The following is a 72,089-nucleotide window of genomic DNA, read 5'->3' as shown; positions in this document are numbered from 1 at the left end:
GCTTACCAGCCTCGTGGCAGTACCAGCAACCAAGCTAATCTGAATTATGATAGGAAGAAGATCAGCTTCGATCCCATTCCTATGTCATATGCTGAATGTTAGATGCCCAAAAGTGCTTATTTGAGCTATCATATGTGGGCATCTTTCACTCTTTTTCCTTGCTAAAATTGTCAAAACCACATTTGTTTTACATGGAATGCATTACATTGATAAACAAGCTTGGTGCCTTTGATTTGTGTGTTATTGTGCAGGAAAGACATGAACTAATTGAAAATGAAGACACAAGAAAATTGGCAAAGGAACCAAAGAATACAAGCATTTCATCAGCCTGCTCGCTAGGCGAGGCTGTGGCGAAGAACTGCTTCGCTAGGCGAGCTCCTGGCGAAAAGCTCCAGTAAATTGTCAAATTAATTCGCTAGGCGAGCTGAAGGCGAAGGTGGTAGCGAGTTCATTCTGTTTTGGTGAAATGCGCAGCCAGCACTCACTCGCTAGGCGAAGCTCTAGCGAGTCCCCAGCGAGCATTCCAGTAGCTAAACCTCTCAACCTCGCTGGGGCGAAGGTTGAAGCGTATGTTCGCTAGGCGAAGGTATGTTCGCTAGGCGAACATGACAGTTCAGCAGGCCCTGTTTTCTCTGGGCGCAGGGGCCTTATGTGCCCATTCTTGACCCTCGCTAGGCGAGCCATTCTGCTCGCCTAGCGAACATGACAGCCCAGCAGTGGTCTATAAGTAGCAGGTGCCACTTTTGAGCACCATACCTCATTTTTACCAACTTTTTCCACTTTTGTACTTTCTTCTAGATATTTTTGCAGCATTGTTCTTGGGATCTTTATGCCCTATTTTTCATTTCTCTTCATCTTAGAACCATCTTCTACAAAAAGAAGGTGGATTCCCATCCAACTTCGATTATCCGACTTGGATGTTGATCAACCTTCTTTCCTTACTTGCCGACCAAGCTACCATGAAAATGAGTAGCTAAGTCATCCATTTGTCAAGGTTAGATGTAGGTGATTACTAGCTTTGTGTGTAAATGTAAGGATCCTCATATGTAAACTCTTTAATGGTAAATATATGATAAAAACTTTGTTTCTATTTAAAACTCTTTGTGTTGGTTTATGATCGAGAGATGTTTACCGACTCTTGACCTAGGTTTTCATCCAAACTTGTTTGTTAGCTAGAGATAGTAACGAATGATTTTGTTCACCATAAGGTTGAACCAAAAAGTTGTCATTTTGATAGATTGTGTTCGAGAGAAACAATGGATCAAAATGGCAAAACTCACAATATGTGTTCTAGAGAAACATATTGAGAGGACTTTGTGAAATGATTTATCATCTAAAGGAGTTTATAAGATTGTTGACCGAGCAAATACATGCAAAGTGATCATTGAAACCTAACTTTGACAATATTTCTCATTTAATCAAACCATAACTTTTACCGCAACTTATTACTTTTTAGGCAAGATAACTTGATTAAAACCAAAACCCTATTGTTACATTGAGCTAAGATTAATACAACCATCGAACGGCAGTGATAACTTACAATCCCTGTGGATACGATAACAAAAACCCGACACGAAATATACTTTCAACACTGAACTATATCCTTCCTTGTTGGAGAGGAAGCTGGTTACTCCCAGGGATCCTCCAGCTGTGCCTGCGAACCCGCAGTGGTGGTATAAGCCAGATCAACACTGTGTTTATCATTCCGGTGCTCCGGGACACAATATTGAAAACTGCTATCCATTGAAGACTAAGGTTCAAGACCTTATGCGGTGCGGCATTCTGAGCTTTGAGGACTCAGGCCCCAATGTTACGAAGAACCCATTGCCCGAGCATGGGAAATCAGTTAACATGGTCCAGGGTTGCCCTGGGAAATATAAAGTCAAATATGTGAGTCATATTCGACAGTCATTGGTCGAGTTGCATCGTTTGCTGTGTCAGTACAGTCATATGGAGCATGACCATGACTGATGCCGTATTTGCTCTATCAATAGATTGGGTTGTCGCCAAGTGCGAAGAGAGCTTCAAGAGCTGTTGGACGAAGGTACCATAGAGATTCTGCAGAATCGAAATGTTGATAAAGACGAACCAGAGGTGAATGTGATTTCTCCTGTGTTCAAGCTTCCTGGGCCTGTTGTCATCCGTTATGATGGTAGCAAGCCGAAGACTTCTCCTTCTCTGATAATCAAGCCTGCAGGCCCTATGCCTTATTCTTCAGATAAAGCGATTCCCTTCCGGTATAATCCCGTTGCTGTGGAAGATGGGAAAGAAGTGTCGTTGCCTTCAACTTCTGTTGTTACAAATATTGCTGATGTGAGCGGGTTGACCCGTAGTGGTCGTGTGTTTTCTGCACCCCCAAAGCCTCATGCTGCTTCTGATTCTGCTGAGCGTCCGGTTGGGACTGCGGTGAATGTTCAGAACCCGGCACTTGCTGTTGCCAAACCGTCCTCTGTACAAAAGACTCCTACTTCTTCGGTTGGCCCGAGTGGAACTGTGAATGAAGAATGTGATGAGATGCTGAGGCTCATCAAGAAGAGTGAGTACAATGTTGTAGACAAGCTTCTACAAACGCCGTCCAAGATTTCCGTGCTATCTTTACTGCTGAATTCAGAACCCCATAGGGAGGCTCTGCAGAAAGTATTGGACTTGGCTTATGTTGATCATGATGTCACGATTGAACAGTTTGATAGTATAGTTGCAAACATCACTGCTTGCAACACTTTGAGTTTCTGTGACGCGGATCTCCCTGAGGAGGGAAGAGACCACAACATGGCTCTACATATTTCCATGAACTGCAAGACTGATGCCATGTCCAACGTGTTGGTGGATATTGGGTCTTCTTTGAATGTATTTCCAAAGACCACTCTCTCGAGATTGTCATATCAGGGGCCTCCCATGAGGCAGAGTGGTGTTGTTGTGAAAGCTTTTGATGGGTCGCGTAAGACCGTGATTGGGGAAGTTGATCTCCCAATCAAGATTGGACCAAGTGATTTCCAAGTTACCTTCCAGGTTATGGATATCCACCCATCTTATAGCTGTCTCCTTGGTAGACCATGGATTCACGAGGCTGGCGCCGTGACATCCACCCTACACCAGAAGCTGAAACTTGTCAAGAACAAGAAACTGGTCGTGGTAGGGGGAGAAAAGGCTCTCCTGGTTATCCACTTATCTTCTTTCTCATATATTGATGCTGAGGATGAAGTTGGAACTCCATTCCAAGCTTTGTCTATTGCCGAGCCGATTGAGAAAAAGTCTCCTTCATTTGCTTCCTATCGTGATGCGAAACTGGCCATTGAATGTGGTGCAGTTGCTGGTTTAGGGAAGATGGTTGAGCTTGAAGACAACAAATCCCGGGCTGGCATTGGCTATTCTTCTGGGGCATTCAACGAGCAAGGTTTGTTCAAGAGTGGAGGTTTCATCCATGCTGATCAACCTGAAGAAGCTGTTGCTATCTTGGAAGAGGATGCAGAGGACTTGAGCAACTTCATCATACCTGGTGGTGTCTGCCACAATTGGGTCGCTGTAGATGTTCCTACAGTCATTCATAGATCAGAGTAATGGTTCACTTTGTTCAAAACCCTTCTCCCATGCCAAAAGGAGAAGTGATGACATTGTTGGCAGCATGTATACAATGATATTTTCATTCAATTAATGCATTGTTAAACATTTGTTTTTCCATTTGTTTTCACTTTTTGCTTTTTGCATGAAATCAGTGATCACAAAAAACCCTAAAAACAAGAATAAAAGCAATCTTTTTCATCTGCATAATAATTTGCTTGTTTAAATTCTGATTTTTTTTTATTAACCAAAATCATTATGCAGGTTGATTCTAAAACCCATTGAACATAATGATCCAACGCAATCTCCCAATTTTGAATTCCCTGTATTTGAGGCAGAGGAAGATGATGTTGAAGGGATTCCTGACGAGATTACCCGTCTTCTTGAGCACAAGAAGAAGATCATTCAGCCGCACCTTGAAGATCTGGAAACAGTCAACTTGGGGTCTGAAGATTGTGTTCGTATGGTGAAGATCGGAGCACTTCTTGAAGAGTCTGTCAAGAAGGGGTTGATCAGTTTGCTACGAGAATATTCCGATATCTTTGCTTGGTCATATGAAGACATGCCGGGTTTAGATACAGATATTGTGCAGCATTTCCTACCTTTGAAGCCTGAGTGCGTGCCTGTGAAGCAGAAGCTCAGAAGAACTCATCCAGATATGGCGGTGAAGATCAAAGAGGAAGTTCAGAAGCAAATTGATGCGGGGTTTCTGGTGACTTCTACATATCCTCAATGGGTGGCCAATATTGTGCCTGTGCCTAAGAAGGACGGAAAAGTCCGTATGTGTGTTGATTACAGAGATTTGAATAAAGCTAGTCCAAAAGATGATTTTCCTCTACCACACATTGATATGTTGGTAGACAATACAGCTAAATTCAAAGTCTTTTCGTTTATGGACGGATTTTCCGGTTATAATCAAATCAAGATGGCACCCGAAGATATGGAGAAGACAACATTCATCACACCTTAGGGAACATTCTGTTATCGAGTGATGCCCTTCGGTTTGAAGAACGCCGGAGCCACGTATCAACGAGCTATGACTACCTTGTTTCATGATATGATGCACAAGGAGATAGAGGTCTATGTTGATGATATGATTGCTAAGTCCCGAACGGAAGTTGAACATGTTGAGCATTTGTTGAAGCTTTTTCAGCGTTTGAGGAAGTTTAGACTTCGTCTGAATCCGAAAAAATGTACATTTGGAGTCCGTTCCGGCAAGTTGTTGGGTTTTGTTGTCAGCGAGAGAGGTATTGAGGTTGATCCTGCAAAGGTCAAAGCAATACAAGAGATGCCTACACCCAAAACTGAGAAGCAAGTCCGAGGTTTTCTTGGCCACTTGAACTATATTTCCAGATTTATATCCCACATGACTGCCACATGTGCGCCGATATTCAAGCTACTCAGGAAAGATCAGTCTAATGATTGGACCGAGGATTGCCAGAAAGCTTTCGATAGTATCAAAGAGTATCTGTCTGAAGCTCCGATCTTGTCTCTGCCTGTAGAAGGAAGACCTCTGATTATGTATTTGACTGTTCTTGAAAACTCGATGGGTTGTGTACTCGGTCAACAAGATGAATCAGGGAAGAAAGAATTTGCTATCTACTACCTCAGTAGGAAGTTTACTGATTGTGAGTCTCGGTACTCTATGCTTGAGAAGACGTGCTGCGCTTTGGCTTGGGCTGCTAAGCGTTTGCGCCAGTACATGATAAATCATACAACTTGGTTGATATCCAGAATGGATCCAATTAAGTATATCTTCAAGAAGCCTGCTTTAACCGGGAGGATTGCCCGTTCGCAGATGTTGTTGTCTGAGTATGATATCGAGTATCGAGCTCAGAAAGCTATCAAAGGTAGTATCTTGGCTGACCATTTAGCGCACCAGCCGATTGAAGATCATCAGTCTGTTCAGTACGACTTCCCAGATAAGGAGATTCTGTATTTGAAAATGAAAGATTGTGATGAGCCTACACTTGATGAAGGTCCAGAACCTGGTTCCAGATGGACGATGGTGTTCGATGGCGTTGTGAATCAGTACGGAAATGGAATTGGGGCAGTAATCATTACTCCTCATGGCACTCATATTCCGTTTACAGCAAGGCTAACTTTCAAATGCACGAATAATATGGCTGAGTATGAAGCCTGTATTATGGGATTAGAAGAGTGTATTTATTTGAGAATCAAACATCTTGATGTGTATGGTGATTCGGCCCTGGTTGTCAATCAGATCAAGGGTGAATGGGAGACGAATCAGCCAGGTCTCATTCCGTACAGAGATTATGCGAGGAGGATTTCAACTTTCTTTACAGAAGTTGATTTTCATCATATTCCTCGAGAGGATAATCGGATGGCAGATGCTCTTGCTACGCTTGCTTCCATGATTGTGGTCAGACTTTGGAATGAAGTGCCCAATATTGCCGTGATGCGCTTGGATAGACCAGCTCACGTGTTTGCAGTTGAAGAAGTGAATGATGACAAGCCTTGGTATTTTGATATTAAGAATTTCCTTCAGAACCAGGTCTACCCGCCTGGGGCCTCTGTGAAAGATAGGAAAACTTTGAGAAGGTTGTCAGGCAGTTTCTACCTCAGTGGTGAAGTGCTGTATAAGAGAAATTTTGACATGGTTTTGCTCAGATGCGTGGATGGACACGAAGCAAACCTGTTAATGACTGAGGTCCATGAGGGTTCATTTGGTACTCATTCCAATGGACATGCCATGGCTAGAAAGATGTTGAGAGCAGGCTACTATTGGCTGACAATGGAGTCTGACTGCTGCAAATATGTGAAGAAATGCCACAAGTGTCAGATTTATGTGGATAAGATTCATATTCCTCCGACACTTCTGAATGTGATTTCATCACCATGGCCTTTCTCTATATGGGGAATCGACATGATCGGCATGATTGAACCGAAGGCGTCTAATGGACACAGGTTTATTCTCGTAGCAATTGATTACTTCACCAAATGGGTTGAAGCCGCTTCGTATGCGAATGTGACCAGGCAGGTGATCTTGAAGTTTATCAAGAATCAGCTGATTTGCCGTTATGGTGTGCCAGATAAGATCATTACTGATAATGGATCTAATCTGAACAACAAGATGATGGATGAGTTGTGCGCTGAATTCAAGATTGCACACCATAATTCCTCTCCTTACAGACCTAAGATGAATGGGGTTGTTGAAGCTGTTAATAAAAACATCAAGAAGATTATCCAGAAGATGACAGTTACGTACAAAGATTGGCATGAAATGCTGTCATTTGCTTTGCATGGATATCGTACATATGTCCGCACTTCAACAGGGGAAACCCCTTTCTCTCTTGTTTATGGCATGGAGGTTGTTCTCCCAGTAGAGGTGGAGATCCCATTAATGAGAGTCTTGATGGAAGCCAAGTTGACTGATGCTGAATGGATTCAGAGTCGTTACGACCAGCTGAATTTGATTGAAGAGAAGCGATTAACTGCCATGTGCCATGGTCAGTTATATCAGCAGAGAATGAAGAAAACATTCGATAAGAAGGTCAAGCCTCGTGTGTTCCGAGAGGGTGACCTCGTGCTCAAGAAAGTCTTGTCTTTCGCGCCCGATTCCAGGGGGAAGTGGACTCCAAACTACGAGGGTCCATATGTTGTCAAGAGAGCCTTTTCAGGCGGAGCTTTGATGCTTACAACAATGGATGGGGAGGATTTCACTCGTCCTGTGAATTCAGATGCAGTCAAGAAATACTTTGTCTAAAAAAAAAGAGTATAGAAAAACAGAATAGCTCGCTAAGTTGAAAACCCGAAAGGGCGGCTTAGGCAAAAATGAGCGTCTCGGTGGAGAATTCGCAAGGGCTATCCAGGCAAAAATTAGAGACTTGAAAAGAATATTTGCATCCCGCTAGATTGAGTACCTCATCCTGGGGCAATCTAGGCAAAAATTAGGGAATTGGTAAGTAACTGCATCCTGACAAGACTTTCTGTTCTGCAGCTGTCTTTTCGTCAGAGGTTCTCGATTCGTCGTCGACTGAAGCTTCGAATACATCGAGATTCAAATTGGTAGAGAAAGGATCATTATGTTCAATATAGCCCTCTTCCAATATATATCACTGATTTCAAATTTGTACAGATCTATGGAGTCTTGCCATTTGCAGGCTACCATTCTATCAAATCAATTTGAGCTTTTATCCAATTATTTGCACTCTTATTTGTTTCAATTCAACAAATGTTTTGCATGTTTTAATTGATAAAATGTCATTGTTTTAAACAAATAAATTTTTTCAAATTGTTGTTTTAAATAAAGTGAACATTCACAATGATGAAAGGATACTTAAGCATCTCTCAGTGCTCTCCCAAGGGTGGCATGATTTCCAACAGGTAAGACATTTGCTCATATTCCTGGCTTGGTTGTATCCTCTTTCTCCTGCTTTGTTATTGGGGTTGTTCCCCAAGCAGAATTGTCGTTGGGGTTGTTCCCTAAGCAGAGTGCTTGTTGAAGACTTCGTTTTCTTCTCCAGCAGTTTTTATCTCCCCAGCATGGGTGCGTTCCTTTTGGAAGATTCGGTAATTGGTGGATTGAGACCCCGGTACCCCGTCTCTCTCCCTAGTGCAGTTGCCGGAGCGGAGTTGTTGTTTCTCTCCTTAGCATGGTCGCTTTCTTTTTGAAGATTCAGTGGTTGGTGGATTGATATCCCGGTACTTTACCATTTTCCTCAGCGCAGTCGCCTGCAGAGTTGTTGCTATCTCCCCATCAGAGCGTTTAGCCTTCAGCAGAGTAGTGATTATTTTCCTCCTCAGCCATTGTTGATTTGTTGTGGGAAGGTGTAGCATTTGGTGGTGGATCCCCAGCTCTCCTCCTCATCCCCAGTGGATTCTTCAGTGGATTCCCCCAGTGGATCTGCCAGTAGATTTGTGGTATGTTGGATTATATCTGTGTGATTTCCCCAAAATCCCCAAGAGTTGGTATCCCCAAACAGAGTCAGGATTGCATCTGTGATAATCCCCTCAGAGTCTCCGCCAGAGCTGGTATCTTCGACAGAGTTGCTGTTGTGGCAGTTTCTGCTTGGTGAAACCTCTGTTTCCCCAGTAGGGTCGGTTGGTGGTCTAGCATCCAGAGATTTGGTTGATTTCTTGATTGCTTTTGATCCTCAGTAGAGTGGCTTGTTGCAGAATCTACTTGTGTGATCTGTTTTTCCTTCAGTGGGTGTATCCCCGATGGAGTGGCTACTTGTGTTTTCCCAGGTAGAGTTGCTTGTGCAGCCAGATTCTACATGGATGATCTGTTCTCCCTTTGTGGGTTGTTCCCCAGTGGAGTTAGGTGAAGTTGCTTTCATAGCAGTTCCCGCTTGTGCAATGAACTTTTGATACTGAGGATTCCCCTGCAGATATTTTGGGATTCCTCCCATTCCCCAACAGATTTGTCTTTGTGGCCGTCGTTGCCTGTTGTGACTTTCTGTGCCCCAGTTGGGTTGATTTGTTGATCCATCACTCAGAGATTTTTGCGATATCTCTGATCTTTTGCCTCCCCGCAGATCTTTGCTTTTTAGCATGTAGATCTCCAGTAGATTGGCTTTCCAGTTGGATTCTTTGGTTATTCCCCTGGAAGTGTAGTACCGGGCGTTTGACTCCTGAACTTGTTTGTGTTAGATATGTCTGTTCTGTCAGCATTCATCAAACATAAATTACGCATATTCATGCATAGTCATAAACATTCAGATATTCATGTTGCATTTTTTGCCATATATCTTTTGCTTGTTGTTCCCTTTTTTGGGTGATATAGATCTCCACAATAGATCTCCCCCAAGTAGATGTCGGGTGTTTAAATCTCTCCATATAGAGTTAGCCCCATAAGCAGAAAGTGTCTGTCTTCCCTTCTGCAGTTCCCCACTGAGATATATCCTCGTGGATGACGGTTGTTCCTGTTTCCTCCCAACACATATATTGGGATGGATGTTCCTATTGAGTTATATCCTCATAGGACGAGTTTTGATTCAGTCTGTCTTTTCAGTTTGATCCTGAATTGGCTGTTTGTCAGCTGTTTCTTGTGCTTCCCTGTGGAATAAATGAATGAATTTCCCAGTAACCGGCAATAATTCTTTTTATCCCCAGCGGAGTTTGGGCCTCTACCCTCATAGCGGTAGTTGTAAGTCCTATATTCCTTACTTCTTGGCGGAATTTGTGGTTATATACCTTTTATTCCTCAGCAAGAGTTTGGTTGGTTTTCTACCCAGTATTCGGTAGTTGTAAATCCTCATTTTTCTGCTCTTCAGCAGTTGGTGGTTTGTTTTAAACCCTATTTTTGTTCCCGTGCAGAATTGTGATTCTTTCATTCCCACGCGGACGTCGTGGTTTTCTACCCCGTATTCGGTAGATGTAAACCCTATCTTTTATCCTCATCAGAGTTGTTGGCTACTACCCCGTATTCGGTAGTCGTAAGTCCTATCTCTTTTCCCCTAGCAGAGGTAACCTTTGTGGTTCGTTCTGGTTGATGGTGGATTTGGTGTTGTTGTGGTTTTATTCCTAACGGAGTCTGTGCTTTTTGTGGATAATTGTCGGTTGCTAGCAATTTTATCCTTAGCCAGAATTTTGGTATTCTACCCCGTATTCGGTAGTTGTAAACCCTAATTTCTCCCCTCGCAGAGTTAACCTTGTTGTTCATCCTAACCGATGATGGTTACTCTTTGTGGTTATCTTCATTCAGTATTCGATGTTGATATTCCTTCTTTGCTTGTGGACAATTGCCGGTTGCTAGCAATTGTATCCCAGCAGTTTTCTGGATCATTGATGTATGCTTGCAATGTTATCCCCTTTGAAGTCGCCAGCAAGTCCTTGTGGATAATTGTTGTTTATGCAATTCATCCCCAGCGGGTCTTCTTTCATTTACCCTTTTGTTGGTAATGTTGTTGTTCCCTTTGATTGGTCATCATTATATACCTAGTTTGGTATCCCGATGCCTCTCTTTTCGGTTGATTTATCCTTTATTAACCCAGTAACCGGTTGTGGATAATCTTCCATGCGAGTATGTTATCCATGTTCTAACGGTAATGGATAATATATCTCATGCACTCTTCAGTCGAAGCCTTTTGTGTTTCCCTAGTCGAGTAAGATTCGTATTCCTTTGCGGAATCGAATATTTCTTTGTTTCTTGGATAATTGCCGGATGCTTGCAATTTATCCCCTGTGAGTTATCTTTCGTTTACCTTGTTGTTGTTGGTATCGATTGTCTCTCTTTTTGGTTAAGTCACTTATTATATACCCAGTAACCGGTATCTCTGGTGTCTCTTCCTTTCGAGTATATTATTCACCTTCTGACGGTAATGAATAATGTATCTCATGCGCTCTTTGGTTGGAGTCCTTTGTTGATTTTCCCCAATGGAGTAAGATTCGTATTCTTTGTAGAATCGAATATCCATCCTTTAACAAGTTTGTGTTTTGGATGATGAGTGTTTTGGCATATATACCAATTCACGTTTTTTGGTAGGTCACCTATTATATGCCCTAACCGGTATCTCTGGTGTCTCTTCCATGCGAGTATATTATCTACGTTCTGACGGTAATAGATAATATATCTCATGCGAGTATTCTATCCACGTTCTGACGGTAATGGATATTATATCTCATGCGCTCTTTGGGTTTGTGTCCCCAGTTGAGTAAGATTCGTTTTCCCGTTGTGGATTCGAATGTCCATCCTGTAAGTCGATTTGCTTTTTCAAGCCCTCCTTTCGGATGATGAGTGTTTTGGCTTATATAGCAATTCACGCCTTTGGTTGGTCGCCTATTATATACCCAGTAACTGGTTCCCTAGTGTTCCTTCCTTTCTGCTCCCTATTATGACCTTGGTCCCTTGTGGAGTCAGATTTTCCTGAGTTTATGTACCTTTTTCAGGTCTTTCTCAGATGTTGGTTGATTGATATCTCTCGCCCTTATACCGGTCTTAGATATTCATTCTTCCTGAGTTTGTTACCCTTATACCGGTAACACCTCATTTCCTTGTTGCTTCCCCAGGAGAGTCTCTTTGTTAGACATTCTCCAGTGGTTTTCTGTGGTGATTTTTGCCCTTTTGCTGTATTGGCGTTTTCCCCAATATATGCATTTTTCTCCGGCAGGGAGGTTCTTTGTGAATCTTTCCTGGTCCGAGTCCGGATTTTCATCCGAAGTATCCTTTGCAGATAGTTTGAGTCAGCTTGAGTCTTTCCAATGGATGTGTCCTCCTTTGGAATTCTTTCTTTCCCCAGTGTGAGTCCTTCACTCCCCAGTGAGGTCTCCGGTCCAGTCGTGTTTTATTCACTCAGTGTCAGTTGTTTCCCTAACTCAGAGTCGTGTCTTGCTCACGCTTTCTTTTTCCTTTTTCTTATCCCCATGAGAGTCCTGTTAGTGTCTCTGTTCCTGGTGAGTGAATTACTCCGATGGATCGTCTTTTCTTCTTTGTGGAGCCGTATTCCCCACAAAGTTTTGTTTCTTTTGCATGCATACATCTGCATCATGAGGCCTCTTAGGGACCAAAATTTGTCTCATTACTGTTATTTAAGCCCATTCTACCGTGTGGAGATGAAGATTTCTAAACTTCACTTCTCCGGCTAGAATGACCTTAAATAGAGGCATCTGTAAGACCCCAATTTTGTCCCTAAGATCCCTCATGGCATCATATCATATCATTCATTGCCTCAAGGATCATTGTGCACCTTGCTTCCTTCCCTATGGGTGGGTTATCTTTTGAGAGTGATTTCTTGATCACCAAGCATGTTTGGCATATGTATATCATTGCTTTTCTCTTTATCATTTACCAAAAGTACAAAAATATGTCATCTAACCTTGTTACTTGCAGATGAAGCAATCTTAGGTCAAAGTAGTCAAAGGCAGCCATTGAGTAATAGATGGTGGCCATTCTTGAGAATTTGGGCACCATAATCATTATCAATAGTTCATATGAGCTATGATATCATTTTGAATCAAAACCCCAAGTGGTAGGGGCTTGAAATTCATCTGAATATTGCCAGGTCATCTGAAGACCTAGAAAGTCAACTGCCAAGTCAACTGTTGGATTTGGAGGTGGGAAGTGATGAGAAATACTTCATTCATGTTCAAACAAGTCTCATTTGACATTTCAAACATCAACATTGAAGAAGATAAAGTCAGGTCAAAACTTTCCAAAAATAGAAAGTGACCTATAATTCAAAATTGCCAAAAATGGAAAGGTTTTCTACTCAAGATTACATCATCAAGCAAGCTTCAAATGAAATTTTGTTGAACATGAAAGTTGTAGATCTTTCTCTCCCATTTCCAAAAAGTCCAAGATCATCCATTTCTCATATGTGGTTGAAGAGATATGATCAAAACATGGCCAAGTGTACATGGAGGTTCAAATGTGCATAACTTCTCAACCAATGCTCCAAATCATGTGGCTCTTTTTGCTAAATTCTTGTCATGACCTATAATTTCATAATCTTGCCTTGCATTGCATCAATCATCATCATATGATCATTTGCAAAATCTTGATATTTTGGAGGGAAATTTCACAATTTAAATTTGGTAAATCATTTGAATATTTTGCCATTTCAATTGATTTTAAAAATTCATTTTGAGTGAAAATAGCTTGCATTCGTGTACTGTTCATGCACCATTTTCATGCACAAAGGTGAAAATCCCATTTTGTCAAAACACCTCCATTTTAATCATTTCCATTACCAATTGGTTAATCATGTTTAGAGGGTGATTAGTAGAGAGTATTTAAACCAAAACCCTAACAGAAAATCAAAACAACACTTCACAAATCTCAGATATAGAATTTTTGATCAAATTTTTCTCTCATTTTTTTCTCTCAATTTCTCCAAATCAAAGCACAAATCCTTGCCTCATTCATCATCTAGTATCGTCATAGAGCAAGATTCAAGCAAGAATCATAGGAATTCGTGCAGTTTGGAAGCATACATGAAGCTTGAGCAACAATGGTGAATTTCAAATTCTGTGGATTCAAGCTCAATTGAACTTCAATCTCCATTCCAATCAACTCCACAAGCTTGCTAGAGGAAGATCTAAGCACTGCAAGGCCTGGAACGCGTGAATTCGAAAGCTGCTCTCCAAGAGGTCATAAAATCGCGTCTCTCTTTTCTCAATTTCATTATGCTAAACTTGTAGATCGTGTTTGTGTGAGCATGCTGAGCTTTGAATCACTGAAAACCATACTATATTCATTGAGTTTCGATTGATTTAAAGTTTGATGATAAATCTTGATGTGCTCGATCCGTTTGCTATGTGATGTTAAATGCTATTCCATTAGTTGATTCTTGATCCTTGATGTGTAAGCTACATGATGATGTATTAGTTTTTAAAAACTGGAGAAAATGTTCTTGAGATGTTCTTGAGGTCACCGTTCATGGCGCGGGTTTATTGAAGATGATGATGCTGGATGTTTTGGCCACGCTTTTGATCTGTTCCATCTCATGTTAAAACCGTTGCCTAATGTTTCTTTAGGGCTTACACGCTATTGGTTGCATGAGAGCTCCATGCTCAATTCTGATTGGCCAGTGCTTTTGGTTTAGTGGAACGCTGCGTTTGCACCTAGGCGCCAAATGCCTCATTTCATATTAATTTCCACTAATTCCAATTAATTCATTTTCTATTTCAATTTTTATTTCATTTTTCATTTGCATCTTCAAAAAATCATAACAAATCCAAAAATGATCCAAAATATATGAGGATTTTTGCATGATGTCACATTTTCTGTCTACTATTTTTTGGTTATTTTTTCATGAATTGTGCACGGCTTGAAATTATTTTGTGCTAGGGTTTGTTAACATGTATGCTATTTTGGCCTTGCTTGCCATATCTTTTGTGAAATGATGAGTTTTAATCCAACGCCTATGAAATTTTGCATGCTTAAACTAGACACTTTGCTGGATATTTTGGTGTTGAGTTTGCATTTTTATCATTTGTGGTTTCTGGTTTGTGATTTTTCTAAGTAGGTGTGACAATTTGTGTCACACCTTGTGATGTTCATCTTGTGCTATGTGTTTACCCTATCAGATGATGCTCAATTGTTCTGATTTTTTGCATGCTGATCACATGAGATGTCTTGAATATGCATGAATTTTTCCAGATTTTTGTGAATCATTTCTGATTTAATTGAGATTTTTCATTCTGGTTGATCACATTTGCACTTTCAATTTGCCTTGAACTTAGAATGATCATGGAATGCATTTGGTAAATGATATGAATGTGAGACTTTTTGCTATGTGTCAATAATTGTTTGAAGTTTCATCATGTCAAATTTCAGCTTCTGTTTTGGATTTTTTCCTTATCTTTGACCTAGTGGTTTGCCTCTCATGTTTGAAGCTTTGTTTCAGGTTACACATTCAAGTTACACAATTGATGATGCCTCATCTTGAGAGCATTTGTTATTTGCTTTTGATTACTAATGTGTGTTTTGTAGGTGGATGTTGACTCTCTTGAGTTTGACTTTTGGCTTACACATTGTGTATATTGGTTATCTGTTGCATTAACTGTTGGCTGTTTGTCTGTATAGTTTTACTGATTTGTTTGATGTTTCCACAGGTACATTAGTTGCTTAAGTTCATTTTGAACTTGCTTTTGCCTGGTTGCTTAACCAATTAGGTATAATTTCTCTTCTTCATGTAGTCTGGAAGACCTGGCCTGTTATGTGGTCAGGCACCTGTCTGAAGTCCTCCTTAAGAGGCAATGCTTGTGATTGTTTACTCTTTGTGCCACGCAGGAAAAGTCCTCTTATGAGGCAATTGGTAGATAAAAGAGATGTGTAGTCCATCTCCTACTATTCAGTATGTCATCCCTTTGCTCACATAACATGTTGATGCATTGTGGATATTAACCCAAGATCTATAGAGTCAATCACTTGTGGAGAAGAGTTCCAACTTTCTGAACTCCCACACCTTCTAATATTCAAAGCTCTCACAGGCCAGGGATAAGAGCTATGAGGCTCACCCCTCATCTCCATTTCATCTGCTTCACCTTAACTCTGAATGTTAAGGTTAAGAGCACAACTTACCCCATTTCAGTTGACTGTAAAGTCTAACCTTGTTTGAGCCTAATTGCTTGTATATAGTGTGTGCTAATTGACTTGTTTGGTTGATTACTTTATTCATCTGTGCATGTTTGCTTATGTGTGCTTCTGTGCATTTATCATCATTAATTGTACATAATTGCATAATCATGGTTCATATCTTTGTGACATTCTTGTTTTGTGTTTTGAGGAGTCAGCTGTAAGTCCATTTATTGGCAGTTGTTTCCTATGACCATTGAGGAGTCAATTATAAGTCCAGTTATTGGCATTTGTTTCCTATGATATGGTAGGAGATTGGTATAAGTCCAGTGATTGGCATCCGGTATCCGGTTTTCTTGTTTCTTTGCTTTAGGAGATTGGTAAAAGTCCAGTGATTGGCATCTGGTATCATTGTTTGTTTGTGAGATTAGTATAAGTCCATTGATTGGCATCCGGTATCATGGTTTTGTTTTAGGATATTGGTGTAAGTCCATTGATTGGCATCCGGTATCATGGTTTTGTTTTAGGAGATTGGTGTAAGTCCATTGATTGGCATCCGGTATCCACCTTTATTTGTTATTGCTCATCATTGCCTATTCCAAAGGAATCACTTGAATCATCTTCCATATGATTTCAAGAGGTGAACATCTGAGAAGTTTTACACTCCCTCACCCTCCCACCTTTTGTTTCTTTAAACCTCCATTTTGCATGTTAATCTCAACCTGAAAACTATTATGCAAACATTGTCATCTCTTTTAAAATTAGAAACCTAGGCCTTAGGCCTTTGATTTTTCAAACTCCATTTCATGATACTTCTTTGAATTGAATTCTAATCATACTTTGACCATATTTTGTGAATAAATCCTAATTGGTTAATCCAACTCATTCAATTATTTTGTGGCTTTGTTCATTCTTGATAAGTTTTCATACATTAGCCATAGGTTTGATTTATCCTAGTTGGTTGATGTTAATCTCACCTTTTTGTCCTTAGTGATTGAATTGTAAGACTTCCTTGCTTATTATAGGGTTAACCCCTCACTAGCAAGTGGAAGCTTTTCTCACGTGGGGGACTCGTTGTTTGTATAAGGTTGAGTTTTCTCCCGTGGATAACGAAAGACCTTAAGGCTTTTGTTTTAAAATGAACCCACTCATATTTTGGAAATCTTTTAGCCGAACTACGGCGTTTTGATCCTTACCTTTCATGGAAGGTACGTAGGCAACGGGTTCATCCGTTCAAACACAAAAACAATAAAAATTGTATATTCTTTTCTCATCCCTTCATCCATGTTTGCACAATAAATATTTTCATAACAAATAACATTTCATTCAACAAGTGTGAAAAGGGCTCCCTAGGAGTACCTAGGACGTTTTGGGGGCCTAACACCTTCCCATTTCATAATTTACCCCTTACCCAGATTCTCTGATCTTTTCATTAGTTTTCTATGTGTAAAACTTCTTAGGCTTTTGTTCGCTTTTTAGCCATTCCTTTGGATAAATAAAAGTGCGGTGGCGACTCGATTCTTTGTATGCTTTGCTTTTGATTTAATCAATAAATCATAAAGTGACGAATACACCACTACAATTGTCTACCAACATATCAATGTTTGGCAGAGGGAAATCATCTTTCAGACTGGCTTTATTCAAATCTCAGTAGTCGACACCCATGTAGACTTTTCCATCTTTCTTCCGTACAGGCACAATATTGGCCATCCATTGTGGATACTCGGCAGTTACAAGGAAACCGGCATCAATCTGCTTCTGAACTTACTCTTTGATCTTTACAGCCATATCAGGATGCGTTCTTCTCAACTTCTGCTTGACTGGCAGGCATTCTGGCTTCAACGGCAACACATGCTCCACAATCTCAGAATCCAACCCAGGCATGTCTTGATAGGACCAAGCAAACACATCTGAATATTCTCGAAGAAGATCAATAAACCCCTTCTTAGCATCTGGACACAGTCGAGACCCAATCTTGACTTCCTTCACATCATCCTCAGAACCCAAGTTGACTAACTCAATCTGCTCTTCAAACGGCTGAATAACCTTCTCATCTTGCTCAAGAAGACGAGACAATTCGTCACTCACCTCTATATCACTTTCCTCCTCGACTTCAAACACAGGGAATTCAAAATTTGGAGAAGGAGAAGGATCATTGTATTCAATGGGGTTAGGAACCAACCTGCATAATGATTTGATATTTTGATTTTAGAGAAGTGAATTTGTGACCAAATATTATGAAGATGGACAATTATATTGTTTATTTATGTTTTTTGTGATTACCATTTTCAGAATAAAGCAAAAAGTAAAAATAAACATAAAAAATATGGATGAATAGAATTAATTTTATTGATGATCAATTTAAAATGCCCAAACAATGTTCACTTCTCCCTTAGGCATAGGAGAAAGATTTTTAAAATATAAAGCAATTAATTATATCGATGCAAAATAACAGGAATATCAATGGCAGTCTAATTGTTGCATGTCCCTCCATGCGTTACAAAGTTGGTGCAGTCTTCCTCTTCATTATCCTCTAGCACAGCAGCTGAGTGTTGCTCATTGCCATGAATGAACCCTCCGCTACGGAAGCTAAGTTGCATCTCTTCAGATCTAACAGCTGACGAGCCCTTCTGGAACCCCAAACCAGTTCTGCCCTTGTTCTCAGAGACATCTACCATACGCCCCCACTGATCAACATGACCTTCTTCTACAATCATCTGAGCATCTTTCAGAGAGGACATAGGTTCCCCAACTCTCTTCTCAGCAGCAATAGATAAGGCTTGGAACAGAGTCCCAACCTCATCCTTAGCTTCCACATACGAGAAAGATGACAAATGGCTAACCAACATTGCTTTCTCTCCTCCCACAATCACTAGCTTGCCATTCTTGACAAATTTGAGCTTCTGGTGCAGAGTGGAGGTAACAGCCCCTGCCTCGTGAATCCATGGCCTTCCCAATAAGCAACTGTAGGCCGGGTGGATATCCATTACTTGGAAAGTAATCTGAAAATCACTCAGACCTATCTTGACTGGAAGGTCCACTTCTCCAATAACCGTTTTACGCGAGCCATCTAAGGCTTTGAAAATCACCCCACTATACCTCATGGGAGCTCCTTGGTAAGATAACTTTAACAATGTTGACTTTGGAAGCACATTAAGTGACGAACCGGTGTCAACTAGCACATTTGACAAAGTATCTTCTTTGCAATTCATTGAAATATGCAGAGCCAGCTTATGATTTCTTCCCTCCTCAGGGAGTTCTTCGTCACAGAAGCTCAAATTATTGCATGAAGTGATGTTAGCCACAATGTGATCAAACTGATCCACAGTAACATCTTGCTCCATATACGCTTGTTCAAGAACTCTCTGCAGTGCTTCTCTGTGAGCTTCAGAATTCAAAAGCAGAGACAACACTGAAATCTCAAGGGGGTCTGAAACAACTGCTCAACCACATTGAATTCACTCCTTTTGATCAGTCGGAGTACCTCATCATCATCATTGGCTTTCAAGTTGCTAGGTTCACCAGACTTATATTTTGAACAGCCAACCGGATCTATATTAGGTATCTCCACCTTCTTACCAACAATTGTTTCTTCTTTATTTCCGAGAACACCGGTCCAAATACTCGACCACTGCGGCTCACCTTCGTAACATCAACAATGCTCACCACTGAACTGGTCGTAGGTAATGGGACCTCTTGACCATTCTTCAACATTGTAGCATTATACTGGTACGGTACAGCCTTATCAGATGAATACGGGACTGGGCCCGCTAACCGTATCACCAACGACGATGCTGATCTTTGGTTGACATTCTTGCTACTGCTGCTATCATACTGGATTACCAACCTCTCTTGTTGCTTGAAAATGGGCACTATGACATTGACGTCGTCATCTATATGACGGGATTGAACAATCTGGATCATGCCTTCATCCATCAGACGCTGGATGTCCCTTTTCACTATATCACAACCCCTCGGGTTCACGCTACAGACAACACAACCATCATGGTCATGTTCACAGTCACTCACCATACAGATATCCTTGTGCATCTACACCAAAGATCTTCGGATAAACTGGACATCAAAAACCTTGAATTCACGGGGACAACCGTCCACCATATTCACTGAAGAGTTCCCATGAGCGGGCAAAGGGTTAGCTTTCACATTAGGCGTGCGGTCCTCAAAGGATACTATACCACTCTTCATAAGCTTTTGTACCTCATACTTCAACGGATAACAATTTTCAATATCATGCCCAGGTGCACCCTGATGAAAAGCACAACGAAGCTCAGGTTTATACCACTAGGGAAATGGTTCTGGGATATGCGATGGGTTCCTCGATTGTATCAAGTTTCTGAGGACCAACGAGGGATATAATTCTGCATAAGACATAGGAATCGGATCAAAAGAGACCTTCTTCCTCTCGAAGTTCTGCTGATTCTGGTTGTTGATATTGTTGTTGTTGTAGCTGTTCGTTCTTTGTTGCGGTTGTTGTTGTTGACGTTGATGTTGTTGTTGTTGAATTGGAGTTATTTACTGATTAGAGAATATTGGAATTACTGATGACACTTGATGATGATGATGTTGACGGGGTGGTGGATTTCTTCTTGCTTGAGGCCTCTTCTGCCTCCCACTGGAAATTGCATTGGTTTCACTATCCTTCCTCCTGCTGAAACTACTCTCATACCTCTTACTGGTTGACGCCTCATCTCTTGACAAACGTCCTTCACGGACCCCTTCTTCAAGTCTGATCCCCATATTTACCATTTCAGTAAAATCACTGGGGGCACTGGCGATCATTCGTTCATAATAAAATGAACTCAGGGTTTTTAGAAAGATCTTTGTCATCTCTTTCTCCTCCGAAGGAGGAGTGATCTGTGCAGCCAACTCCCTCCATCTCTGCGCATACTCTTTAAATGTCTCCTTATCTTTCTGAGACATGGACCTCAATCGGTCTCTATCCGGCGACATATCCACATTGTACTTGTACTGCTTCACAAAAGCTTCACCTAGGTCATTGAAAGTGCAGATGCTTGCACTGTCCAACCCCATATACTAACGGAGAGCAATACCAGTCAGGCTATCCTGAAAGTAGTGAATCAACAATTGGTCATTATCTGTTTGAGTTGACATCTTGCGAGCATACATCACAAGATGACTGAGCGGACACGATTTTCCCTTGTATTTTTCAACGTCAGGCACTTTGAATTTCACTGGTATTTTCACATTGGGTACCAAGCACAATTCAGCAACACTCTTCCCAAATAGATCTTTACCTCTCAGCGTTTTCAATTCCTTGCGCATCTCAAGAAATTGATCCTTCATTTCATCCGTCTTCTCATAGAAGTCCGGGCCCTCAGATGGCTCAGAATGATAGATGGTATCCTCTACACGAGGCAAAGTGTGCACAACTGGAGGTGGCACGGACATGACCGGGCTAGATGTCGGCATGGAAGCAAAGGTAGGCGTGAAGCCCTCTGGCACAAAGTTGGGCGACATTCCCCACGGGAATTCGACAGGCAGGTTTGGCGTGAAGTGGGCGGTGGCAGTAGGGACAGTAGAAGTAACCACTTCAGAGATAACAGTCCTCATGGGAGGAGTTGCAGGCGTTGGAGAAGCTTGGCTTTGAGCAGCAAGAACTGACTCCATCATGGTAGTCAGCCGTGCGATCTCTTCTTTCAACTCTCTGTTCTCTTGCTAAAGGTGTTCCATGATTTTCTGATGATTGGCCCTGGTGTTGTACCGGTGAGTCAGCTTGGCTAAAGCACAGAAGAAACACCAATCAGACACCTGGCAAACACCTGCTTATGCAAATGATGCGTGAAATGCAATGATTGATTACTTTTTTATTTCCAAGGAACTTACTATATCATTTGCAAATATATATATATTTAAATGGAAATTGCAATAATTTAATATGACCAAAAATCTCTTTTTATTTATATAAATTAGAAGGATTACACTGAGTACAATTTCAGAAACAAAAATAAAAAGATACAAGAGAAAAGGAGACTAGTCATCCTAAGGATCCCTAACAACAATGTCAGAAGATCTGGCTGAAGGCGCGTACTTCCTTCGAATGCGACGGATCTCGGTCTCAAAAGAAGCCTTCATCTGAGTCTTCTCGAGGACAAGCTGGTCAACAATCTTCTTCCAAGCAACGGAAGGCTGAGGCATGATAGAAGATGAAACCTCTGGCTCTCTCTGTCTCTTCGTCACTTAGTCTTCAAGTAGCTCAATCAGTGCATCTTTGTCCTTAGACTCCAACTGTAACTCTTCATGCTTCTTTCTCAAAGCATGGAAAAGCTCTTCCCACGTATCCTTCTCTTACTTCATCTTGACGAGCACGTCTTCCAACTCCTCTACATCTTGGTTAGGGAGAGTTAATGGCTCAACCACAACCATAGACATAGGTCTTTCACAAGGATACGACATCTTCAACTCCATAGCTCTCTTCTTCACCCAAAGAGTGTAAGCTTCCAAAGCTTTACAATTGCGCGGACCAAGCTCAGATCTTCCTTTCCTATGCACATTATGCCAAGCATGCACAATCTTCTGCTTCAAATGTTGGGGATCTTTACCCTCTTGATAGAAAAGACCTTCTAACAACATGTTATTAGGTTTGTCTCTCAAGGAGAACCCAAGCTGACGACGAGCCAAAGCAGGGTTATAGTTAATTCCTCCTTGTGTACCAATGAGAGGCACATTAGAGAATTCACCACAACTATCAATAATATCCAAACTGCTTAAGGACGGATCATACCAAACTATATCATCATTAGTGAGAGACATAAGTCTCTGAGACCACCTTAGACATTGTTTGTTCTCCATAAAAGCCGGCGTCTGAGGCAAGTGCGAAATAAACCACTTGTACAAAAGAGGAATGCAACAGACGATAGTTCCACCACCCTTAGAATTCCTTAGATGCAAAGAGAAATACATATCACCCAACAAATTAGGCACAGGATTCCCAATCAAGAAAAGTCTAATGACGTTAACATCAATAAAACTGTCAATGTTAGGGAACAAAGCTAATCCATAGATGAGCAACACAAAGATGGCTTCAAAAGCATCCACACTACCAGTTTGAGCAAAAATAGTAGCTTCCTTGATGAGGAAAATAGATGACAATCCAAATAACCCTCCTTTCTTCACCCAATGAGCCTCTATCTCAGACTTCTTCAAGTGAAGAGCTTCAACAATAATACTAGACCGGGGAATCTCCTCCAATCCAATAAAAGGCACTCTACTAGAAACAGGTATCCCCAAAAGATCAGAATACTCCTCCAAGATAGGCACTAGCTGAAAATCTGGGAAAGTGAAGCAATGGTAGAGACGATCATAGAACTGCACCAATACACTCAAAAGTCCTTCAACTACATCATCAGACAAGATGGACTAAAGCTTCCCATGACATTGTTTAAAGTCCAAGGGATCTAATACAAAAGATGCTAGCTTCTTTAACTCTTTCAAGTCGGGACATCTGAAACTCTACTTCTTAGTGTTCCTTCGTCCATAATCCAAGGTCTGAAAATATTTGCAAATGATACCTTAGGTCCTTGAAATTTTCGTGTGATGAATGATATGATGCGCATGAATGCATGAACGCAACAATCACAAATAAGGGATCACACACAAGGCAAACAAAGGTCAAGGGATGAATCAAGTCATTGTCAAGATCAATCATCCATTTTGGTGGATTATGGTTTACACCTTATCAACACTCAAGTTCCATTGATATTGACAAGACTTGATTGGATCAACCAAGAATCAAGGGTTTATTGCAAGTCACGAGCGTGGAGTCTGGGTAAGAACCATCCCAAAGGAGTGAACTAAGGATAAAAACCTGTAGATCATGTTCTAAAAAGTTCCCAGAGTCTTAATTTCATCTATCGGATATTACAGGTTAAGATGACTGACTCATCGACCCATAATATTCTCAAGAGAAACTCGTCTGAGTGTAGTATCGCATAACAACTGTTATCAAGTCTACACTTGAATAGTTTCCGCACTACGTCCTAAATAGGCCAAGATGGGTTAGGTGTTCTAAGGTCCCCAGCTTCTCATACCCAATTAGAAATAGTAATGCCTAACCATAAATACTTGTGTGACATTTCCAAATCCAAAGGAGTCTCCACTGAGCGGATGGGTCTCAAGCCAATTTGTTAAGGACTACTCCACACAAGTCGAACATGACTATACCATCCTCCTATCTTAATTGCACTCAAGTTCGGGTTAGAACTTATCTCACCACTCAGAGATCACCAAGCACAACAAGCAGATTATATCATACATACATATATACAAACATCACATATATACAAATATATTCACATAAAAAGTAGGTTAAACCCACCGGAGACTACTCCCCAGCAGAGTCGCCACTTAATTTCTGTAGGGGGAAATTCATGATCATCAAGCTATTGACAAGCTAGAGATCAATTAACAAGAGTCGCCACCACGCTTTTATTATTTCCAAGGGAAAAGGGAAAAGTACGAACAAAATCCAAATAGTAAGAAGTTTTCAAATAAAAACTAATAAAAATCAAAGATCACAGGTAAGGGGGTTGGTTACACAGAGGGAAGGTGTTAGCACCCAAAGTGTCCTAGGTACTCCTAGGGAGCCCTTTTTGTATGCATATGTATTTTGTACAAAGTGATGTTTACAAACAAATAGAATGGGGGGATGAGAAAAGAATTCATTAATTGTATTTTTGTGTTTGACAAGACCTTCGGTCTTCTGCCTACGTACCAACATAAAAATGAGGGATCAAAATCTCGTTGTTCGTGCTACAAAATTCAAAATGGATGCATTGATTTTAACAAAATTTAAGTTTGAAAGGCACAAAGGCCTAAAATGGTTTGAATGAGTTAGTTCTTTTTGGCTTTTTGAAAGTTTAAGTTAAGTATAGTTAAGTTTATTCACAAGTTTGATTTAAGAAAATAAGTTTGAAAATGCAATGGCATAAGGCCAAAGTTTCTACCTTTTGCAAAAGTGCTCAAAGTTTAGAACAAAAATAGTTCACACAAAGAAGGTTTTGAAAATGGAGGGAGATATTTTGAAATTAAAGAAATGGGGAGAAGATGAAGAGACTACCATATGCACAAAATTTAAAAGTTTAGAGTTGAAAAGATCTGACCAAATGGGTAGCAATCCAATAGACAAGAATGTCAATAGAAACCCAGAATTCCCTTGGACTTTTAGAGTCAAACAACATACAAATGCACAATTATATTATCTTGAAGGGAAAAGGCATCAAATAAAGATGGCCTCATCCAAGCTTATCCATTCTATGATCTTCCTCAGAAATAGCCCATGTAACAGATAAATCCCACAAGTCACAGGTTCAAAATAACAACTTCACAATGATCATGTTGCAGATGAACTAAGAGAGATCTTCAAAGATGTATCAGATGGATTTCAAATTGCAAGCACTTGGTTCTTTACAAATTGGCACTGGCCAAGTCCTTTAGCTCAGGGAGGTTTGATCCGCTGTCGCGCGTGGATCAAAACGAGTAATTTTGTAAAAACGTAATACAACGACAATTAAACTCGGATATCGTCTCAAGGATTCTTGTTTGTAATAATTAAACGTAATCGAATGGGGGGGGTGATTTGGTGTTCAATTACAAAAATGCAGAAAATAAGTGATTATGAAAAGTGATTATTTGAATAAGCTGAAACGAATCAACCCACTATATCATCTTCCGACTTATCATTGATCCCTATAAAATTCCAATTCCCTAAACGAGTCTGATCCTATTCGATTATAAAAGCTACTGACAAGCGCAATAACAATTATACGAAGTCTGTCCCTGAATTCCGAGTAAAGCAAACGAATTAAAACTATTGCGAATTAAGCAAACGCAATATGATCGAACACGATAATGCAAAAGCTACACTAATCACGAAATTGATTCAAAAGCAGACAACAATCAAATTAAAGAATTCTATCATGTAAAAACAATTAAATTAAGGAAGTAATTATGATTATAGATATAATTCAAAGGAACAGATTAATGGAAAATTATAAAAGAACCTCAAAGTGGCATCCGATTACAGTGAATTGATTCTTAGGAAATTAGTTCTCCATAGTCGTTCTTTGCAAGCTCTCAAATTCGTACATGAACAGTGATTTTTTCGTTCCATTCCCAATGGTGTACGGCTGCTAGACCTAGGGGAAAACAAAGACCCGTTTTACAACTCAACTGGGTCGACCCAGCCCACTACAAATGACCCAACAAAAATACAAATAAAATTCTGCAACTTCAACAGACTTTCTGGCCCTACTACAGTCCGATTCAGCTCTCGACTTCTGAACAAAAGTTGTAGATATTTACCTTAGCTTTCCAACACATACTCACAAGCCTCAATCTGATACTCGTAGCTCAAGATATGATTTTTCTCGTGAAAGCTGCTAATGCTAAAAATATAATGCGAAAAACAAATAAGTGCAAAAATAAAATAAATTGTAAAAACACATTAAAACATAAAAATAAGTAAAGCAAACCGAAGAAATGCTTAAGTACAAACATGGAAGAACGTGTATCAAAATGAACTGATCAAATTCTCCCACACTTGAACTTTTGCACTCCGAGCAAAACGAAAAACAAAACAAAGAAAGCACAAATACATCATCAGTTACTCATCCTAGGCTACAAGTCATCTTCGGTTAACTTTGCATTGATAGGTACTAATCTTGCACACTAAGGATATTGTAAGAACATTAATCCACAATTATGCAGACATAAACCTCCTGAATACACAAATCAACTCGAATCATATTATTATACTAAAGCCTAACTTACTCATCCTTATTTTGCTCTTTTTCATTAAGGCGCAATCACATTAAGCCCGTTATCTCCACACACTCATAGCAAGGCGACCGGTTAGTGACTCTGATCCTTTTCTGCACGGGGTTCTGGTACTTAAGTGGCATAACCCTTTGCTTACTCACTTGTAGTTGCGGGGGATCAGACCGTAATTCGCCCTACCAAGTTCAGCACCAGAAACCGCTGAACCAACTAACAACGAGTCAAAAACTTTTTTTTTGAAGGTTCTACAACCGTTGAGTTAAGTGACCGGGTGAGGGTCACCAAACTTAGAAGGTGCATTCCTTTATTTTATTTTTTTTCGGAACACTCACTTATATTCATCGGCTTCCCTGCGTAGAGTGTGTGTGAGATGGTGCCGACTGTTGAAATAAACTACTCAAGAGCTATCAGCGGATGCGAATGTACGGCTAAAACATAATAAAAATTCAACTCAATTTCCATATGCAGGAGAATTACGGTGTTAAAACAATACCGATCTTGTGAATTTTTCTCAAGTCTCCGCAAACTCGACTCAAAGTAACCTATAGCCTAAAACTTTCAACAAAAATGCAATTTTTTTAAGAAAGAAAACAAAAACAAAACAAAACAAAGAACAAAAACAAAGAAAATAAAGTATCCCCCCCCCCCCCCCCGACACTTAAAATATGCATTGTCCTCAATGAAAGAAACAAACATAAAATAAGAGAGAGAAGAGAGAGGAAAGAACACACCCGAGTAGTCAAGGAGGATAGGTGATCACATAAGCAGCCTTTCCCAAAGAGATATATTCTACATTTTCTTCTTCCAAAGTGGGGCTGTCATGGAATAGCTTTGGGTAATGTCCATTGAACTTGAAATTTTTATTAGTATCTTCGCCTTTTATTCCAGGATCAAAGAATCTTCTAAAAGTAAAAGTGTCAAATGGACACGTGAAGGTGATCTGATCTGGAATGTCAGCCAATGTCCAACCAAATGCCTTTTTATGCTTCCTTAAAACCTGAAAAAGCTTATTTTCTTGATCGAAATCAAGGTTAGAAGAAATTATAGCCGGTAGTTTTTCATTCATCTCTAAATAAGCATATTTCATATTTTCAGGAAGTTGCTTCAGCTCGAGGGAAGGTGGCTGCTCAATAGAAGGAGTGTTTGGGGCAGCCGGGATGTCAAGAGCTTTATCTACATGAACAACTTTAATTGCAACCTCATCTGCAGTAAGAATATCAACTTCCAAGGCAGCCTCAATTTCAGCACAAGCAGAGCAAATTTTAGTTTCAGTACAAATATCACAAGAATAAACATCATCAAAACCAGACAATGATGGAAAATCAGATGCAAACAAATCACTACAAGTATCATCAACAATTTTAGAAATCGAATCTATTTGAAAAACAGAATGTTCTTCCAAGGGTTGTTGATTTGATCCTTGAGTTTGCTGCATGGCATTCACCAAAGTGGCAAGCTGCCCAATCTGTGTTTGCAAAGTCTTTAAAGTAGAATCTACTTGTTGTTGAAACTGGAGATTATTTGCAGCCATTTGTTTGACAATATCTTCTAGTGAAGGTCCAGAAGGTGCAGAGCACACAACCTCAAATTCCTTCAGATGCTCATGCGGATCCTCACCTGCAAGACCAATAAACCTTGGAAACAACTGTATTAAACCAGATTTCAATTTAAAAGGAGTGTCAGCTTCAGGATATTCAATGCACATGCCATTATAATTCACATCAGGGATAGCTAACTGCCTTAAAGTTCTTTGGTCAGCCATAGTAAAAAACAAACACAATGAAGGAAAACGATTAAAATAAATTTATAAAAATAAACTAACACCGAAATTAATCTAATAAAGTCAATTAAGAATTTTGAGAATTTTTTCAGATTTTTTTAAAACTACCAAAACCGAAAATAAATCATAAAAAATAGAAAAATAAGGAATTTCGGTTTTTTAGGGCGGCATCCACTATTTATTCCATAAATAGAGGCTTTTGATTACTGGTTTTTTCCCAATGAATCGATAAAAAATCAGAATAATCTGAGACAATTTGTTTTAAAACAGATTTTTTTTTAATCCCAAACTGCAAAAAGACCAATACGCAAGTTGGACGAAACTACGAGGAAACTAGGACCTATACACTTAGACACTAAACCTATGACTCTAAAAACGATTAAAAGAAACAAGAATCCCCGACAACGACGCCAATTTGCTCCGCTGTCGCGCGCGGATCAAAACGAGTAATTTTGTAAAAACGTAATACAACGACAATTAAACTCGGATATCGTCTCAAGGATTCTTGTTTGTAATAATTAAACGTAATCGAATGGGGGGTGATTTGGTGTTCAATTACAAAAATGCAGAAAATAAGTGATTATAAAAAATGATTATTTGAATAAGCTGAAACGAATCAACCCACTATATCATCTTCCGACTTATCATTGATCCCTATAAAATTCCAATTCCCTAAACGAGTCTGATTCTATTCGATTATAAAAGCTACTGACAAGCGCAATAACAATTATACGAAGTCTGTCCCTGAATTCCGAGTAAAGCAAACGGATTAAAACTATTGCGAATTAAGCAAACGCAATATGATCGAACGTGATAATGCAAAAGCTACACTAATAACGAAATTGATTCAAAAGCAGACAACAATCAAATTAAAGAATCCTATCATGTAAAAACAATTAAATTAAGCAAGTAATTGTGATTATAGATATAATTCAAAGGAACAGATTAATGGAAAGTTATAAAAGAACCTCAAAGTGGCATCCGATTACAGTGAATTGATTCTTAGGAAATTAGTTCTCCATAGTCGTTCTTTGCAAGCTCTCAAATTCGTACATGAACAGTGATTTTTTCGTTCCATTCCCAATGGTGTACGGCTGCTAGACCTAGGGGAAAACAAAGACCCGTTTTACAACTCAACTGGGTCGACCCTGCCCACTACAAATGACCCAACAAAAATACAAATAAAATTCTGCAACTTCAACAGACTTTCTTGCCTTGCTACAGTCCGATTCAGCTCTCGACTTCTGAACAAAAGTTGTAGATCTTTTCCTTAGCTTTCCAACGCATACTCACAAGCCTCAATCTGATACTCGTAGCTCAAGATATGATTTTTCTCGTGAAAGCTGCTAATGCTGAAAATATAATGCGAAAAACAAATAAGTGCAAAAATAAAATAAATTGTAAAAACACATTAAAACATAAAAATAAGTAAAGCAAATCGAAGAAATGATCATGTTGCAGATGAACTAAGAGAGATCTTCAAAGATGTATCAGATGGATTTCAAATTGCAAGCACTTGGTTCTTTACAAATTGGCATTGGCCAAGTCCTTTAGCTCAGGGAGGTTGCCTATATTCTAAGTCCGTTTGTCCAAGATCAAGTCAACAGTCCACTCAAAGTTTTTTAGGGTTTTTATGATTATTATGTACATTGATGGTCAGAGACCACACAAGCAAACAAAGTAATATAAACAAAATATATCACACAATATGGTCCAAATGGACAAAGTGAAAATTGTATTAACATAATCAATTAGAATGATATGTACAATGGCAAATGAAATAAAGTGCAAAAAGTAAATTACATTAAGATAAAAGCTTGAAATTAAAAGTCAATAGTTAGTAAGTTAGAGGTTAGTTTTGTTTTGCTTTGCTTTCTCAAGACATTCTTTGGAGAACACTCAACCCACTTATCACAAGCATGGATCCTTGAACCAAAACATCTTCCAAAGGAAGGAAAGAAGGCAAAGTTTCCACACAATACCATGAAAGAGGGGAGACTTACAATCTCACTAACTAGAATGTTTATGCCTTTTGTGTCACAAATTTAGCGCTATGTTAAGCAATCGTAATTGGACTTATGTAGAAGTCACAACTATTTGAGGCCGGGCAATAGACTTTTGGTGTTAATGCATGTTGGAGACATAGTATTATGAACTATGCTCATGAAACATACCACACACAAAAATATTCAAAAGGTGTGGCCTAATCTCATCCCTACTCATGTCAATTTTTCAATCAACTAGCATTAGGACTTTGAGATGTCATAGGCCAAATAGAAATGAATGGATGAAGAAGGGGAATTAGATGAAGAGGGAAGGGGATGAATGAGATCACAAATTGGTCAAACGAGGACTTTTATTAAATTAATATCATTCATTCATTTTGGGAGATGGAATGTACATTCCATCAATCCCCTAACTCCAATGATATTAACTTCACAAAGTCAAATCAACCTTGACCAAGGCCCAACAACAAACAAGCAAACTCAATTAAGTCAATACAAATGGTCAACAAAATTAAAATGGCATTTATTCATTTAAAAATAATAAAATAGTGCATTTAATTCAAATATGTTTTGTCCAAATCCTAAAATCTCATCAAAACACCAAAGAAATGGCCATGAGATTTATCATAGGTCAAACAAGAACAAAGAACCTTGGAGAAAAAATTTCATAATTTTTGGACATTTAAAAATATTTTTAAATAATTAAAAACAAAACCAAAATCAATTAATTTATGAAAATATTAATAATAATCCAAAAAATAATTTTAATTCAGAATATGAAAAAGGAAAATATTTGAGAATTTTTGGTGAAAGTCCATATTTTTTGGATTAATATTGAATTTAATATGAATTATTGAAGAAAATGCAATTAAAATAAAATTTCAGAAATTCTAAGTTACGTGGACCATCAGATCTCCCTCATTAATTGAGGTGGCAGATCTGATGATCCAAAACGCGCGCTCCACAAAGACCTGAGTCAACCGCGTGGCACAAATGGTATTCACAAGGGACGATCAAGATTAAAACGTGAGACATGGATCCTATGGTTCAGAGGTTGTCCAAGTCATCGCCGGAGCTAGAGCTCCGGTCATCTTCTCCGGTGGAGCTCACCGAACTGGTCAACATAAACCATCACCAAAAAAAGAAATAAGGATATGATCTTAAAGAGAAAATAACACTGAGCTCGAATCTAACCTCAAGTTACTCAAATTCCAAATATATTAAGAGATATGTGGAATTGAAATCTGAGGTACATGAACTGAGTTGCTTCGATTTGACCTCAAAGCAACTCAATCTTCTTGCCTACACTGGTAGGACTTCAGACAACCAAAGAATCAATGGAATTGAACAAGAAATTAAGAGAATCGAAGAGTTTAAAATTTCTGCAAATTACCTTCAATGGAGGTCTGAACTTGATGGATCTTGAGCTTGCTTGCACTTAGACTCACTCTACTTGCTTGTAGGAAGAGAATGGAAAGGTTTAGAATCAATGGATTCCTGGAGAATTGAATTCCAAAATAGTGGAGATTCAAGCTAAAATTCAAACGAATTTATCAGGTTTATCCTATGAGAGTGAAGGGTTTTCAATAGGGGATCAAAGCTGGCGCAATGGTCTCGTTAATTTTGAGCAAATGGAGCTTTATTTATAGATGAATCAAGTGATATTTACACACTCACTTCCACTTTCCAAAATTGGCAAATGATGATGCAATGGTGAATGGGCGCATATAAGCCCATGAAATGATAGCAGAAGGTCCAAATTTGAAGATCAGATGCTTTGAAGTTAGCTTAGATTGCAAGGCACATGTGCATTGTTGCTTGAAGATTGATCCATGCCAAATGATGTCAGCCTGTTTAAGCCATGCGCAACCTATGCATTTCAAGTCCAAAATGAATGAGTTTGAGCTCTTTGAAAAGGTGAGATCAAGAGTAACAAGTTTTATGTTGAACACTTTTTCATTTGGAGCTTGGAACTTGGAGAATTTTGAGGTGGAAATTTGGAAAAATTTGACATATCAAAAGTTTTCTAAGTGTCAAGCCATATGTCTCAATATTCCACCTTGCTTAACTTTTTATATGAGTTTCAAATGAGAAAAGTGTCTTCATAAAAGTTATATCTCTATCAAAGACCTTAAAAATGGTCACCAATTTCATGTCTTTTGTATTTGAAATGATAGAGTTATGCATTTTTGAAGTTTGGAAAAATCACTTGATCAATGGTATAGGTCAAAAGTGACCTATAATGTAGCCTCATATCACATGCTCAAAAAAGTTGAATTAACTCCCACTCCAAACATCAAAGTTGAAGTAGACACATTTAATTTGATTTTTCAACTTGGAATTCTTTCATCTCATATAAATTGAGCAAGTTATGTCCTTGGGAAGTTGACTTTCAAATTAGGGATTAAACAAAATGACCTATAATGTTTCAACATAGAAAATGATTTTAAAAGCAAAACTAGATCTAGGTATTAACATGAAAGTTGTTTCGAATGTCACTTAGAGTAAGTTTTATCTTTGAATCATTTTCATATGGCGAAAATTGTAGGAGATAGGGTCTAGGGAGACCCAGTTTTGATCAGATGAATTCATCTGGCCAACCACCATCAACCAACTTGCTAATTTCCAACTCTCTTGACTTTATTGGCTCATGGTAGATCATATATGAATAAAATGATGAATTTTGAAGTGTCCCTTGAGAAATTTGATCAATTGGTGAGATAGCTTGTTGGAGAAGTTACTCAAGATACCTAGTCAAACTAGGGTTTCCAAGGCAAATCACCCTCAAACTCTTGAAGAAAATTTGATCAATATAACATGTAGAGATCATTGGGACTCATCTATGATGCTTATAACCATTCTTGAATCAATTCTTGGTTGTGCTCTTTGTTCATGAGGGTCTTAAACCCTAGATGTGATCAATGAATCAATGAGATCATGCCCTTCCTACAAAAGAGTTAGGCAAATGCAAAGACATATTTTTGGTATTTTGGTTAGTAAAATGATAATATACAAGTATGATATAATTACAAAGTGCTTGGTGATCTCTCCCAAAACAAACCCAATGAAAAAGGGGTAAGGAGGATGCCAAGATATGATCCCAATGTTAATGCTTATGATGAAATTGCATGAGGGATCTTAGGGTCAAAATTGGGGTCTTATAGAACTATTCGTTCCCCAGCCAGTGAAATATTGTTCCTTGTACCTAACAATACTTTCTTTTGGGCCTCGCATATACCCTTTTAGGACGACATATCGGCAGTCCACCTTGTGAACCAAGAGTTGTTTGGATGATACCCAGACATTTAATTCATTCTTTTTGGCTAAGACGCCTTTTTACTCTTTGGTTACAAGTTCACTTTCCCTTTATGGGTTCCCTTGATACCATACTGTTGGTGCAAGTACTACTTTTCATCACTTTCAATCTCCTTTGTTTTCGTGGTTCCACGAACTACAAATGCTTCGACTTTCTCATTGCATAGTGAGAATACATAGGCACGAGGATGCGAATCCTCCGCGAGCATACTCCTAAATATTCCTTCTGCCCTAAGTCACCATTCATATTTTTCATGATCCATTATCTACCTTCAATCATTGAACCGTTCACCCTAGTGACACACTGGTTCTTAGAAATCAAATACACTTCTTTTGGAATTCTATTTACACCCTTTTAGGACCATATAATGGAAATCCACATTTGTACCCAGACATTTAATTCCTTATTTTTTTGGCAAAGTCTCCGCTTTCCTCTATGGTACAAATTCCATTTATCCTATGGATTCCAATACACCTTTACCTTTGGCTTCAGACTATACCTCTTTAGTCACTTATTGCCAAACCCTTCACTTTTGTGACTTTGGTCATTCATTCCGTTCATCTCCATGATGCATTCATATTCTACCTTCATTCACTCCATGTGATATACCTATTCTTTGAGCCAAATACATTGTCTCTTTGAGCTCCATCTTATGTCACCTTGTGAACCAAAAGTTGTTTGGCTCATACCCAAACACTTAATTCTCCTTGTTTTCGGCTATACCATATAGTGGCAGACGCTTCTGGCTAGTCCACATATTAGTCAACGCCAGTTTTACTCTTAGGTTCATTTTCATCCCTTTTGGAGTTCAAACAACATTAACCCTTGGTTTAGACCATACAGTTATCACAACTTCTTTTCACCTCCCGCCACTAGTTCTTTGAACTACGGAGCTCTGAATTTCTCATTGCACTATAAGGATACGTAGGCATGAGGGGCCCAATCCTCACTGAGCACTTTATCTATTTCTTTTCCTTTCCCCCCTTTCTTTTGCGAGTAATCTTAGATATCACATCCATTCAAGCAAGAACAATTAAAACGGTTCCCATAGAGTACCATGGATGTAAAGGATGCTAATACCTTCCCCTTGTATAACCGACTTCCTTACCCAACATATCTTTTTCCCCCGTGTTTTATCGATGTTTTCCCTTTCCTTCAGGAATAAATAAAGTTCGATGGTGATTCTGTTGTATGTTCGAGCATGCGATGCATTCGGGTATATTTCCGCTAGCTTCAAGGACGGCCAAACAACACACATATTAGAACATAAATGGATACGACTGATAAAATGATAAGATTATGTAGTATATATCGTTAACCCGGACACAATCGGAAAAATTGTCCCAATCTCGGAGTAACCTGTCATACCCTAATTCTTAACCCTAAGATCTCACATCTCATTTGCATCTTTGGCATACAAGCAAGGTCACATTTTGGCCCTTCCCTTATCCATCTTTGGATTTGCGTTTTGTAGGGATCACCAAGCACCTCTTTGTTTACCTTTGTGTTTATATATTTATATCTTATCTAACCACTAATCAAAATACCAAAAATATGTCTTGATTCCCTTAAGTTTATTGTGCAAGGTAAGGCTCCTCAAGTTAAAAGCATCTCAAAGTTGGGTGGCTTACTTCTCAAGAAAAGTCAAAGTTCATGTGTTTATTTCCATGCCTTCTTCAACAAGTAACTTCAATATTTGAGAAATTTAATCAAGAGACCATCAAGGACGCATTATCTTGAGTTCATATGATCACCAACATGCTTTGAAATGCAATGAAAGTCCAAGTACACAAGCTTGTTCCAAGTGTTTTGACCTAAAAGTTAACATTTTGAAGTCAAGGTTCCAAAGATCACAACTCCTTCAATTCTAAACATTTTTCAATTCCCTTTTTTGAATATGACTCTTCTCAACATCCTATACAACTTCTTTTTATATGAAAAGAGCCAATTATTCTTGGAGGATCATCAAAAGTTTGGAGACATTATAGGTCATCTATGGACTTAGTGAAATTTGACCTATTTTCAAGTGAATTTTTGCCAACTTTCAAAGATCATAACTTATTCCATTTTCAACATATGGAGATGATTCTTTTTGTACAATTCCATTCGTGATAACCTTTACAGGTTTTCTTCAAATACCAAGGTCAAAATATGCTTGGAAGGCCATGGAATTCATTGGGACATTATAGGTCATTTTCAGCCATGAAACACTCAAATTTTTCTAAAAGTTATGGAACCAGTATTTCATGTCAACTTTAACACACCCTAAATTTGTGCTCAAACATCCAAATGTAACATTTATTATCTCATTTTAATCTTGGCCATAATGTTAACACATTGCAAAAAGAATGGGATAAAAAACCCTCTTGAGTAGGATACCCCATTGAGTTGAACATGGTGACTTGAAACTGAAGAAATCACCATTGCCTGAAATTTGATCATGACTAAAATCAATTCCAAGCCAAATTAGCAAGTGTTTTTGTCCTAAACATGTTTAATCAAACCTCCAGAAGTTAATTGATACTTAAAATGCACCATTTTGTTGAGTTTTGAGGAGTTTCAAGTCACATTTTTCACACACATGGATCAAATTCGTTTTGCATGAATTCTGCATCATTCCACACGTATTTGAATCCAATTACATTGCCTATAAATAGAGGAAGCTTTTGCCTTCATTTGCAAGATTTGGAGAGCCAAGAAACCCCTGCTGCAACTTAAAGTTTTATACAGAAAATTCAACTATCGTGTTTTGAGTTTGAGCCTATTTCAATCCATTTTCTTGATTTTATTAGCTCCATCGGTATCCTCTTAAACTTTTGTAACAATTCCCTAGCTCTGAGACCTTCTGAATTGCGTCAACCAGATTGAGCTTCATCAACTTCTGACCACCATCTGGATAAGGTAGTTCTAAGCATCATTTGAACTCAAACAAGTTACCACAATGTAGTCATTCACTCTCTGATGTTTTCCCCTAACTTATCTGGTGTTGATTGATCGTGTTCATCATTTAAATTTTGTTTCGTGGCTTTCTTATTTTTGAAACTTCTTTGAAATTCCCTTTGCTCAGTTCACATAAATGAATTTGATGCATAAGGTTGAATTCAGGATGAGAAGAGGATCACAATGGTGGTGGTCTCGTGTCTTGAAGTTACCAAACGATGAAACTCCGGTAAGAGCTCACCAGAGAAGATGACTAGAGTATTTCTCAGGTGGTATGAGTTTGGACCAGACACATTGGCGTTTTGAAATTTTTTAATTGGTTAAATTCAAATTGGATCCTGTGTTTTGATTGCAGCGTGTTCCATCGTGTTTCTCATCATTTGGAGTGTTGGATATGTCACGTCAATTAATGAGGTGTGATCCGACGCTCCTGGTTTTTTTTTCTTCTGATTTTAACTCTTTTTCTTTTATCATTTTAAATTTCTTTTTCTTTAAAAAATCGTAGTAATTTCATTTTTTATCCAAAAAATTCCAAAATAATTTCTAAAATTCTCTTTTATTTTTCTTCATCTGATTTTTATTTTTCCATATTTTATTTCATTAATTTTCTACTTTTTAATGAATTTTCTCTTTTCTCCCTTATTTTAATTGGTTTAAAAATATTTTTCTACATTTTAAAATTCTGAAAATTTTATTATATGTTTCTCATTTTATTTCCAACCTTCCATAATTTTCTTGGCCATTTATTTAGTGTTATGAAGGACTTTGTTGATTTTCCATTTTATTTCTATTTAAAAAATCATTTAAAAATACCTTTAATGCTTTTTTATTTCATTTAATTGCATTTTTAAATTTGTTTGACCTTGTGGACTTCTGTTGGCCTTGGATCATGATGATTTTGACTTCAATTCTCATCAAACTCAATAGATCTTAGGTGTTGATGGGGTGAAAATCCTAATCCACCCAAATGTATGATTGATTTTGATGATGACTTGATCAAATTTGTGATTCAATTTGGGTGTAACCTCTCTTATCCCCTTTCTTCTTCATCCCCTTCTTTTCCCTTTGATCAATTGGATGAGTTTGTGTCCATCTTGTTCATGATTTGTGGATTAGTGCTTAATGAACTTTCATCATTTCAAATCTACCTTCTAAGTGATCATGGATCATTTAAGGTACTTTGGATTGATGCATAAGTTTGTCCTAAGTGTCATGAAATATGGATTGAAGTAATGGACCATCCTCCTATCGTTTATGCTTAATCATCCCCTTTCTTTTTCTTTTCTTGTGTGGCATAGCTTTAGGAGGATAATTTACATATCATTTCTCTAGAATGTATTAACACAAACATTATTATTGACCGACCTCAGATAGTAGTGACTTCTACATAAGTCCAATTGCGATTGCTTAACATAGCGCTAAATTTGTACCAAAGACAATTGCATTTTTATAAGTGAGATTGTAAGTCTCATATTCCTCATGGTATTGTGTGAAAATTTTGCTCCTTTTCTATTTGTGAGAGCTAGTGGCATACTTGTTGATTTTATCCAAGTTGGAGCCATTCTCATAAATGATGTATAAGGTCATATTTTCATACTTGTGAGTGAATAGTTAAGTGTTCTCCAAAAAATGACCAAAACATATATTGTCTTCTTTCACTAACATTTACTAACACCTTATTATATTAACTTTATTTTAGTGTCATTTTCTTCATGTTTTTTATTTCTTTCTATTTACTTTATGCTTTTATTTTAGCATCTAATATCATATTTGCTCTTTGTCTATGTGGACTTTCATTTTATTTTAAAATACATTAATGAAGGAAAAACCCCTAAAAGGAACTTGGTTATCTTGATTCATGGACTTGTGGTTACTATCCTTGGCATATTTGAGGAGTTATGGACTTATAATTAGGATCTTGACCTTTACTTTGGGACTTGTGACTTGAGACCTTCGAAATCATCTGATATAATAACTTTGGACTTCTCTGTGAAGACTTGGCTTAGTTACTCTGGTTTCATCTGACACATGGATTACTATTTGCTTATTTTTCTTGTAGACTTGGCTTAGTTACTCTGGTTTCTCTGTGAAGACTTGGCTTAGTTACTCTGGTTTCTCTGTGAAGACTTGGCTTAGTTACTCTGGTTTCTTGCCTGACTTATGTCATAAAGCTTGCTATCTCTTGGTTAGATCTTTCTTCTATAGCTTTTTCTTTATGCTTTAGGATAGTTTCTTCTTCTCCTCCCCTTCTTTACTTTTTAAATTCTTCTCCCTTTTTCAAAACCCTTCTTATTTTCAAACTTGAACCATTTTTTCAATAAACCTTGACTTTTGTCAAGTGATTTTCAAAACCTTTTTCTCAATAAATTTCAACCATCTTAAGCATATTTAGACCAATTTCAAAGGATTAAAAAGTGCTTAAATCATTCAAACCATTTTGTGCCCTTGTGCATTTTTTCTTTTAAATCTTTTCTCAAGGCATTAGACATGAGTCATTTCCATAGTTGAGTTATAATTCTTCTATCTCCATAGTATTGATGATAATTATTTTCCATTTGTAGGGGCTAGTGGCATACTTGTTGATCCTTATCCAAGTTGGAGCCCTTCTCATAATGATGCAAAGTCCTCATACTTGTGGGTGACTAGTTGAGTATTCTCCTTAAAATGACAAAACGTATTTTCCATAAAAAATGAATCAAAACAAACTTCTTTTGTTATTTTTACCACAAACTACATGGTTTTGATCCTCCATTACACTTTGTTGGTACATAGGCATGAGGATTTAAAAGTCTTGGCAAACACCAAATCATAATAAAAATGCTTATTTTCCCATCCCTCCAATCTTTTAACAAACAACACTTTTTCAAGCTAAAATGTGCATATTTAAAGCCATGGATGTTTAGGATGCTAATACCTCCCATTTGCATAACTAACCCCCATACCCTTGTTCTCTCTTTATTAGTTTTGTTTTAAAACTTCTTTGGGTTTTCTTTGTACTTTTTCCCTTTTCCTTTGGAAACAATAAAAGCGCAGTGACGACTCTTGCTTTGCGAGTTAAGTTAATCAATAACTTAATCTCAAAATTTTTACCGCTACACAACCTCTACATCATGATTTAGTTTCTCCTTTCAATTTTTGTAACCTTTGATTTTGATATATTAATAATTTTTTGTTACAACAATGTTAACAACAAACATCACCTCAACTTAAACACACATAAAAACAACAACACTTTCCAAAAAGAAACCAGATATCACAAAACGAATATTGGTGACAGGTCTAAATAAACAACAAATACAACATATATCAAAACAAATAAAAATACTTAACCACAATATTTAAACACGATATTTATAACCGATTACAACAATCAAACTGATATCATTTGGTCCAAACATTATTTCTCTTGCATTCTTATCATTTTTAACTCGCACCCACCCACACACGACATCGTGTCTCTCAATACTTCTAATTTTCCGGCCTTCAGGTATATCTCCGTCTAACCAATGAATCAACTCTCTCTATAGTTGCTCGAAACTACAGGTGTTCCAGAAGAGCATCTCAATCGGAGGTTTGTCTCTCAAATAAATCATTTTCCCATTGCAGCGACGAAGACGAACCATGTTTGCAATATAATGAGAAAAGATACGGAAAAATGAATCACACTACACCTCTATTTATACTAAAAATTATACAACACGGATAGGTGCCAGACTAATTGGCGTAACCTCTTAAATCTAACACATAGGTGCCAATTGGGTTGACAACACTAGATACAGAAGTCAATCCAATTGGCGCCTCCTATTTGAGCAAAAAACTGTACTTCTTTCTCTTATATTTCTTTTATCTTTCTTTTATACCAATCAATATCTTAAATATACTCTATTTAGATTTCTCATATATTTCTCTCTTCTTATATCCTTTTCTCACCTCTTTTCTCTCTTCTCAATTTCTTCTTTCAACCAATCACACCCTAAATGAACTGATATGTGTAAATCACTTTGATTTTGATTGTTATGGTAGATACTAGAAACATTGGAACATTTGATATCCGTTTTAATTTAAAATTATGATTTTTTAAAAAGAAAAGTCAATTTTAAACATACATACACACACACACACATATATATATATATATATATATATATATATATATATATATATATATATATATATATATATATATATATATTCATGATAAACCTATTTTAATCAAACAAATCATATTATTATATTTATAAAATAATTAAAATATTACAAATATATAATGTATTTGTTTAATAATGATCTTAATAATAGTGATTGAAAATGTGATTATTGTCAAATGCAATTTAGAGAGGTGATTGTAGATCGTCACATTGGTGATAGTCAGTGATGGTTTACGGTGGGCAGAGTAGTGCCTAGAGTGGTAGTGGATTGTGGTGATGGGAGGTCATAATGGTGATGAGAGATATATGTCGTGGTGATCGACGATGATGAGAGTGATGGTTTACAGTGGTCAGAGTAGTGGCTAGAGTGGTAGTGGATTCTGGTGATGGGAGATCATAATGGTGATGAGAGATATATGTAGTGGTGATCGACGATGATGAGAGTGGTGGTCGACAATGATTAATGTGGTGGATGCCGATGATCATTGTGGTGGCGATAACGGTGCTTGATAGTTGTCAATAGTCAAATTAGAGAATATAAGTAGATAAAGTGGTGATCAAAATGAGGTCGATGGTTGGTATAAATGGTCAGGTGGTTAGATATAAAACGAAATTTATTTATTTTAAATTTTAAATTTTAAAGAAAAATCGATTTGAAATTAATTAAAAAAGTAAGTCAACTTCATTTTTGCCAAATGGACTTTTGTTTTGAAATTGATTCTCCAAACCAAAAACTTGGACTAGTGCCTATCCTCTTTAGTCTCATCTTGGAGCATGACATGTATACAATTCAAAGTTACGAAATCATATATGCAACTAACTACCATACTAAAATTCTTGCAATACATTCCATCAACCTCAATCATCTACAACACCTAAAATCAAGCCATGAGATAATATCATCATGAACAGAAGAAATTCTTTCATCAGGTTCACCTTCCAAAATGCCATGGTAACCTCCTTCATATATCTTTAGAGTCTTATCTTTGCTACAAGCTTTCTCATAAAGAAATTGGCTCACCAGTGGATCTGTCACCTTATCTTCTGCTCCATGAAGAATCAATAATGGAGCTGAAACCTGAAAATTGTATATAACAATGATTGCATGCAGAAAAAAACATAACGATATATAGTAGAATTCAATAAAATCTAACCTTCTCTAACTGTGACTCAATATCTTGAGTTGCACTCAAGAGTTCCATTCCGGTTCTTAATCGCGTTTTATCATCGTAAGAAACAACATTGTAACCGGCCTAAAGAGAAAAAAAATCCTAACATAATTAGTTTCTTTAAAATGATTAATCAATTACTAGGTAAACATTGAAGAACAAGGGATTGAGAAAGTTACTAACAAATTTTCTTTTCCCGGGTTCTCGTATAATCAGCTCGGTTAGATCCTTATAAGGAAATAGTTTCGCCTTTGGCATCATTTTAGACAAGAGAGTTAGCACATTCAAAACCATAGTTGATGGTATCATGCCTTTTGAAATCTTAGCACCAAAGAAGAAGAACGTGTCAGTATCGTGTATCCGATGTCTGTGTCAATGTTTCAGAGAATAATGCAACAGAAAGAAACAGACATACCTTACACATTGGTGCTACAAGGATGACTCCATCCCAATCATTAGGTTGCTTCAAATGAGCTTTAAGAGCAATTGCTCCACCCATCGACTGCCCGAATATAAATCCCGGCAAATCTCTCACCTCAGGTCTTGCTGTCAACAAAAAATAAACGTATTAAAATAAAATCGTAATCATTCGCTCCAATGCAACCTCGATCACAGTCACATAGAGAATGAAAGTCCTAATTTTAAAGGCCATACCTTTAATTTTTGTAGAGTATTCTATAACATCGTCGACCAAATCATCGAAACTCGGTACATAACCATGCAATCCTTCAGATAAACCGAAACCCTCAAAATCCATCGCATAAACACCAAATCCAGAAGCAGCAATTCTCCTAGCAATACCTGAAGAAAAAATCAAATAATGAATACTCCTTCATCATACTTGATATGTTTCTAGCTCGGTTAACAAAAAAAAAATCAATAACAGAGTAAAAAGACAAACCTTCAAAGAAGAAAGTGCAAGTACTGCCATATCCATGACAGAAAAACAAAGCTCCCTTGATTGGAACACCGTTTTTTGGCATCCAACTTTTGCAGAAAATCTCCAATCCTCTCGAATTCCTTTCATACCACTGATAATTAAAGTTAATAACTTTACATCATTTTTCAAACATACACTACCTATGAAGCACAAAGATCAATAGAAGTACGTGCGTCGCTGTGTCTGACACGTGTCTGTGTCCGACACTTATATGACATTCATACGATATGTGTCAGAAAAGTTAAACAAATATCGGAAAAATTGACAAATTTCTTCCAAAAAAATAGTTATTTTCTTTGATTCGATGGTCTTTAAATCGGTGTTTGACACTTATAAGAGAATGACATACAATGTTTAACAATTCATATAAGTGTTTTATAAAATAAAAAGTTTATATTTATAAATTTTTTGAACAAATCTTGATAAAAAAAAGGTTAAACAGCAATGTTATCAATGAGAATTAGAGATGTAAATTTTGATTAATATATTTTTAATTTTTTATAATAGATAAAAAAAATAAACTCAAATACTATCATATTTATGCTTTATATTTTTACATTATCTATGTCAGAGTGGTCGCGTCTTGGTGTTAATGTCGGAGTCTGAATTTTATAATACATTATTGATCATGCAAAAGGACATTTATAAGTAAAACAAAACAAAAAACTTACTTCTTGAGTTCTGATCCCAGAAGGTGCAGTCTATTAAATAAAAAACACAGAAAAGAAAAGATTGAAACATATAAGTCGTAATCCTAAAAAAAATGGAATACGAAATTAAAAAAAAAGTTTGAGGTATAATTGAATTAATCACCTTGAATAAGAAATGGTCTAGTTTGTGTTGCACATGAGTGAAGGCCTCTCGAACGTGTCTCCGAGAAGGTGCAAAATCAAGGTTAAGAGAAGCTATGGAATTCAAATCGTCACTAATACCATCAATCATTGACTTTTTCTTTGCGGTCAATCTCAATATTGGTAATTTCTTGAGTTTGATTGAAATGGAAATTGGATTATGATGATAGTGATTGAGTGGATTATGGTTTTGTGATCCAAATGGGAGTGTTGTGTTGAGACTGAGAGAGAGGTCCATGGTTGTTGTGGTTGGTGGAGTTTGAAGAGAGTAAGTGATGGTGTTTGTTTTGAACGATGTTGAGTTGAACATAGACTTCTATTAATCATGTATAGTTTACGTTGTTGTCAACACACGTTTTTGAGGTTTGAAAATTTGACTATCGTGTCAATGAAAATAGGCTTGTTTTAATTGTGATAATTTCACTAATAGAGTGATACGTTTATATGTTTAAATAGATACACTTTCCAATAACTTTTTACACTTTTCCAATATGAGAAGCTATATTAATAGTGATACATTGAATTGTTTCAAAAGAAATAGTGATCCATTGAAGTTTTTTTTTTTGTTTATACTAATAAAAAAAAGTGGAATTGAGAGGTTTTATAGAAAAATATATATATCAATTGAGAGTTTTTTTTTTTTTTATAAATAGTGGCATTTTTAAATGCCACATAATTCACATAATAAACAAATATCTTCAAATATTATATCCGTTGTAATATATTGATTCACATCAATCACTTTTGATAAAATTGAATGTTTCTTCAATTTATTTTTTTATAAAAAATATCAGTAAATATTCTAAAAGCAAACTAAATCTAAAAAATATCAGTAATATTTTACAAAAAATATCAGTAATTTTATTTTATGATAGCTAGATGATAGTACTAGTGAAATTATATTTTGTACCACAATATAAGTCGCTTTATAATATCAATGAATCATTAATGATATGTTTTCTATTATACCCTTAAATATATATTATTCTCTCTTCTTTTAATTATATTAATTTGTCTTTCCAATATCATTAATTAAGGACAATTTTGTAAAATATTTCACAATTTCTCATTTTTATATCATAATTATTACATTTCTTCTTACGTATAAAATGTCAAAAACGATTTATAATAAAAAGACGGAGGGAATAGTGTTCAATGCAATAGCTTGCTGTCTATAGTGAGCATTAGATGTGGGCACTGTTCCAATTTTCTTCACTTTTATTCTTAGCCTCTCACTACCATTCCCACCTTTAAATACTCCAAAGCTTCACATTTTCTCTCTCTTTTTTAATATAAATTACACAAATTTTCATTTTTTGGTTAAGGTTACAATTAATTTTTCTCCCTAAAAATTACACAAATTTTTACTTTATAGTTAAAGTTAAAGTTAGTTCAAGTTACCTTGTGATAATTTAGTAAATGCAGAACTTACCTACTAGCATAAACTCTTGCAGAACTATTTGGAAGTGCTTATTCATAAGTTGTTTTCATTTATTTTCATAAGCTCTCTAAAATAGTTTACGAATAATTGCCTATAAATTATATGAAAACAATTCTTTACTTTATTTTGTCATCAAATAATATTATGCATAAGCACTTATATAATAAGCTCTTTTTTTAACCAAAGAGAGAAAGCTATGAATGTGAATGAGCATTACCTCTTGACATATTTGTCCATAAAATTTCCTTTAGCAATAACACCTGCAACAGAGAAAACAAGACCAATTCAATGTGCATAAGAGTTGTATAAGAGTCCTAAATTATGTTTGAGTTTAACAGCAAAAAAATAAAATTTACCCAAATATTAATAACAATACTATTATCAAAACACAAGGGTCAAGTTGGAGGTTTCATTGACACTCGTTAATAAACTGATCCAAAACAAGTTTTCCACAATCAAATGAGTCTGGACAATCATCATTGTCCACTTCCTTTTCTAGTTAAGATAAGTAATAGTAGAAGAGTTAAATGAGGGAACAAAAGAAACCTGTGATGTACCACTGCATAACATGATAAAGAACACAAATAGTTTACACACAGATTCTCACATTAAGTGTACAGAGTTTACTAAGCTAATGGACTTTGTGCTATTATTTTGGGAAAAACTAGTCTCTCTAAATAATCAATAAAGGAGTATGTACTCCATTTTTGTTCATAACATGATGAAGAACACAAATCTACAAAAATATTAAGAGCATCCCTTGGAGTATGTATTCCAATTCTGTTCATAACATGATAAACTCAACAATATAGTAAGTTCGTATGCATTATTGGGATTGAAGGTTCCAAGTGATGCGCATGTGGTTTCTAAGCTAATGGACTGTGGTGCTATCATTCAAAGTACCCTAAAGGCACTTTTTTACACGAAGATATCAAGAACTTGAACTTAGACAAAAATAAACAAATGAATATAGAATAATATATTCAAATAATACTAATCTTGTGAAAGAGGATGTCAATTTATCACTTGAGTCTCATAAATATCAGAAATCCTATTGTGAAAAACGAAAGAAATATTACTTTGAAATTGGTGGATTGTGGAATTGTGGATTGTCGAGTAGCAGGATGGAGCAGTTGAACAACCCGATTACGAAACTATAGAATGTGGAGCAGCAGAACATAGCCGCAAAAAACCTGATTGCAGAACTGCAGAATGCAGGTTTGCGATTGAACGATTGAAAGATGGTTCCAATAACTGGTAGGGTTGATCATTAGAGTTCCATATTGGTACTGATACTGAAGAGGTGTGGTTCTAATTTCAAAACAATGTTAGGGTTTGAATTTGAATGATGTGAATGAATTAAAATCGAAAGGATTTACGGAAAATTGATTGGAGGCAAAAGATTAAGAGAAATTAGAAATTGAAGCTTCGAGGTAACTGCAATTCGAAATCAAAATTATCGAGAGAGAGAGAGAGGATTTAGTTGAAGAGTATACCAAGGAGGCGATAATGATTTTTTAAAATTCATATCATAACATTATTATTATTCTTATTCTTATTACTATATGTTTTTTTAAAAACAATATTACTATTATTTAATATAATTAAAGTTTTATTTTATTATATGAATAAACCAATGAAATAGGGGGATGAGATAAAGGTGCACCTACACTTGTGGAAATTTGTGAAACACTTATGAAAATATTGGCGGTTGAAACCACCATTGTATTACTAATATTATGTCATTTGGTAAAACCGCCGTAATCAACTGTAAATTATGGTGTTTTAAACTAAAAGCCATAATTTATGCTGATTTTTGTAGTGATTATAGCTAAGTTATTGGCAACTATATTAAAAAAAGTCATGCATAATATGATATAGACATATTAGTCTGCTTTTGTAAAAATAGGAAAATGTTAGATGGTGTTTTAGTTATCAATAAACTTGTGGATTTCTCAAAAAAGGCAAAGGAGAGAATGTATACTTCTAAATATTGATTTCAAAAATGCCTGCTATAATGTGTCTTGGGACTATCCTAGGAACATTATGAGAAGGATATGATTTGGTGTTGGATGGTTAAGATGGATGGAGGCATGTCTGTTTTCGAGCAGTTTAACCATTCTAGTCAATGGAAGCACTGCACAACCCCAAAGAGGACTGCTTTAGGGAGACCCTTTGTCTCCATTTCTATTTTTAATGGTTGCAGAAGGATTATCAGGACTGGTCAACATAAATATTTTCTATTATAAAAGAATACAATATTAATTCTGGATATCTTTTATGTTTCAACTAGAATTGTATACTTCAGTTTTCAGTCGACCAAATATTCAAATAGCTAAGGCCTAATTCATCTCAAATTCATTTCACGTGGCCCAAGGTATAAATCAATTCACACGAGAAAGCAATATACACTTTATGATATCCACATTTGATTATACTCATCTTGAATCTTAAAATTCCTTGTGTGGTTGAGTGCTAACTATGTAGGTCCACCCCGCACTGCCGTATCAGAGATCAATACCACCAACTCAAGAGGTTCAGTTCTCCAACTACATCAATTTATGATTCCTGAATGGAACAGTGGAGTCTTCTGCGGGAAACAACTTCTGATTCATACGATTTCCATGATCTCAGATCCAACTTTAGATATACCTGTTCGTAACCTCCTCATGTCAAAAGATCGAGAGTATTCATATTCAAATGCAGGGATCCATCACATTTAATTTGTGTAGTTATCATTTCAGCAACAATTAACCATATCTCAAGATCTCTAATTTCCCTCAAGATCTATGTGAATGAGAAGAAGAAGAGAGGATCTTAGGTAATTTTCTTGGAGGCCATGCCTAGGGTTTATGGTCCATCCTCCTGTCTAATGTCACCTCTATCTCTCGCCGTGAAAGTGATACTCCTCATAGCGGCGACGATGATATGACGAGTTCATAGTTAATGCACGGTGCAAATATTGTTACACCCTAAACTCCGAAACTTATAAATAAGAGATTACTTGACAATTTAAGGTGTCACCAACGATAACCCTTCAAAAAACATATTAATTTAGAAAACACGCAATGGAAAATAATCATCATACAACACCTGTCATCACATGCTCACCTTTACTTAGGATATCATCGAACATAATCATATTAAACACATAAATAAAACATATTAACTTCAATTTGAATCTTATAAGGAATTAGCCTTCACAAAACGAGGTTTCAAAAAGAGGTTTTAATATCCAACTCAAAACACTGCGACATAATAGTTATTAAAACTCAACCACATAAGCAAATTAACATCAAACATAATAAATGAAACATCGTCCCCCCTAGTGTTATAGAATCGGAACACGACGACTAATAATAAAAACGATAACTAATGAAAATAACTCCCAAGAGCTATTTCTCACTCACAACATAAACTCTACTCCAGAGTATCTGCAAGATGTCCATGGCGGAAAATATCAAAGAAAAGGGGTGAGAATTCACATCAATAAATGAATGGTATAAATTTCAAGGTAAAATTCAAACATCTACCCATTGAACAACAATTCCACAACATCATTCTCACACACAATCCAATCAACATACACAAAATAATCACATACTCATCATGTAAAATTATGCAATGAGACTCACATCCTTAACTAGACGCATATGCATGTGGTACCAAATCATCATCAATTGGTTCGCTCAGTGTCGCACCCCAAAATTTGACTTTGGCTTTGTTGACCACATCTTGATTAATCTCGTTGTCTCGTATTCATCTCAATTTCTTAAACTTCACGTGACAACTGGTTTGATTAGGTTTTGTGTGTTTTCGTTGCTTACCGTGTTGTATTTCGTTGTTTTAGCAAAACCTGGCCGATATCGTTGCCTCGTATTTATCTCGCTTATCTCTTTTGTGTGTGGCATCGCTTCGATTAGGTTTTGTGCGTTTTTATCTATTTAATTGTTTGTTTGTCGGTATTTTAACAGTATTTCGAATATATTAGAGTTTTCGTATTGTCCGATTATTTGTGATTGTGTTTGTCAGCGTTTTCGTGATGTCATGTTGATTTTATTATTGCCTAGGGTTGTTTATTTAATTACGTGTTGTGCCGTGTGATTTAATCGAGTCTGTTTGAGTCGTGTTGTTGATTTTACTGGTTTACCGGTTTACTGGTTTATTGGTTTTATCAATTTGTCTGTTTTGCTGTGCAAATTGTCATCATTTTTATCGCGTTCGTGTCGCTCGATTTTATCGTATTTTAATCGTGTGCCGTTTAATATTATTTGTGCTTAATATTAATTGTGTTTAGTTGTTAATTAGTTTATTTAATTAGGATTAATATTATATTAGTTTATTATTATTATTATTATATATATAAATATATATTATTAATTTATGTTAGATATTTTTTAGGTTTCTTATTGTTTAAGTAATCTAAATATATATTATTAATTTATGTTAGATATTTTTTAGGTTTCTTATTGTTTAAGTAATCTAAATATATATTATTAATTTATGTTAGATATTTTTAGGTTTCTTATTGTTTAAGTAATCTAAATATATATATATATATATATATATATATATAGATGTGGTTAGTAAGAAAAAAGGAGAAAAAAGAGAAAAAGGTGGGATCAGTAAGAAAAAACGTGTGGTGAGAGAAACAGAGAATTGAAAAGAAATATTTTTCCAAAAGCATTACCGTATTTTCACTTGTTCTTCATTTTCGGTAACCCAAAATCGTCCCGATTATTCACCGAAACACAAAACCGATTTCATATCTTTGAAGTTCGTTGAGTCCAGGTCACAAATATCCAAGGTTCATTTCATTCCGGCGTCGTTTCACCGATCAAAAGCGACGTTGAAGTCAGGTACTCACGAAGGCAGCCAGCACTGCGTCGGTCACGGTTTCCAGCTTTCGGTCGATCATATGGACGATCAGAAGTTCATCCTCTTCACACAAGGTAATATTCTTCACTTATCTCTGAAATCGGAGCCAGCACTGCGTCGGTGACGATTTCCAGCTTTCGGTCGATCATTTGGACGATCAGAAGTTCATCCTCTTCACACAAGGTAATATTCTTCACTTATCTCTGAAATCGGCAAAGTTCCGGCTTGCCGACATGTGTTTTTAATTATTTATATTATATATATATATATATATATATATATATATATATATATATATATATATATATATATATTATATATATATATATATATATATATATATATATATATATATATATATATATATATATATATATAATATATATATATATACATATATATATATATATATTACTTTTGTCTATTATATTATTTGTCTAAATGTACATATATATTATTTTTGTCTACTATATATTTATTGTCTAAAATATATATATATATATATATATATATATATATATATATATATATATATATATATATATATATATATATATATATATATATATATATATATATATATATATATATATATATATATATATATTACTTTTGTTTACTAAATATTATTTATCTTTTATTATTATTTTGCATATATGTTTTATTTAAATGTTAGTTAAATTAATTTTTTGTTTAAATGTTTATTTTAATTAAATGTTTATTTATATCAAATGTTTATTTTGTCTAAAGTAAATGTTTATATTGTTTCTTATATTTGTTTATGTTGTTACTAACCGTTTCGTTTCAGTTTCAGCTCGATTAACTCCACTAACTATTCGTAATACTAACTATTCATAGCTAACTGTGTTGTAATAATTTACTTTCTCGCATTTTTTATTTTCTGTATTGTGTGTTTAATCGTATTGTTCACATTTTATGTTAAAAAATCGAAAAATCCAAAAAAGAGAAACCCGATGCGATTCCAACGGTCGCCGTTTAAGAAACCCTTTTCACACACTCACAAGCTTACTCTTGGGCTTCCTTATAATGAGCCCATTTATTTATTGTTTCAGGGTTTAGGCTCATTCAAATCTTTTGCCAGCTTTGGCTTTTCAGTTTAAAAATATTTTCAAAAGGACGTGTCAGTCTCGAAGCCTCCCGCCTAGGTCGAGCAAGAGATGGCAAGACACGCCAATCTAAAATCAACAAAACAGACTTTCCCCTTTTCTTTTGGGAGAACTACGCGGATTCTGATTTCTCCATTGCGCCTTGGAGATACGTAGGCATGAAGTCTACAACTTTATCGAGTCCAAAAGCAATAAAATCAAGTTCTTTTCTCATCTCCCCAATCAAACGATCAAAGCAAAAAAAGCAAAGCATTCACATAAACATAAGCAAAAAGGTTCCTGTTGAGTACCACAGATGTAGAGGGTGCTAATACCTTCCCTTTGCATAACCAACCCCCGAACCCGTAACTCTAAAGGGATTTATCGTTATTTTTCCCTTCCTCTTTTTTGGATAAAATAAAAGACGGTGACGACTCTTGCGTTTAAAATATTTTTCAAACGGGTTAAGTTCAATCAATACTTAATCTCGTGAAAAATCCCGCCGCGACAGAATGGCGACTCTGCTGGGGAAATACATGATTAAACTTATTTGAGGGTTTAGCCTATCTTTGCTTGTTTATATGTTTGCTTTGTGAATATTTGCTAAATTGTATTGTTTGTAATGTTTGTTATTTTGGGTTTTTGGGGATACTTGTGATAAATCCTATACCCGGATTTGGGGCACATTTGAGATAGGATGGATGATAATTCAGGTTGACTTGATAGGAGACAATCCTTACCAAGTTGACTTGAGCCTTTGTCCGCTTGGTGGAGGCCTCTTTGAGGGTGATAGTGCTAAACAAGTCATTTGTGAGGCATTGTTGCTTTCGACGGGCCCGTGAAGCCAAGGACCTTAGTTTACCTTTACCCCATCTTGGCCTTACTTAGGATGTGATGCGGTGACCACTTCGGACCAAAAGTCTGGTTTGGTTGATACGCGATATCACACTCAAGCGAGATTCTTTTGAGAATAATATTGGAAAGCGAGCAGTTGCTTAACCCGGTATTATCCGAAGAAGGATCCATAACCTTGGGAACTTTTAGAACCCGTTTGGCAGGTGAACCTTAGAACTTATCTGGGGGCTTTGTCCTAAACTCCATGCTGGTGATGAACTTTGAACCTTGTATTGTTTGACCATGTTTGTGTTTGTCGCATTCATGCATGACATGCATTCATTCCCATCATTTCAACCTTTTTCCAAGGAACTTAAAGTGAGGATGGCAAATATTGCAGGAAACATGGATTTTGGACGGAGAAGTGTGAAAAAGTACAATCTCATCAATCCAAAGATAGATGAACTAAAGAAACTGGTTTCTTCGATCGCAGATCCTATTGGTTTCAGAGACAGATATGGGGCACTTATATCTTTATTGACACTTAAGATGGAAGAAGGGTTATTGCAGACATTAGTACAGTTCTATGATCCAGTCTATCACTGTTTCACATTCCCAGACTATCAACTCATGCCTACATTGGAAGAGTATGCCCAGTTGCTTCACATCCCAGTTGCTGATACAATACCTTTCTCTGGTTCAGAAAAGTTACCCGAGCACAGTTCTCTTGCAAAAGTGTTGTACATGAAGAAGTCAGAATTCAAGAATAACTTCACCACCAAAGGAGGACTTCCAGGTTTCACTGCCAAGTTCTTAATGGGGAAGGTTTCTTATTTTGCCAGTCAAGGTTGTGATATTATTGTGGAGCATCTGTTCGCCTTGTTGATCTACGATTTGTTACTATTTCCTAATATTGAAGGTTTTGTGGATTCATATGCTATACGCATCTTCCTAAGTGGTAATCCTGTTCCAACTTTGCTCGGAGACACCTATCATTCCATCCATTACCGTACTTTGAAAGGAGGAGGAACCATAGTCTGCTGTATACCGTTACTCTACAAATGGTTTGTCTCTCATCTTCCTAAGTCAGCTACTTTTTGGGATCGCAAGTCAGGACTTCAGTGGTCACAGAGGATTATGTCTCTTACCCAGTCAGATATTGCATGGTATAGTAGAGTTTTAGACGATGTGAAGATCATTGATAGTTGCGGGGAGTTCCCCAATGTGCCCCTCATGGGCACAAAGGGAATCATTTCTTATAATCCAGTACTTGCTAGGAGACAACTCGGTTACCCTATGAAGGACAAGCCTCCTAACATTCTTTTAGAAGGTATTTTCTTGAGGGATAACGAGGAGGACCCTACCATGAAAGAGAGAGTAGTAAGAGCTTGGCATCGTGTTTGTCGCAAAGGGAGACTTGAATTGGGTAAGAAAGATTGTACCTCCTATGAGCCGTACCTCCAGTGGATCAGAGCCAGAGCTACACAGTTGAAAATGCCATACCCACATCATGATCCTATCAAACCCGCTCCGTTGAAGACCCCCTACCTTCCGCTAGATGACAAAGAAGAACTCCAAGCCACCTTGGAGAGGGTCAAGAAAGAGAGAGACGCTTGGAAGGATAAGGCCCAGGTGCTCGAAATGGAAAATGAAGAACTTCAGAGACAGTTAAAGGAGCAGAATGGAGAAGATCGTGCAGGTAAACGTCCAAGGGTGCAAGAGGATTTATTTTCCTCAGGCACAACAGATTACTCCCAGATTCCACAGTCCTCAGGTGCATGGAAAGGTCTTGTAGACAGTTTGGTGAAGTTGAAAGCTTTTATGCAGAAGGCCTATGAAGAAAGAATTGAGAGACTTGAAGGACAACTCCTACTTGTTTATGCTCGTCCTGATGACACATGTCCTTAAATGGTTTTCTTGGTTGTATTTTGGGTTGATAATTTTGTATATTTTGATAAAAATGCTTAAAATGAAAAATTTTGTTTTGTTATCAAAAATGTTTGCAATTCTATCTTTTTCTTCACTTAGAGTTCCTTGGAAAATCATTCATTTTGCATATCCATGCATCACGTGCATACAGGTTATCTGTCTTGGTCCAGTCTTCTAACAGTTGCTTCCCGCCAGCAGATCCATTTCAAGCCGACGCATAATTACAACACAAGAGCCAACTACAAAAGAAGAATGGAGATAACAGATAACGAGAACCGAAAATTGAAAGCTCAGGTTGACCGCCTTTCTGCTATGGTCGAGACATTGATAGCAAACCAAGCAGCCCAAGCTGCTCAACTTCAAACAGCACAAGCTCAGGTTGCCGAAGCACAAGATGCACAGATCCAGGCGCAAGCACAGGCAACAGAGATGCGCAACCAAATGTTAATCGCCCGTCTACAAGCAGAGGAAGCCCAGGCTAGGGCTCAAGTTCATAATTCAGGACAGACTTCGGCACAGAATCAACCTCAAATTCAGAATCAGACAACAGCAGCACCCGTCACTACAGTCATCGCTTCAGAAATCCACGCTGTCCCAGTCACTTCTGTTACCATCACAGCATCCCGTCCTTGGGAAATACCCAGGGATCTTAATCAAGATAGATATCAACAAGAGTTCGTTCCACCAAATGCTCCTGTCTTCACTAATGTGCCTCCCGTTGTTCACTATACTCCTCACCTAGGAGAACCTATCTATCACGGCCCTACCCCAAGTGAGGATCCTTGTCTCAATGATAGAATGGATGAATTCCAGGATCAGTTTGCGGAATTACAAAAAGAGATAAAAGCTCTTCGTGGGAAAGAACTGTTTGGCAGAGATGTAAATGATATGTGTTTGGTTCCAGACGTAAGGATGCCAGCAAAATTTAAACTACCAGAATTTGAAAAGTACAAAGTAAGTTCTTGTCCACAGACCCATTTGGTTATGTACGTGCGAAAGATGTCAATGTACACCAACGACCAAAGGATGCTCATTCATTGTTTTCAAGACAGCCTTACCGGTGCAGCTTTACGCTGGTATATGGGATTAGACAGTTCTCAGATCAAGACTTTCAACGATTTAGGCGAGGCCTTTATCAAACATTACAAATACAACCTTGATAATGTGCCAGACCGAGATCAGTTGAGGTCCATGCAACAAAGAGAAAAGGAGACATTCCGTGAATACGCGCAAAGGTGGCGCGAAATTGCAGCACAGGTTGTTCCACCTATGGAAGAAAAGGAGATGACGAAAGTGTTCTTAAAGACTCTTGATACTTTTTATTACGAGAGGATGATTGCAAGCGCTCCTACAGACTTTACTGACATGGTAAACATGGGAGTCCGTTTAGAGGAAGCAGTTCGAGAAGGGCGTCTAGTTAGAGAAGGAAGTTCATCTTCAAGCGGGGCAAAGAGGTACGGCGGTTTTATGAAAAAGAAGGAACAAGAAACTAATGCTGTGTCCTATAATCATCCAAGAAGGATCAATTATCCTTACCATTCCCAACACCAACATATAGCAGCCGTGACTCCAGTAATCACTTCCGCTCCAGTTCAAGTCCAATACCCTCAGCAGCGTACCAACCGCTTCCAACAGAATACTCAGTATCAGCAACAACATCAACCTCAACAACATCAACATCAGTTACAACAACGTCCACCACAGCAACAAAGAAAAACCAATTTTGATCCAATTCCGATGTCATATGCAGAATTGTATCCAGCTTTGATCGCTAAAAACCTTGTGCAACCACGACCACGACCTCTTATACCAGAAGTGCTACCTTGGTGGTACAAGCCAGAGGTATCTTGTCCCTTTCATCAGAATGCTCCAGGTCATGACTTAGACAACTGTTTTGCTTTAAAGTTGGAAGTACAGAAGTTGACAAGAGCAGGTATCCTGACCTTCAAGAGCATGGGTCCCAATGTGAAGGACAATCCAATGCCAAGTCATGGTCCTTCATCAGTGAACAATATAGAAGTTTGTCTCAATGAACAACGTGTTACGAAGATAGAGGAGATTCGGCAGTCTTTGGTTGAAATTCATTCTGTTTTATGTGCTCATGGTCTATTCCAACATGACCACCAGATCTGTGGTACATGTTCAGTCAATTCAAGAGGTTGTAGAAATATTCAAGATGATTTGCAAGGCGTCCTTGATCAGGGTTTGATTCAGATTTCTAGACAAGTGAGTTCTCCAGAATCACAAGAACAAGAGGTGAATGTCATCATTCCTTGCTTCAACATTCCAGAGAAAGTAGAGATAGCTTATCATCCGAGGGAGCCAGTGGTGATTTGCCCTCCGGGCCCAATGCCTTACACTTCAGATAAAGCGGTCCCCTACCGCTATGCAGCAACTATTATTGAGAACGGTAAAGAGGTCGAGATTAAAACCTTAGCCTCAGTTACCAATATCGCAGCAAATAGCCGAATGACGCGCAGTGGCCGCGTGTTCGCTCCGCCGGTTATCCCAAGTAGAAATGTTGAGAAAGATCCAGTAGTCGTGGTACCAGTGACAAGAGAAGCAGAAGGGCAAACAAGCAATTCAACCCTTGATAAAGAAACAGATGAACTACTTAGAATTATCAAGCTCAGTGACTACAAAGTGGTAGATCAGTTGCTACAGACACCGTCAAAAATCTCGATCCTGTCCTTATTATTGAATTCAGCTGTCCACAGAGAAGCACTACTGAAGGTGCTTGATCAAGCCTTTGTAGAACAGGATATAACAGCAGAGCAGTTCAACAATGTTGTAGGCAGCATCACTTCGTGCAATGGCTTAGGCTTTTGTGATGAAGAACTGCCAGAAGAAGGAAAGAATCACAACTTCGCTCTCCATATCTTAGCCAATTGTCAAGGGGATTCTTTGTCTAATATCCTAATTGACACCGGTTCATCTCTGAATGTCATGCCCAAGTCTACCTTGGTGAAGCTAAAGTACAAAGGGGGGCAAATGCGGCATAGTGGAATTATTGTGAAAGCGTTCGATGGATCAAGAAAATCAGTCATTGGAGAAGTTGATTTGCCTATTTGTATTATACCACATGTATTCCAGATCACTTTCCAGGTTATGGATATAGTGCCAGCTTATAGCTGTCTGCTCGGACGCCCATGGATTCATGAGGCGGGTGCCATTACATCCACGTTACACCAAAAGTTAAAGTTTGTCAAGAATGGGCAAATAGTGACGGTTAATGGGGAGCAGGCTATGCTGATTAGCCACCTTTTCATCGTTTAGTGTGATAGAAGTAGACGAGACGGCTGTTCAAACTCCATTTCAGGCCCTGACCATCGATGATTACAAGAAAAGTGAAGGTTCAATCGCGTCATTCAAAGACGCCCATCAGATTGTCAAGACAGGTCCTACAGAAATGTGGGGCAAGGTGATAGAGTTGCCAGAAAACGTTAACCATGCAGGATTAGGCTTTGTTGATGGAAAACAAGTGCAGACTTCAGTGGTGCGACCTTTCAAAGATATCTTTCACAGCGGTGGGTTTATCAACATGGTAGCAGTTGAAGAGGATACTTTTGAGAAAAAGACAGAAGACGAAGGCCCCAGATTTGTGACACCAAGAGTAGTTATGAAGAACTGGACCGCAGTTGACATCCCACATTGTGTCCACATATCAAAGTAATTAAGCTTTTCAGTTTTCAAAAATCTTCCGCTTTAGCCCAAAGCGCGAAGCATTAATTTTGTAAAATGGGCACTTTTGTCAAAAACGTACTATCCATGAAAAAGATCTTTTGTGTTCCTATACACTTGTGTCCTTTTATCTTTTCAGCTTTTTCGGAAAATGGTAACACAAAAAAAAAACCTTAAAAAGAACACATTTTTGCATGTCATGGTCAGTCCTCTAAAAACAATTGTTTGTACAGGTTACTTAAACCCGTTGAACACAATGACATCATGCCCTCTCCCAACTTTGAACATTCTGTATTCGAAGCTGAAGAGGAAGAGTGGGATGAGATTCCAGAAGAGGTCGCCCGCCAGCTTGAAAATGAAGAAGACATTATTCAGCCATACAAGGAGCCTTTGGAAACAGTCAACTTGGGTTCGGAAGAAAATGTGAAAGAAGTCAAAATTGGAGCATTGTTATCCCCACAGGTCAAGGAGCAATTGATCAGCCTGTTGAAAGAGTATGTAGATGTGTTTGCTTGGTCTTATCAAGATATGCCTGGTCTCGACACTGACATCGTAGAGCACAAGCTACCTTTGAAGCCAGAATGTCCACCGGTCAAATAGAAATTAAGAAGAACACATCCAGATATGGCCGTCAAAATTAAAGAAGAAGTTCTGAAGCAAATAGATGCTGGTTTTCTTGCCACTTCAGTGTATCCAGAGTGGATAGCAAATATTGTGCCAGTTCCTAAGAAGGACGGGAAGGTACGAATGTGTGTCGACTATCGTGACTTAAATAGAGCAAGCCCAAAGGATGATTTCCCCCTGCCTCATATTGACATGTTGGTAGACAATACAACAAAGTTTGACATATTCTCCTTCATGGACGGATTCTCCGGGTATAACCAGATCAAAATGGCTCCCGAAGACATGGAAAAAACTACATTCATAACACCATGGGGAACATTCTGTTATCAAGTGATGCCGTTTGGGTTGAAGAACGCATGTGCTACTTACCAGCGAGCCATGACAACGCTCTTTCACGACATGATGCACACAGAGATTGAGGTTTATGTGGATGACATGATCGCGAAGTCTCGTTCAGAAGAAGGTCACTTAGTGGATCTATTGAAGCTGTTTCAACGATTGAGGAAGTTCCGTCTTCGCCTCAATCCGAACAAATGCACATTTGGCGTCAGGTCAGGTAAACTCTTGGGCTTCATTGTCAGCCAAAAAGGCATTGAAGTTGATCCAGATAAAGTAAAAGCTATCCAAGAGATGCCCGCACCAAAAACAGAAAGGCAAGTGAGAGGTTTTCTAGGACGATTGAATTACATATCCCGGTTTATTTCTCACATGACTGCCACTTGTGAACCTATCTTCAAATTGCTGAGAAAGAGTCAGAATTGTGTTTGGACAGAGGATTGTCAGAAAGCATTTGACAGTATCAAAGAGTACCTCATGGAGCCTCCTATCTTGTTACCACCTGTTGCTGGAAGACCGTTGGTTATGTATTTGACAGTGCTTGAGAATTCTATGGGCTGTATTCTGGGTCAACGAGACGAAACTGGAAAGAAAGAGCATGCCATTTACTACTTAAGCAAGAAATTTACTGACTGTGAATCACGATACTCCTTACTCGAGAAGACATGTTGTGCATTGGCTTGGGCTGCTAAGAGATTGAGGCAGTATATGTTAAGTCACACCACTTGGTTGATATCCAAAATGGATCCAATCAAGTACATTTTTGAGAAGCCTGCACTCACTGGTAAGATTGCAAGATGGCAGATGCTGTTATCAGAATACGACATTGAGTATCATACCCAGAAAGCTATCAAGAGCAGTGTGTTGGCTGAGTACCTTGCTCACCAACCCGTTGAAGATCACGATGATAATGAGGATGAGTTTCCTGATGAAGATGTCATGTTCCTAAAATCCAGAGATTGTAAAGAGCCACTTCCTGAAGAAGGGCCTGAACCAGATTCTCAATGGGGTTTAGTATTTGATGGAGCTTCCAACGTTTATGGACATGGAGTAGGTGCAGTCATTATCACTCTAGAAGGTTCTCATATTCCTTTCACGGCAAGAATTTGCTTTGAATGTACAAACAACATTGCTGAATATGAAGCCTGTATCATGGGTCTTGAAGAAGCCATTGACCTCCGCATCAAAAATCTTACTGTTTATGGTGACTCAGCGTTAGTTATCAATCAGATCAAAGGAGAATGGGAAACACGCCACCCTGGCTTGATCCCATACAAAGACTATGCAAGAAGATTTTTGACTTTCTTCACCAAGGTTGAATTGCATCACATTGCTCGGGATGAGAATCATATGGCGGATGCTCTAGCTACGTTGTCTTCAATGTATCAAGTGGGTTTTCCAAACGAAGTACCCAGAATTGTGATCAAGAGACTTGATAGACCAGCACATGTGTTTACAGCTGAGGCCAGTTTTGATGATAAACCATGGTACCACGATATCAAGCATTTCCTTCAGACTCAGGAGTATCCTCTTGGAGCAACAGAAAAAGATAAAAAGACTTTGAGAAGATTGTCAGGCAGTTTCTTCCTTAATCAGAATGTGCTCTATAAGAGGAATTATGACATGGTCTTACTCAGATGTGTTGACAAAAAGGAAGCAGAAATGTTGATGAAAGAAGTTCACGAAGGGTCCTTTGGTACTCATGCAAACGGCCACTCTATGTCAAGAAAGATGTTGAGAGTTGGTTACTACTGGTTGACCATGGAATCAGATTGCTGCAAATTTGTAAAGAAGTGTCACAAATGTCAGATCTACGCTGATAAGGTTCATGTACCACCAACCTTTTTGAATGTGATTTCTGCTCCTTGGCCATTCTCAATGTGGGGCATTGACATGATCGGTATGATTGAACCCAAAGCTTCCAACGGACACCGTTTCATTCTCGTGGCAATTGATTACTTCACCAAATGGGTGGAAGCAGCTTCGTATGCAAAGGTGACAAAGCAAGTGGTGGTCAGATTCATCAAAAATAATCTCATTTGCCGATATGGCATTCCAAACAAGATCATCACTGACAATGGCTCCAATCTGAACAACAAAATGATGGATGAATTATGTGAAAGTTTCAGGATCGAGCATCACAACTCTTCTCCTTACCGTCCCAAGATGAATGGGGCAGTTGAAGCTGCAAATAAGAATATCAAGAAGATCATTCAAAAGATGGTTGTTACCTACAAAGATTGGCATGAAATGCTGCCTTTTGCACTACACGGATATAGAACATCAGTCCGTACTTCAACTGGGGCAACCCCATTTTCACTTGTATACGGTATGGAAGTTGTGTTATCGATAGAGGTTGAAATTCCACCAATGAGGATACTAATGGAAACTCAGTTGTCAGAGGCTGAATGGTGTCAAAGCAGATACGATTAGTTGAATTTGATTGAAGAAAAAAGAATGACTGCCTTGTGCCATGGACAGTTATATCAAAAGAGAATGAAGCAGGCATTTGATAGGAAGGTTAAGCCGAGAGAATTCAAAGAGGGTGACCTTGTACTCAAGAAGATGATACTATTTCACAATGATTCTAGGGGCAAGTGGACTCCTAACTATGAAGGACCCTATGTTGTCAAGAAAGCCTTCTCAGGCGGTGCTTTAATTCTTACAAACATGGATGGTGAAGAGCTTCCACGTCCCGTGAATACAGATGCAGTCAAGAAATACTTCGCCTAAAAAATGAAAAGAACAGCTCGCTAAGTTGAAAACCCGAAAGGGCGGCTTAGGCAAAAATGAGCGTCTCGGTGGACTGAAAACCTGAAAGGGCGGTCCAAGCAGAAATTAGAGACATAAAAAAACAAAGAGAATATTATCCCGGTAGATTGAAAACCCGAAAGGGCAATCTAGGCAAAAGTTAGGGATTTCAGGCAAGTAACTGCATAACAGAGATAAGATCATTGAAGTATCAGAATATTTTCAACAGTTCTCCAACTTTCTCAAGGCTGCAATACAGGTCAAAAGTGGAAGAGAGAATGATGTCATTGTAGTTCAACGTACCCTTTCTCCACGAAATTACCATTTTCCAATTTGTAAAGATCTATGGAATCACGTTGTTGGCTGATTACCATCCTATCAAATCAATTTGAGCCTTTCTATATTTCTTGGCACTCTTAATTTTCATTTCAATTTACGAAAGTTCTTTTACTTTGACAGATATGTTTTGAAACAAAAGTTTTGAATTAAAAACAGTTTTTGAAAAATATAAAGATTATTTATTTTGATTTGTGGACATCAATAAAAGGATTGAGACATGTGGTCCCAGTGATTCTGAAATCATGTGATTCCAACTAGACATGTTCATATTACTATCCTTATATGTATATGATGAAAAAATCTCCACAGGTGTCTTGGCAGTAATATTTCTCCAGCAGAGGTTGTGATTCTGGATATCCCCAGCTATGCTTCCTAGTTTTCCTCAAGAGATCATGCAAGAAATCTTTCAAGAAGTTTATTCCCTTCACTTGGGGCATGAAGACTCCCCAGTTAATTGATCATGAAGACTCCCCAGTTTAATTGATCATGAAGACTCCCCGGTTCATTGATCATGAAGACTTTGATCCAGGTTTTAAGTTACAGATTTGGCCTATGGGATTACTACAGGTATTTCCCCAGTAATTTATTAAGGAGAGATCAGCAATGTCCCCAGCAGAGGATGAGAAGGAAGCTTTGATTTCCCCGAGCAGGAGTAATACAAAGGTCTCCATCCCTCAGCGAGTGAAGAAAGTTGATATTCAGAAACTACAGGGAATCTCCTGTTGTTCTCTGTCCATTCAATAGAAGGATATGTCTCCTCCTCAGTAATGTTTTGTAGTAAAGAAGAGTGTGTTGCATTTTAAGCAAATTCAAGAATTGCAGGATTTCTCCTAAATTCTCATTTATATTCAAAGGTCAGACATCACTGTTCCCTGGCAGAGTCTCCTAGAGGAAAGATCTCGTAACCAGATATCAGACACCATAATCCCCTGCAGAGTCTTCAGATACAGAAAGTCTCCATGATAATTAAAGCAAAAAAATCAAGGATAGATTTCCCCTATATTCTTATTCCCTGGAAAGATACCACCTATCCCCAGCGGACTTTATCCCCAGCAGAGTCTTCCAGAAGAATAATCCCTTCTGCATTATCAGCAAATTCAAGAATTGCAGGACTTCTCTTACCATATCATCTTATTTCCAGAGGATAACACCTTGTATCCCCAGCGGAGTCCTCAGAAAAGTCCAATCCTCATATACCTCACAAATTCAAGAACCACAGGGAATCTCCTGCATTTTTGAAGTAGAAGGCATCTCCATTCTTCTACGGAATCCTCAGCAGAGACAGACTTTTAAAGAAACCTGGATATGGTGCTCTTGTACCAATTCCCCAGCAAGTCTTTGTACTACTCCCTAGCGAGTCTCAGTGCAAATCTCCAGCAAGTCCTTATGCAGCTGTTAACATTTTTAGTTATTCCTAGTTTTATCTGTCCATCATGCATTCATTACTAAATATTCATGCATATCTATGACATATCATGCTTGCATTCATATGCACCTTGTTTCCTTGTTTATATTGTGGGTTGAGTCAATCTCTCCATATAGAGTATCCTCATAAGCAACAAAATACCTTTTATTGGTCATGTTCCCCACATAGATCTATGCCTCGTGGAAGATGGTTGTTTCAGTTGTAAATCCCGATGAGTTCATTCCTCTTCAGTTGAAGTCTTGTTTGACCGTTTCATTCTAGTTCTATCCTAGTTTGAACCTCGTGTCTCCAGATAAAGCTCAGAAATTGCCAGTAAAAGAAGGCAACAATATAGTCTTTGTGACTCTCATTCAGTAAAATAGACATGACAGATATTGTGTCCAAGTCCTTTATACCTTCATCTTTGAGTTGGTACCCGTTACAAACTTGAGTTACCTACATCCATGAGTGGTAACCTTTGTTATCCCTCAGATAAATTAATTACTATCTCCATCTATGAGTTGATAACATCCTCACAGAAAGTTCCATGGTTCTACCTGCAACTTTGAGCTGGTAGCGTGCTTTCGTCTTTGAGTTTAGCACAAATTCCTTTTGATTCCACCTTCGTCTTTGAGTTGGTGAAGTACCTGCAACTTTGAGCTGGTAATATGCATTCATCTTTGAGTTCGCACATTTTCCTGTGATTCCATCTTCGTCTTTGAGTTGATGGAGTACCTTCATCTATGAGTAGGGTATGTTTGATCCTTGTTGAACTGATAGTGTGCTTTCATCTTTGAGTCTGCACAGATAACTTCTGATTCCATCTTCGTCTTTGAGTTGATGGAGTACCTTCATCTATGAGTTAGGTACATTTTGTCCTTCCACCGTCATCTTTGAGTCGGTAATGATAAACATCTCCAGGAGAATATGTTCTAAATTCTTTTAAACACCTTTGTCAATGAATCGGTGGTTGCCTTCAACTTTGAGTCGGCGTTTCTCTGTCTACCTCATCAATGAGTTGGTAGTGTGCATTCAACTGTAAGTCTGCACAATGATCCTTAGATCTGATTCTTCATCTACACCATCATCAATGAGTTGGAATTTGATTTCCCTAGCAGTGTTATTATCAATCTTTTGAAGCTTGCCTTCAACTTTGAGTTGGCATGTCCTGTTTACCTCATCAATGAGTGGGTAGTGAGCTGTCAACCATGAGTTAACGCAGTTCGATTCTTATACCCTTGTTATACCTTCATCCTTGAGTTGGTATTCATCTTTTCTGTTACCTCCATCTTTGAGTTGGTAATGTACTGTCACATCAGTACTCTTGTTATATTGATCTTTTCCCACTTTCATCTATGAGATAGTGATGTATCGTCAACATTGAGTCGATATCTCTTTTCCTCCTATTTTCCATCTATGAATAGGTAGTGAATCTTCCCCAGCTGAGTATTCTCAGTGTTTACCTTCATTCATTGAGTCGGTGTATGTCCTTCCCCAGTAGAGTTTGCACTCCTGTGTCTCTGTGTCTGTCTGTCTTTTGCATCATGCATAGTGAGCCAAATTTTGGGGGCGTTTGTCATATTTAATTACCTTACGCCATTCGATAGCCTCCGGCTATCTGGCCTAAGTTAATTAAATAGGGGCATCTGTCGCACCCCAAAATTTGACTTTGGCTTTGTTGACCACATATTGATTAATCTCGTTGTCTCGTATTCATCTCAATTTCTTAAACTTCACGTGACAACTGGTTTGATTAGGTTTTGTGTGTTTTCGTTGCTTACCGTGTTGTATTTCGTTGTTTTAGCAAAACCTGGCCGATATCGTTGCCTCGTATTTATCTCGCTTATCTCTTTTGTGCGTGGCATCGCTTCGATTAGGTTTTGTGCGTTTTTATCTATTTAATTGTTTGTTTGTCGGTATTTTGACTGTATTTCGAATATATTAGAGTTTTCGTATTGTCCGATTATTTGTGATTGTGTTTGCCAGCGTTTTCGTGATGTCATGTTGATTTTATTATTGCCTAGGGTTGTTTATTTAATTACGTGTTGTGCCGTGTGATTTAATCGAGTCTGTTTGAGTCGTGTTGTTGATTTTACTGGTTTACCGGTTTACTGGTTTATTGGTTTTATCAATTTGTCTGTTTTGCTGTGCAAATTGTCATCATTTTTATCGCGTTCGTGTCGCTCGATTTTATCGTATTTTAATCGTGTGCCGTTTAATATTATTTGTGCTTAATATTAATTGTGTTTAGTTATTAATTAGTTTATTTAATTAGGATTAATATTATATTAGTTTATTATTATTATTATATAATATATAAATATATATTATTAATTTATGTTAGATATTTTTTAGGTTTCTTATTGTTTAAGTAATCTAAATATATATTATTAATTTATGTTAGATATTTGTTAGGTTTCTTATTGTTTAAGTAATCTAAATATATATTATTAATTTATGTTAGATATTTTTAGGTTTCTTATTGTTTAAGTAATCTAAATATATATATATATATATAGATGTGGTTAGTAAGAAAAAAGGAGAAAAAAGAGAAAAAGGTGGGATCAGTAAGAAAAAACGTGTGGTGAGAGAAACAGAGAATTGAAAAGAAATATTTTTCCAAAAGCATTACCGTATTTTCACTTGTTCTTCATTTTCGGTAACCCAAAATCGTCCCGATTATTCACCGAAACACAAAACCGATTTCATATCTTTGAAGTTCGTTGAGTCCATGTCACAAATATCCAAGGTTCATTTCATTCCGGCGTCGTTTCACCGATCAAAAGCGACGTTGAAGTCAGGTACTCACGAAGGCAGCCAGCACTGCGTCGGTGACGGTTTCCAACTTTCGGTCGATCATTTGGACGATCAGAAGTTCATCCTCTTCACACAAGGTAATATTCTTCACTTATCTCTGAAATCGGAGCCAACACTGTGTCGGTGACGGTTTCCAGCTTTCGGTCGATCATTTGGACGATCAGAAGTTCATCCTTTTCACACAAGGTAATATTCTTCACTTATCTCTGAAATCGGCAAAGTTCCGGCTTGCCGACATGTTTTTTAATATTTATTTATCTATATATATATATATATATATATATATATATATATACATATATATATATATATATTATTTTGTCTATTATATATTATTTGTCTAAATGTACATATATATATTTTTGTCTACTATATATTTATTGTCTAAAATATATATATATATATATATATATATATATATATATATATATATATATATATATATATATATATATATATATATATATATATATATATTTTTGTTTACTAAATATTGTTTATCTTTTATTATTATTTTGCATATATGTTTTATTTAAATGTTAGTTAAATTAATTTTTTGTTTAAATGTTTATTTTAATTAAATGTTTATTTATATCAAATGTTTATTTTGTCTAAAGTAAATGTTTATATTGTTTCTTATATTTGTTTATGTTGTTACTAACCGTTTCGTTTCAGTTTCAGCTCGATTAACTCCACTAACTATTCGTAATACTAACTATTCATAGCTAAATGTGTTGTAATAATTTACTTTCACGCATTTTTTATTTTCTGTATTGTGTGTTTAATCGTATTGTTCACATTTTATGTTAAAAAATCGAAAAATCCAAAAAAGAGAAACCCGATGCGATTCCAACGGTCGCCGTTTAAGAAACCCTTTTCACACACTCACAAGCTTACTCTTGGGCTTCCTTATATTGAGCCCATTTATTTATTGTTTCAGGGTTTAGGCTCATTCAAATCTTTTGCCAGCTTTGGCTTTTCAGTTTAAAAACATTTTCAAAAGGACATGTCAGTCTCGAAGCCTCCCGCCTAGGTCGAGCAAGAGATGGCAAGACACGCCAATCTAAAATCAACAAAACAGACTTTCCCCTTTTCTTTTGGGAGAACTACGTGGATTCTGATTTCTCCATTGCGCCTTGGAGATACGTAGGCATGAAGTCTACGACTTTATCGAGTCCAAAAGCAATAAAATCAAGTTCTTTTCTCATCTCCCCAATCAAACGATCAAAGCGAAAAAAGCAAAACATTCACATAAACATAAGCAAAAAGGTTCCTGTGGAGTACCACAGATGTAGAGGGTGCTAATACCTTCCCTTTGCATAACCAACCCCCGAACCCGTAACTCTAAAGGGATTTATCGTTATTTTTCCCTTCCTCTTTTTTGGATAAAATAAAAGACGGTGGCGACTCTTGCATTTAAAATATTTTTCAAACGGGTTAAGTTCAATCAATACTTAATCTCGTGAAAAATCCCGCCGCGACACTCAGGAACCAGACTCACCTTGCTTGAAACCCGAATCCACCCTGCTCGATTTGGGATAAGTCACCAATCCATCCTGCTCGGATTGTAACTTGCCTTTTTCATCAACAATAACGACATAATAAATGCACGTCACAACATATGAATACAACAACAACATAATGTTTAAAGTCCCCTCTCGACAATAAACAAATATGCATTGACCCAACGATAATAGTGTCCCTCCCTAACTATCATCCCATAACAACTGTAGCGGGAAATTCATGATCATTAAGCTATTGACAAGCTAAAGATCAATTAACAAGAGTCGCCACCGCGATTTTGTTTGTTTCCAAGGGAAAAGGGAAAAATGCTAACAAAACCCAAATAGTAAGAAGTTTTCAAATAAAAACTAATAAAAATCAGAGATCACAGGTAAGGGGGTTGGTTACACAAAGGGAAGGTGTTAGCACCCAAAGTGTCCTAGGCACTCCTAGGGAGCCCTTTTTGTGTGCATATGTGTTTTTGTATAAAATGATGTTTACAAACAAATAGAATGAGGGGGATGAGAAAAGAATTGATTAATTATTTTTTTTTGTGTTTAACAAGACCTTTGGTCTCGTGCCTACGTACCAACATATAAATGAGGGATCAAAACCTCGTAGTTCATGCTACAAATTTCAAAGGGAGTATGTTGGTTTTAATAAAATTTAAGTTTGAAGGGCACAAGGGCCCAAAAATGGTTTAAATGAGTTATTTCTTTTTGGCTTTTTGAAAGTTTAAGTCAAGTATAGTTAAGTTCATTTACAATTTTTGATTTAAGAAAGTAAGTTTGAAAAGGCAATGGCATAAGGCCAAAGTTTCTATCTTTTTTGAAAGTGGTCAAAGTTTAGAACAAAAGAGTAGTTCATACAAAGAAGATTTTAAAAATGGAGGGAGAGATTTTGAAATTAAAGAAGTGGGGAGAAGATGAAGATACTACCCTAGATACAAGAAATTTAAAAGTTTAAAGTTAAAAAGATCTGACCAAAATGGGAGCAATCCAATAGACAAGTATGTCAATAGAAACCCATAATTCCCTTGGACTTTTTAGATCAAGCAACACACAAATGCACAATTATATCAATCTTGAAGAGCAAAGACATCAAATAAAGATGGCCTCATCCAATCTTATCCACTTCATGATCTTCTTCAAAATAGTCTATGTAGTAGATGAATCCCACAAGCCATAGGTTCAACATAACAACTTAACGAGGATCAATGTTGCAAATGAATATGGAGAGATCTAGAATAATGTATCAGATGAATTCAAACTTGCAAGACTTGATTCTTCAACAAATTTGCATTGGCCAAGTCCATTAGCAAAGGAATGTTGCCTAAATTCTAAGTCCAATTGGGGAGATCAAAGCAACAGTCCACTCAAATTGTCGTTTAGGGTTCTTGTCATTATTATGTGCATTAATGGTCAAAGACCAAACAAACAAACAAGGCAACAAAGTATATCACACAATATGGTCCAAGTGGACAAAGTGAAAATTGCATAAACATAAATAATTAGAATGATATGTACAATGACAAATGATAATAAAAATAAATTGCATTAAAAATAAAGCTTGAAAGTAAAGGTTAATGGTTAGTAAGTCAATAGTTAGTTTTGTTTTGCTTTTTATTTCAAGACATTCTTTGGAGAACACTCAACCCACTTGCCTTAAGCATGGATCCTTGAACCAAAACATCATCCAGAGGAAGGGAAGAAGGCCAAGTTTCCACACAATACCATGGAAGAGGGGAGACTTACAATCTCACTAACTAGAATGCTTATGCCTTTTGTGTCACAAATTTAGCGCTATGTTAAGCAATCGTAATTGGACTTATGTAGAAGTCACAACTATTTGAGGCCGAGCAATAAACTTTTTGTGTTAATGCATGTTGGAGACATAGTATTAAGAACTATACTCATTAGACATACCACACACAAAAAATATGCAAAGGTGTGACCTAATCTCATCCATACTCATGTTAATCTTTCAATCAACTAGCATTAGGACTTAGAGATATCATTGGCCAATTGAAATGAATGGATGAAGAAGGGGAATTAGATGAAGAGGGAAAGGGATGAATGAAATCACAAATTGGTCAAAGGAGGACTTTTACCAAATTAATATTATTCATTCATTTTGGGAGATGGAATGTACATTCCATCAATCCCCTAAATCCAATAATATTAACTTAACAAAGTCAAATCAACCTTGACCAAGGCCCAACAACAAATGAGAAACTCAAATAAGCCAATCCAAATGGTCAACACAATTAAAATGACATTTATTCAATTAAAATATTAAAATAATGCATTAAATTCAAATATGTTTTGTCCAAATCCTAAAATCACATCAAAATACCAAATAGATGGCCATGTGATTTATCATAGGTCAAACAAGGTCAAAGGACCTTGGATAAAAAATTTCATAATTTTTGGACACTTAAAAATATTTTTAAATAATTAAAAACAAAAGAAAAATCAATTAATTCATGAAAAATATTAATAATGATCCAAAAACTAATTTTAATTCGGAATATGAAAGAGAAAAATATTTGAATTTTTTTGGTGAAAGTCCCTATTTTTTGGATCAATATTAAATTTATTATGAATTATTGAAAATAATGGAATTAAATGGAAAATCAGAAATTACAAAAATACGTGGACCATCAGATCTCCCTCATTAATTGAGGTGGCATATCTGATGATCCACAGCGCGCGTTCCACCAACTGTGAGAGAATTCTTTACCTTGAATTAATTTTTAATGATAGCAAATTGTGTGATCATCATCCAAATGTTGGTTGTGCATTGCATTACATGATACATGTGTGTTTTATTATGTTTTTCATCCCACTCTATTGTTGCATAACTGTACATATAAACCTACATTGATACTTACCTTTAAATAACAATTAAAATGCATCTTATGTCAGTAAGCATCGATACATAAAGCCTCTGCATCGATACATACAGCATGTGATAAATCACAAAACCTATCTGTTCAGTATGCATCGATGCATACGAGTCATGCATCAATACATGGAAGACAAAATACTCTATGCATCGATACACACGATCCCTGCATCGATACATGACCAATTGAAACAGCCTGTGTATCAATACATGCGCATTAGGCATCGATACATACCAGTGAGATAATCACATGCATCGATACACACGAATTATGCATCGATACATGATTAATAAATTTCACCAAAAATTACACAACTTACAGTATGCATCGATACACACCCTTATGCATCAATACATAAAACTGTTTCATGTTATAACAGCAACTGTTTTGCAGCATACAAAAGACAGGTTACAACAGAAGTGAAAAACACGAATTCATTGAGGGAAAACAATTGAACACAAGATCAAAAGCAGTGTTGGAGCAATTGTTTGAGAGCATTTAGAAACCTGAAAGAGACTTCATCTTCTTCATCTTCTCAATCACTTTTCTTCAAGAACATTTATACATAACCATTCTTGTTCTTTGGATTAAAGAAGCATCGAGATAACGTTCAGTGGTACGATCAAGGATCTAGTTGTGGTTTGCAGTGGAACGATCGAGGATCTAGCTGAGTCGAAGATTGAAGGGGGTTTCTAGGAAAAACCTACTGGTTTGTCCTTCAAGAACTGGAGTGTTCTTGAGGGTTTGTGTAACACCCCGATAATAATAAAATAATTATTTAAAGTGAGTTAATAATATATTTATTAATTTAATTAAATAATTGGAAATTTTATTATTATTATTATTGGATTATTATTATTATTGGAAAATATATAAGTTGGAATAAGGAAAAAGGGTTCAGTATTGGTAAAGAGTTTTCACGTGAAACAGAGAAGCGGCTGAAAAGTGGAAGGTGGAGAAAAGGCAAAGAGGAAGAGCTAGAGAGCAAAGGTTGAAGAACGGAAAAGCTCGAAGCTTAGAGATTGCCGGATTATCTCAAGTAAGGGGGGTTTATCGTCGTTTAATGGGTATTATAGATTAACATGTAATGGGTAGTGATAAACCGTTGAATTGACCCTAATTGGGATTTAGAATGCTGAGAAAATTGTGATGATTAAGTTGTATGAAAACTGAAATTGAATCGATAATTGTATGTGTCGTGATTTTCCGATAATGTAGCTTTTTACGGAATTGGAATCGGAGGTCCGGAAGTCCTCCAACGGCGGAAAATGCGGAGAATTCTGCATTCTGCCTTGTGTTAGCGCAGGGACTGCTGTTTTGCCTGCGTTAACCGGTTAACCCAGGGTGTTAACCGGTTAACACTGTTATATTTTGTGAAAATGTGCTGTTTTGCCTGCGTTAACCGGTTAACCCAGGGCGTTAACCGGTTAACACTATTGCGTGTTGCCAGAAAATGTATTTTTGTCCTGCGTTAACCGGTTAACCCAGGGCGTTAACCGGTTAACACTGTTGCAGAGTGGGAAAATTGATATTTTTAATGTTGTGAACATAATTGGTGATTAGCCTATTATCGTTAATTTTGATGAGTGATTCTGTTGGGTTATGTTATGAAGTGTTGATATAAATATGTGGATAAGTTGTGTTAAAGTTGTTGAAAATACTGAGTTGTAGGCTTGATGAGCCAAAGTTGATTATAAGTTGATTTTGTTGAAAATACTGAGTTGTAGGCTTGATGAGCCAAAGTTGATTATAAGTTGATTATGTTGAAAACCTTGTTGTGTTGCTATTAAGATTATGTTGTCGAAAGTTTAAAGTCGTGTATGCCATGTACATTTCATATGCATTAAGTCGGAGCTTTGCTCACACCACGTTGGCCTGGATTGGCAAAAATATGGAGCTTTGCTCACACCACGTTGGCCTGGATTGGCAAAAATATGGAGCTTTGCTCACACCACGTTGGCCTGGATTGGCAAAATTTTAAGTTGAAAGTTGAAGGCTTATGCCTTGATGCCCACTAAAATGGCAATGATT

The 72,089-nt window shown here is 37.3% G+C and overlaps 2 protein-coding genes across 2 annotated transcripts; one reads left to right on the top strand and one right to left on the bottom strand.

Annotated features, from left to right (window-relative positions):
- Positions 1 to 41,209: 41,209 nt before the first annotated feature.
- LOC127098284 (caffeoylshikimate esterase) lies at positions 41,210 to 43,859 on the bottom strand. The gene is made up of 8 exons (XM_051036832.1): positions 43,469 to 43,859; positions 43,327 to 43,356; positions 42,617 to 42,746; positions 42,370 to 42,516; positions 42,131 to 42,261; positions 41,899 to 42,036; positions 41,701 to 41,799; positions 41,210 to 41,624 (listed from the first exon to the last, which is right to left on the bottom strand). Exons 1-8 carry the CDS (start codon positions 43,814 to 43,816, stop codon positions 41,409 to 41,411), a joined length of 1,239 nt encoding a protein of 412 aa, XP_050892789.1. The 5' UTR covers positions 43,817 to 43,859; the 3' UTR covers positions 41,210 to 41,408.
- Positions 43,860 to 54,885: 11,026 nt separating this feature from the next.
- On the top strand, positions 54,886 to 56,970 carry LOC127096391 (uncharacterized). Its single transcript, XM_051034967.1, has one exon. It carries the CDS (start codon positions 54,886 to 54,888, stop codon positions 56,968 to 56,970), a length of 2,085 nt encoding a protein of 694 aa, XP_050890924.1.
- The last annotated feature ends 15,119 nt before the right edge of the window (positions 56,971 to 72,089 follow it).

The sequence above is a fragment of the Lathyrus oleraceus genome, chromosome 6, assembly GCF_024323335.1.
Source record: "Lathyrus oleraceus cultivar Zhongwan6 chromosome 6, CAAS_Psat_ZW6_1.0, whole genome shotgun sequence".
NCBI lineage: Eukaryota > Viridiplantae > Streptophyta > Magnoliopsida > Fabales > Fabaceae > Lathyrus > Lathyrus oleraceus.
Note: the sequence above shows the minus strand (reverse complement) of the source record. Positions and strands in the feature narration are given on the sequence as shown.

What these genes read in the sequence shown, in the direction of transcription:
- LOC127098284 (XM_051036832.1), bottom strand. Translation starts at nt 43,816, where the DNA reads ATGTTCAACTCAACATCGTTCAAAACAAACACCATCACTTACTCTCTT. An exon ending in AACCCGGGAAAAGAAAATTT is followed by an intron (nt 41,800 to 41,898) that starts GTTAGTAACTTT and finishes TTTTCTCTTTAG; the next exon opens with GCCGGTTACAATGTTGTTTC. An exon ending in TTGAGTCACAGTTAGAGAAG is followed by an intron (nt 41,625 to 41,700) that starts GTTAGATTTTAT and finishes TACAATTTTCAG; the next exon opens with GTTTCAGCTCCATTATTGAT.
- LOC127096391 (XM_051034967.1), top strand. Translation starts at nt 54,886, where the DNA reads ATGCAACAAAGAGAAAAGGAGACATTCCGTGAATACGCGCAAAGGTGG.